At 37.3% G+C, this 72,089-nt stretch overlaps 1 protein-coding gene across 1 annotated transcript; it reads right to left on the bottom strand.

Moving 5' to 3' along the window:
• Positions 1–31,619: 31,619 nt before the first annotated feature.
• Positions 31,620–70,900, bottom strand: CEP120 (centrosomal protein 120). The gene is made up of 20 exons (XM_032206280.1): positions 70,762–70,900; positions 68,796–68,952; positions 67,750–67,864; positions 66,662–66,803; positions 63,461–63,609; positions 61,516–61,713; positions 59,603–59,830; positions 59,171–59,387; positions 56,373–56,550; positions 54,091–54,240; positions 53,094–53,276; positions 50,168–50,264; positions 49,932–50,084; positions 49,359–49,448; positions 48,702–48,794; positions 46,886–47,047; positions 43,834–43,956; positions 42,277–42,375; positions 33,495–33,640; positions 31,620–32,849 (listed from the first exon to the last, which is right to left on the bottom strand). Exons 1-20 carry the CDS (start codon positions 70,811–70,813, stop codon positions 32,609–32,611), a joined length of 2,973 nt encoding a protein of 990 aa, XP_032062171.1. The 5' UTR covers positions 70,814–70,900; the 3' UTR covers positions 31,620–32,608.
• Positions 70,901–72,089: the final 1,189 nt, after the last annotated feature.

Raw genomic sequence — 72,089 nt, 5'->3', positions numbered from 1 at the left:
GGTCTTCGTGCAACCAAGCACTTTCCCATTTAGGTGCTATTTCACTGTTAACCACCGCAATGGTGACAACATGGAGACACCGAAAGCAGCAAGGCACAGCAGCGCTTCAGTTCTGAAGGCAATACTTGTAGGTGTGTTTTTGCTTAGGAGAAGTTTATTGTTGTTGTTGTTGTTGTTTTCTTTCTTTCTTTTTTTTTTTTTTTTTTTTTCCTGCTTAATCTTCAGATTCTTTTGTCTTTGGAGTTATTTTCACTCATTGTCTGCTTGGTACACACATCTAAGAGCCTTTTGACTGACCTTGCAAGACAAAGGGACACTGCCACTGACAGGAGGCAATGGAACCTCACTTCTGGTAGGATGTTTGGTGCTCGGAGGATCACGCAATTCACATCATGCTCTTGCTGGCCAGCACTGGCTGCAGCAGTTGGTCTCGCGCCTGTGTTGGTGCGGAGCTCAGCGCCCAAACACTGTGCAGTCACCACACTGCAAATCAATGCAATCTGTATTGCTGCACATCATACAACTAATGATGTTGTTCTGTGGTGTCTGTGGTAACAGGCAGCCTCTGTGGACGGCCAACTAACAACAGCAGGTTAATTCTATCAAAGAACTCTTTATTGCAGAAAGTCCTTGCAAGCTCCTTTATCCCCAGTTGGATTATGTTTTCCTCCTTAAAAAACACACACTGTGGTTGAAGTTAGTGAAGCGTTTTTCCTGGGTTGCGTATTATGCAACATAGAAAATATTTCTCAAAGGATCCACTATTGTTTGCTGCAAGTAGCTTAGCCCCCTAAAGAAAGATAATGCCAGGCATGTGGGCAGTACGAGGAGTGGTTCAGCAGTGCTATCAGCAAGCGAAACATCAGCAATGATTCTTTTTTACCCCCACAGAAGACAAAAGGAAAACTTGTACTAAATGTAGGTCAAGCTTATTATTGATATTACTAGAATTTTATAACCCCTTTTGATATTGTTATTTCAGTTTCTACTGGTGCACTCCTTGTGAGGAGCACAGTCCTGTAATTATTGGGGTGGTAATATATTTTTACCTATGGAACACAGAGGTTTAAAAGAATAACTAAAATCCCCAGTATTGCTCTTTTCCTCATCCCCCCCCCCCCCCCCCACGCTTTTAGTGAGGTGCAAGAGAAATACAAGCCATAGGGACATTTTTGTGATTATGTCCCCAGACTTCCTGAGGTCCAGATTCAATGAAAAGGTTCAAGCTACAGACACAGAAAAGCAAAAAATTGTCTAACAGCGTCCATTAATTTCTTTTGCCCCAGTGGCATTGACTTCAGTCTGAGCTTCATGAGTCATCATTTATGATCTCAGTAATTTACTGCAATGGGCATGAGATGTACCACAAAATCAATGAAAATGAAGGCAAATTCAGAACTAAGATCAGGGCCTGTAAGTCACTAATGTATGAAAATGATAGAGTGAGAACTGTTACATGGATTCTTTTTGGCCTCAACTGTCCACGGTATAACTTGCCTGAGTACAGTATGCATAGGTGTTACTGTACACAAATCAAGCTTCAGTCTCTGCTGAACCACCTGGCCTCCTTGGCACTTAAGGATGAACTGCAAATCAATTATGAAAATAGAGTTTAGTCCATATTTATGGGCTGAATGTCCCGATTAGCCAGGCTCTAGGGGACTTTCAGAACAGAAATACATTTCAGCTGCTTCTTTATGCATTTCTTCTTTCCTCTGTGAAATCCTCTTGATAATATCTGGTTCCCTGCAGATTCTTCAGAACACAGTATCCTGTGATACCATAAACACAACGAACTGAAGAGTAACACTGAAAGCCCCTGAATGTGTTATATCAATGAAAAGTGCATCCAGGAAATGCAGTATTTTACTGTGAAAATGAAGGCATATGCCCTCTGAACAGGATACCTCTACTCGCCATTCTGTAGAGTTGGTCTGGCATGATGTTTGGGCCTCATGTTCAGATAAACATAACAAGAAGTTAAATCATGAAAACCCCATGAAAATCATACATTAGAGGTGTTTCCTGATTTTCTCATTACAACAAACTGGTGATCAAAATAGAAACATCTTGGATTCATCATTAGTAACAGAAAATCAGCACCCATGAGGACAAGGACTTGTACATCTGCATCCCAATGGTGTTATTCATCTTGCCCAGGAAAGCTGTTCTCAAATAACCTCACTCCCTAATAAGGTTATTCTACTTGTTAAGGCTCATATACAGTAGGGAAGACAGAAGCAAAGGAATTAATTAGGAAGATAGAAACTTTTTTTTTTTTTTTTTTTTTTTTGGTAGCATTTTACTGTTTCTCTTGCTTTTATTTGCTGTCCAAACTGCACATAGCCCATTCAAACGTCATCCAGTGTGAAATCCACACATCCAGTGTGCCAGTGGTTTTTATCACTTTTCCAATCCTACTGTTCAGATTGGGTTCTGCTTACAGAATAAAACATGATACCAAGGAGGTGAAGGGAGCTAATGAACATACAAAGCTAACTCAAGAAAAGTGCTTGTTTCAGAAAAGGATAAGAATAGAAGACAATAAGAAATGGAAAGGATTTGGAGAATACCAATTAAAAGTGTGGGCAATGGGCTGGGAGAAAGTCCTTCTGCATGTGTGGAAAGAGTGAGAAATGTGCATAGGTAGAAAGCGAAAAGTTTGTAAAATTAACGTTAGAAGAAAAACATATAAAACCCAGTTCAAAGCTTTCATTAACTTGTTAGAGATTAAATTAGTTCTTTGGACCATGTAAGGGAAGTTGCTCTGCATGGCACATGCCATGGCTTAGAGCCCCATTCTCCATCTGGACCAAGGTTGTGGCTGGGGTGTGCAGAGATGGACAACCTAAAGGAAAGAGATGAAGAAGGCTAAAAGGGACCATGTGTGCCTGGACTGTAGCCTGTAGTCAGATGGGTCACTTCAGCACCCAGCCTGGGAGGTAGGGCATGTTCCCAGGTTCCCAAGGTTAGGCCGATTCTTAGCATCAGAAGGGGAAAGTGGAAAGTAAATAAGAACACTTGGAATTAGTAAAAGAAGAACATTAGAATAAGCAACGTTTTAATAAGTGAGCTCTTTTTCTTTTTAATCATCTGGGTGCCAGTTCTGTTATTATTATTAGGAATTAATTGCATCCTAAAGTCTATTGTAGTTTAAACGAAAGTGGATAAAACAGGGGAAAACTGAAAAACAAGTCCAGAGCAGAACAGTAAAGTTCTTAGGACAGAAAGAACTCACCACCCATTAGATTTTCCTGAAAGGTCCTCTTTTAGAAAAAAAAAAAAAAAAAAAAAAAAAAAAAAAGATTCCCACTGACTACACTGAGAGTTTAATGCACTCTCAGATTTAAGCAGCTGCACTTGGTTGTTGGTAACACAACAACATTTCCTGACTCAGTGCCTTTGGTCCACCTTGAAAACTATGTTGTGCTTCACAAAATCATCTGATAACCCCAACAGCAACATTTGATTTTTTCATAGTGCTGCAGCACTCTGAGGGATGCTTGGATTTATATTCTGTGCGCTAACTGTAAGATCTCTATCCAATATTTTAAGATTATTAGAGTATTTTCATAAGGGAAAACATGCTTTTGGCAAAAACACAACAAAACTTATCCTTTTGCCTTCACTCAAGGTTACTTTTCAAATAAATATGTTTGTTAAAGAAACTAAGAAAAAGAAAGAAAGAAAAATACTTTTTGAATATTTTCTTCCAAGTTTTGAGTAAAAAAAAAAAAAAAAAAAAAAAAGATAAAAGGGAGTGGAAACAAATTATAATCAATATACTTCATTTTGTACTGCAGAAAAGAAAATGACTCTGCTAAGAGACTATGCATAACTTTAAGCAATACCAGATGTGGTACAGAGAGAAGTATTAGCTACTACTCACAGTTTAGACTTTCTTTTAAGGCATTTAAGAACAGGTAAATTTGACAGGGGAAAGTGCTATGCCAGATAAATTCTGTTACTGAAGCAGAGTCTGACCTGTTAGAAAACAAGAATAACACAGGGCTCATGCAATTTGTAAAGCATCATGCTATCTTTTTGAATTATGATTCTGATCAAGAGCAATGTAGACATTACTTTTCTCACAGTTCTTTGGCCTAGCAAACAAGAAGCTTAATGCAGTTCCCTGAGGCTGTGACGGTGTTTGTTCACAATCACTCCTTCCTCAGCCCCAGCCAGACCTAGGGCGTGCTGTTTTGTCACCCATCCTTCTGACAGGCAGGACCCATAGAGCTGAGCCTGCAAGATGGAAATGTGGAGAAGGCACCTACCACAGCCAGGCTCCCAGAGGGCTCCTGCTGCCAACAGATCCCTTTTCTGGGTGCTGCAGTCCTATGCGACATGAGCAGTCCAGGAGCAACTGACTAGATGAATCTGCAGGCTCTTCGGAGACTCTTATGTGGTATTTGTTGTTTGTTTATTTGTTTTTTGTTTGTTTGTTTGCTGTTTTTCTTTTCACATCATGCTATATGAGCTGCCAGTTGCCATGTCATTGATGTAATCTTGGTCTGGAGACTATTCGTCTCTATCCATGTATTCTGCTTAACTTGGAAGTGCCAATTCAGAGCAAATGCTAAATTACAGCCTGTATTGTGTTGCATTATTCAGATAATATGCAATGGTCCTTAGTTCTCACCTCAGGTGAAAATCAGCTCAGATGGTGGTTAGCAGCTGCTTCAGATCTTTCTGAAATGCACACTACAGCAAGAATAAATAGCCATGGAAAGCTTTTTGTGTGCCTAGGTATACAGAGAGGTGCTGGAGTGTTGTCTCAAATCTAGTGTGATTCATCCAGACAAAACAAAACAACGGCAACCAGAAACACCCCCAAAGCAACCCTTTCCCCTTCCCCTAAATGGCAGACCTCTCTGGACACACTTTCCCCTTTTCACCAGTTTTAGAGTGTGTTATGAATACTACAAAAACAGACACCAGGGAACGATCCTTCACAGACAGGCAGACAGGCTAAATGAGGTAAGGCTGTTGCCAGCTGTAATTTTTCTGATGTGTGATCTGCGCAGTATATTCTAAAAAGCCAAAAATATCCACATGCTCTCAGAGGCTAGGTCAGACCTAGATGGAAGGCCAAGAAAACTCCGCAAGCTTCAACTTCAGAGCTGGCCAAGATAAGGGAGTTCAAGTTTATTCAGTCTCTAGTTCTCGCGTTTGGTTTCTTCAAAGCCCCTGTTTGCAGCTTCGTCATCTCTTCTGCAGACCCACAGCACCTGAAGCACTGGTGGGAGCCACAGCAGACTCCCTCTCTTTTAGGTAAATTGTGCCTGAGCTCAGCAAAGTCCCTCTCAGCTCTGGGCATGGAGAGTGGTATGAAGCTGCATGGCAATGCAGAATTAGAATAACTCAGCCATGGCAAGAGAACGTCTTTTGAAACCTGCTGTACGACTTCCCTCCATGCACCCGTCTGCTCTGGGGCTGGGGCTTCGCTCATCCTTAGTGGGACTGCGGACTCAGAGAGCTTCGCCAAGGCTGGACTTGCCTTGAAGTGCAAAGCCTTCTAAAGGTTCCTCTCATATTTCCTCTGCAATTTAAAAAATTCACCCCCATGCATTTTAATGCTGTTGCAGTGGGTCAGCAGCCCAACAAAACACATGAAATTCCACCAAATGTAACGAATTGGAGTCATCATTCCATACATACATATTTGTGACAGGCCTGCATTTGTGTGGTCCTGCTCATAGTCTGGGGAAAGTACTAAATAATTCCTGTGTATTCGCACCAGCTCCACTGCCGCCAGAATGTGTTTACCCATTGACCACTCCCAGTATGTTATGTAGACTGTATTTCTTTCAGGAGGTTAATTTCCTACCCTCTGTCTCACAAATATGTTTGAGTGGTGATTACTGAGTCACGTCACTAAAGGTGTTATCATCCTCCTCCTTCTCTATGGTTTTATTTAAAGAAACATGGAGATTTTTAGATGGGAAATCATATCTACGTGATATTCAAGAAATTCAGGCTGAAGCCTGCAATCCTCATTCAATCTTTATACTGGCACAGCTCTCACTGAGGTCAATGGGCATATAGCCTGAATAAAGACTAAAAGCTGTGAGACGTGGCCCACTGGGCAAATTACTAGCGATGAACAAATTAGTTTGGATAGACTAGCAATGAAACAAAATCCGTGCTCAGAACCTAGACTGAATCGGAGCCAGTCCTTAGCATTTAGCTGTGGGTATATACCTTTTGTGAATATTCATATTCACAGCTTGGGTCCCTCCTTCCTGGCCTCGGGCCTGGTGGGTTCCCGCAGCAGGCCTGTCTTCCACCGCAGCGGCCCCGTCGCAGGAGGAGGCTTCCTCCCTGCAGGAGCTCATACAGGCTGTGCTGGGACATGAACAAGGCGGCTCAAAATGGTGATTTATTATTATTATCATCATCATCTTTGTTATTGTTATTATTACTACTACTACTACTACTACTACTATTATTATTATTATTATTATTATTATTATTATTATTATTATTATTATTATTATTATTATTATTATACACACACACATATATATATATACTTTTAGTGAGTCCCAGAACAAACAAATGTTTGGATTTCTGGTAAGTGGTGACTGAAGAGCACATCTCTTCCCATTGCTGCTTCACTTTTCTGTTGATCCTCAGATCTGTTCGCACAGCTCTGCCTTGTGCCCAAGAGATGCCATCTCCCAGGCCCTACCCCTCTGCAACTTGCTGCCTTGGGCAGAAAGTTTGCTTTCTTCTCAGCCTGGGCAAGGGAGGGAGCTCTTCCCTCTGAATCTGGGGGAGAGGAAAGCTGTGGTGAAACATTGCCAGAGTGAGGTCTGGGGAGCTTTTTCTGGTTAATGCAGCACACGAACTCTGCTTTGCTTTTTGCCCTCATCTCATGTGTTTTCAGGAGGATGTGTCTCTGTCCCCAGGGGCTTACCATAACTCTAAAGTGGAGGATCAAACCCTGAAACCTTTATCCATGAGTGTTTGCCTCTGTGACTGAAACCTGACCTGGGACTGAAGTGTGATTATGCTGGGAGCAGGACAGCAGGATTTTTCTGCAAAGACTAAAGTTTGGATGAAATCTTGTTGCTGTGAGATGTTCAGTTTTATTTTGTGACCAAAAATATTTACGTAAACTACAGAAAATGTATCTGACCTGTGGGTATTTAGAAAATATGAATCCTTGAGAGTTTGTTTTTTTCATTCTTGCTAAGTGGTAGAGTATGCTTAGTGTGTGTGCTACCTAATAATAAGACCTCCTCAGCTCATTTCTACTCTCTGCTGGTGGAGCAAAAGCACAGCAGATCATTTATACAATTTCTAGTTGGAAAACTTCGTTTAAAAGTCTGATTTTGTGGTTGAGTGACTGGAAAACAGTCATTAATATTTTTGAAGGTATTGAAGACATGTATCATAAATTTGATCTTCAGATATTATGGATGTTTGGTGATAAAATTTAAAAATAAATAATATAGCATCTCCTCCAGATTATTTAAACTGCACAGGCAAATGTACCTGCTATATATTAACACTGTCAGCCACCTAGGCATTACAGTGGATTTTTAATGTGTTTCATCAAAACACTTAAAGGCACTTTTTAAAATATATGACCCACTAAATAAAAAAACATAAGACGTAATCTTCAAGGCACACTGATTAATGCAAAATTGACTTGAACAAATGCAGCTTATGGCCATAGTCCAGGAAGCTCTCTTGGTGCTAAAGAGTTTCATACAATAGTTTTCCATTTTCAAAATCACATCAATTTTTACTTACAACATTTTGAAAACAGGTACAGCAACTTTCAATCAACTGCCCAGCAATAATTTAAAATCCCTTACCGTTAAATTGTAAAAGTTTGAGTCATGTGTAGAGGACAATGCTTTAGAGAGCTGATTTCCTGACTGTCATCACCCCCAGAGCTGTCAGCTGCTGTGCAGTATTGCTTGTATGGACATAGAGATGGAGTGGAACAAATTATTCATTGCAAATAAGTTATATGATGAATTTCTCTCTTTTTCTCTCTCTTTCTCTTTTTTTCCCCCTGTCCATGGACCAATACCGATTTCTCCAGATATCTTCTTGACAGATAGCCACAAAGTATTTATGCAAGCAGGATCCATAGTAGGATTTGTGCATGAGCCATGCATGATGTCTATGGATACTAAATGAGTATATAATAGTAATCAAGCCATAGCAGATAGTCTATGCCTTAACTGCAACGTAAAACTTTGAGGACAATGTCTGTAATCCCTTTCTGTTACTATTTCCTGCATTTAGTCTTTGAATTTCTGTAATTAGAAGTAGACAACTATCCAACAGATAGAGCACAAGAAGATATAATCACTGTCATTATATCTACAGCAAGGATTTAAACTGCAATGAGCTTAGCTATCATACATATGATGGGAAATTAAAACCAAATCTTTCCCCCAAAATACCTTAATGTGATCAGACAGTGTGATTAGATATGTGCCCTAGGTAATAAGTCTGTCTACACCAACTACATATTGCAGTTGTGGGACACACTGAGAAAGTAAAAAAGGAAGTGAGAAGAGAGACTGCATTGTTTTTAAAGAATATTGTTTTTATTTTATTTTATTTTATTTTATTTTATTTTATTTTATTTTATTTTATTTTATTTTATTTTATTTTATTTTATTTTATGTACTTTATTTATTTTTTATTATTTTTTTATTATTTTTTTATCCTTCTATTTTATTTTAATGTCCTTGGAATGCTGACCTGAGCCTGTATGGATAAAACAGAGCACTTTTTCCTGGCTTATGCGGCCTCCCCTCCGTGCCCAGCCATGCCAGTGGGGTGAGTTGTGATCAGTCAGCGCAGATATCACCAGCACGCCTGCAGGCTGCAGCTCAGTGTCAGGTGGGACTCAGCCAGGAGTGGCAATCCACTTCTGGTCTCTACTCAGAAAGAAAAAAGATAGCTAAGATGGGAAATTAAGACACCTGCTCTGTCTGTTGGCTGCAGCCTGACAGCTGCACAATGCGATGACAGCCGTGCAAGTGCTTCACAGGATGCTGTTCTTCTTGCCAAGCCAGCAAGCAGACCGTTCTGTGTACGTACTGCTCATGATGCTCTTTCCAGAGGCTCTGGGAATGCCAGAGGAGCTTGAAGTGCAGTTATCCTCGCCACCCAACCTCTTGCCCTTCTGCTCCTTGGGAGGAGATGGAGCCAGATGAAGACCTCCCTCTCACAGCTCCTTGGAGTTCTTGGCTGCCTGGTGACCTGCCGGTGGAAATCGGAGATGGGCAACATGGAGGTGTTATTTGAGGCACCTCACCCATAAGTGGATCAAAAAGCATTAAAGCTCTCATGAAAGAGTTCACCGCATACAAAGAAAAGAAAAACAGGAAATGAAAAGAGAAGCAAAGAGAATAAAAGTTCAGACAAAGTTTTCAGGGTTCCAACATCAATATTCTTTTTATAAGACAAAAAATTTGAGCCATTTTTTATGAAAAGAAAAGCCTGTTTTATTGACTGATGAAAGCTTTATGATAGCTCTATGATCTGGTCTATAATTTCTAAATTGTTCCTGAACTTCTCCCTCCAGAGTATCTGATGGCAGCCCTGGGAAATGGCAGCCTCACAGTCTAACAATGTCACAGCCATCCCCACCCCTCTAGAAGAGGAGTCAGGTCATGGCCATGTTTGTGTCTTGCTCATTTGCCTTCTACCAAATACCTGGCATAGGAAAAAGTACAGTCAGCAGGATGTTTAGCAGAGCCTTTGCCAAACAGGAATGACCTTGCTGAAATTAATACCTCTCAGTAATCACTGCAGCACTGCTGTAGAGGCAGGTCTTCTATCCACATGAGGACTTCAGATGAGGAAAGATGGACACTGTAGGGACAGAGCAGGTGAACATCTCTAAGACAAGGTTTGAGATCATGCTTAGAAATGGCTAACACTTTCCATGATCAAAGCGAAGTACACACAGTTGGAGCTAATCAGAGGCATTACCTTGTGAAACAGAGTCTCCAGATGTGGGTATTTAAGCAATTTCAAAAATGAAACTGACTATGTTAAGACCCATGGAAAGACATCATGTGTAAATAGCATATATGGTGGGAGTACAGCAGCCCACAGGGTTCCCATGTCTGAGGAGTAGGGAAGCTTAAAACCTAATCTTTAAGTCTATAACGAAAGTCTTCCCACTGGGTCAGGTCTTTCAAAAAACACAGAGTAAGGACATTTTCTACTTCACAGTGATTCAAAGCTGCCTCTTGGGGCCACTGCAATAAACTGGAAGAACAGTTGCACACATCATGAACTTGGTAGTGGGTGGGAACCAAGGGCCATCCCATCAAAATCCCCTCTTCAGCTGTACTGGATCACAAGAGCTGAGTGCTGAAGCTGATGCAAGAGCTACAAAGCTGCTCCTTGTACAAGCTACGTGGTTTAGATCCCCCCTCTGCCATGATATACATACGTTTCCAGATAAATGACACGGAGGTTCCCACATGGCTTCAACAAAATGTGTAGGGGGAAGAGAAGACAGAGATGATATATTTTCCTGCATTTTCTGCTAATAAGTCTCCCATCTATGGGAAAACATTAAGATGTTTTTCTGCATGCATGATGTGAGAATGAACATGTCTCTCCTCATACTGAATACTTGGTGTTGGCACAGTAGAAATTAGGTGTGTCTCCTCTTTATTGCAGTGCTGTATACCTTTTTTTTTTTTTTTTTTTCTTTCTTTTTTGGTAATTTCTGAGTTCTGGGCTTTTCACTTGTGGAAACTGGTAATGCTATGCATATCCTGCCCGTTATTTTATTCAGGCCTCCTTACATGGAGGTGTCTTAATGAGTGCATGCAACACGAGAACTACGGCAGAGGACCTCCGCGGGCACTTGCCAGCTCAAACACCAGTCGATCCAGACCAAATAAAGCTGCTCTGCAGCATCTTGAACTGTATGATGCACTTAGAAAACAAGACACGTTTCCTTTGAGAAAGGAGTTGACAAAGGGTGTGCGATTCCTGAGAGCCCAGGGTGTCTGTGGGGCAAGGCTCGTGCCAGGGTGCTGAAGCGCGCTCCAGGTGGGATGAGGGTGGAAAGCATCCTGTCTCCTTCCACCACCCGAGGGGAGCACTGCTCTGAGGGATGCAGGGCAGTGGCAGGGCCATACTGCTGAAAAAGATCAGTTCCCTGTTCCCTGCTATGCATGCACTGTGCCCACTGCTCCACACTGCCCTTGTCTCCCTGTGCTCAGCAACGGGAGCAGCCGTCAGCTAGGCAGGGGTTTCGCTGTTTTCCAGAGTCTGTGTTACCTTTCAGTTTATAAACCAGTTTTCATTCTGATGTAGGACTAAAGGCATGGGTTACAAACTGTTTCAGTGTGGCTTGATAAGTGTGCAGGATGCTTCATGCACTAAAGATAGCAGTTTTGGAGCTGCCTCCCAGCTTGGCTTGGGTTGCAGCTGAGACATGCTTATGTTCGCTATTTCAGTGGGGAAAAATGAGCTGGAAGTAGCTGAACTTATATAATGTTTTTCTTTCCTTTCCCTGCCCCCCCTTCCCTCCAAACCTTACATTCTTTTGTGTTGTTCAAGTTCCCCAGTGCTTTATATGAGAATTCAGAAGTCTGGTTCTCTGGAAACAATTGTTATGTCAGCTGACATTAACACAGCAAGCACTTTAACTATTTTTCCAACATATCCATCAAGTGCAATGGCCAAAGCATTAATTCTCATTACACTTCAACAAAGTTTCTCATTTTCCTCTAATTCTGTCACCAGACTGCCTCCATGCAAGATTGCTTTAAAAATATATCAAATCATTTAACTAAAAGGACTTTGGGAAGATTTTTTTTTTTAGTGGGCTTGTGCCTATGCATTTCTGAATGTGCTAGGCCATTTATGGCACAAATTTAAGGCCCTTGTCTCCTAACTTAACAAAACCCATGTATGTTTTAAATCAACTGAAAAATGCAAAGCTATATAGTGCCATTACCATCTTGGAAACTAGGGATAACACTCCAGGATCATCAGAAAATACATAGGAAAAAATAGAGATGAATTCAGCTGTGGTAGGATTAAGATTTTGTTACTGACTACAAGCACTGGGTTGCGTGTTTTGTCCCTAAATATTCATCAGCCAGCTCTAGAAGTCTCAATTCTGAATATTTGCTGTGGATGTTGTACAGGAAAGTGCAAAAATAAAAATAGACAGGATATTACTTTGCTTTAGTCATAACCAAACACAGATATGTGTCATTTCATACTGAAGATGTGCTTGTCTGGTGTTTGAGAGCTCCAGTGTTCAGAGCACAGACGGTGGTGTAACTGGAAAGAGCTAAGGCCACAGTGCATATAAAATCCACTAATAAATAATGAATATCCACTATAGGATATCATGGCTTCTATGGGCAGAGACTTAAATATATATATATATATATATATATATATATATATATATATAGTACTGATAGTACTGACACTAGTCTCAGACACTATTAAAACACTGATAAATGTTGCCATTTTAGAACCATGATTGTGGTGAGCATGGTCTATGCTTACTTTTTAAATGAAGCATGCGGCCCCATCAGACTGCACAAATGGCATTTTTACCTTTAAATATCACCCTAAAAACACATGTAAGAACTGAGTTAAAGGAAGTAAGACACTGGTGCATGCCACTAGATTTGTCTGGAGAGAAGAATCACACCAGATTAACTCCCATGTCTTTTCTGAGTGCGCTGAAGATTTATAAAATAAATTCCCACCCACATTAACAGAGGTTAGTATAGGTAATTGGCCTTGTAAATCAAGAACAGAATAGACCCTATAATGTATAGTATTTTGAGGTATTTATCACTTTGCTGAGGCAGACAGGATTTGAGCATGTAAATCCTAGTAATGGTAATAGTAATTCTCCGTCGCAGTGCCTGCAGTGGGGTGAGAGCACCCCTCAGCTCCTGGGAGAGCTGTCCATCTCCCCCACAGCCCAGCACCTCTCAGGTCATGGGCTCTGAAGCACTTTCTAGTGGTCCGCAGAGACTTGCACAAATAGGGCAATGCACTACTCCGGGTTGCATCGTCTCTTGCGTTACTGCTGTGAGAGCACACCTAATTCTCTGTGTTTTTTGACCCACTCACTATTTTCTCTAGACTTCCTAGCTCTGCAGGACTTTCTTTCCTAAGAAGAATGCATGTTTAAGTTATTCTGAATTCAATCCCATATCATGACAGAAAAATGACATAAACCATGGCTGAATATATTTTCAGAAAATTTCAAAACATTTGGAGTGGGAGAAGAAAAAAAATAATCCTGAGGTAAATGGCATGTTAAAGTCACCATTCTGCTAATATATTCCAGAAATGTGCAATGACTTTAAGAATACATTGCAACCTTCAGATAACCATTAATGCGTGTAAGTGTTCTGCAGGAAAAAAGACATTCTGTGTTATCTGCAAAAAGTCCTCCAGAGTAAGACTCCATATCTCCAGGTATTTCTTTTAAAGGGGAACGGTTTAATAAAAACAACAAAGCTAGAAACCAAGAACATTAACTTTCACTTTGCCTAGCTACATGCTAGTACTCTTGCTGTAATTATAACACAGAGGTCATTCCAAAGGAATTACCAGCCTTCAAATGATATGAGACAATTATTCTCCAGGGAGTCAGACAAATTTGTAAGACAAATACAGTTGAAATTTCAGACATCAATCTCTTTTTTACCATAGCATGGGAACAAGGGAGCTGTGAATGTAATTTTACCCTAAGGCCCAACAAATGATCGCATTAAAATGATTTAAAAAAAAAAAAAAAAAAAAGAAAGAAAAAGAAAGAAAAAGACTTTACATCTATTATAACTCAGAAGTGAATGTAGCATTTGATTTTCTAAGGCTTCCTGCAAATAAAGGCACTCAGTAGCATCTGCAAAATGAATCGTTGTGGGTGGGGGTGTGCTTGCTATGCAGGTGCTTTTGCTCCACTGCTATCTGCTGCCTGCTCCTTCTTGCACTGGTGCCAGGTTGCCAGCCAGTGCCCGCAGAGGTGCAGCCAGGGCTTCGCCTGCCCCAGTGCTCCCCGAAAAGAAAGGAGCTCAGCTTCACATTGCCTCTTTTCAGCAGAACCGCCTGCCTCGGGTCCGTCCCTCTCTTGTGCTCACACAGTCATGCCCGTTTTGATTTAAGCCGACTACTTATGTGAGCTGAGCGGGATTTAGCCCAGTGTGTGTGTTACAGTCAAAGTGGTGAAGTGGAAAATGGATATTAAGGAACTGCTCCTTGGCTAAGATTTGATTTACAGAAACCTATAACAGTCTCATTCTTCAGATAAGTGCATTTCTCCAACTGCTATTACTCAAGAAAACAGGCTCCTTAGAAATCTTTACAGCCGACACATTGCAATGTGACCTTGCACCACTTGGCAATGCAACTCTGCGTGTTTTTATTGTATTTAAATAATTATTTTTTTTTTCATTTGTATGAGGAAGTCAAGCTGTAGCTCTGGCATCATTCTTGCATTGCATGTGTATGATGGCCACATATGCCCATGTAGGTCCTGGGTTTCTGCAGAGGGAACAAGGAGTGTGTGTGTGCTTGTGTGGGGAGGGCACATCTGTTTGTGCACATTCTTGCATCCCTTTTTTTCCCAAGGATGGATTCCTGTCCCTGTGACACCTCCCATCAACTGCTGACTAAATGATCTTGTTAGGTATAGCCTGTGCAAATATTTTGGCCTACCTGCTGACTTCCATTGATTGTATGAGAATGCTTCCCAAATGGAAGTTGACAAATTAATGAGAAATGCAAACACATCCTGGTTTAAATGAGTGCAAAGCAGTGCGGTGCCTCTCTGATTGATGGGGATGATTGACTGGAGAGCTGTGCAATTGACCTTCTTTGGTACTTTGGGTGGGGAAAGTGCTTGAAACGTCATGTTTCCGTTTACTAGACCAAAGCATCTCAATCTACCCCCACGAAGCTCTGCTAAGGTACAGTAACTTTCCCAAGAGGCCTAATGAATTGTTAGGAAAAAATAGAAAACCCTCATGATGAATGATAGGCATCTCAAAGTTGCCATGTGATGTCTCACCAACAAACACTTTGTCCACCTTACTGTGGGAACACTTCAAATGCCCCAGAAGTTTCCCAGAAGCATAAGAAGTTATGAGTCCCTGATGCTACATAGTTTCCTAAGTTAGCTTTAAATTAATATGCTGTTGTATTATTAGACAAGCAAAAATGGAGTTACACAAGCCAGAAAGAAAAAAAAAAAAAAAAAAAAGAAAAAAAAAAAGAAAAAAAAATAGCAGAAATGCATATATACATGTTTTGTATGCACATATATAACTTATCTGACTCAAGCTATTCTTACCCTTAGACAAAAGTGGCAAATCTTTCATCATTTGCCTCTTGCCTGCATTGTGTTTAGAGGGCACAGGAAGCCCCATTTGCTGACTTTGGTGCCGATATACTAAACCACCTTGAGGGCTGGGAGCAAACCAGCAGACTCCTCGTGTCTGAAAGAAAGGCAAAATGGAAACTGAGTGTCACAGTATGGTCATGACTGAACACATGGAGGCAGCTCAGGGACATATCCCATATAGTCCACAGATGATAACATAAAGTTGTATGGAGACTCCTATGTATGCAAAACAAAACACCCCACCTCATCAAAATTCTCTTGCTCATGACAAGTAAATTGCAAGTTTAATATCAAAATCTGTGTTATGCCTCTTTGTTGCCCTGATTAGGAGGGATAGTTTCTTGTAAACGTGGGGGAAATCTTTGTCCCTCCTTCTTTCCGTCATTTGATTTTGGAGAATCCTAACTTGTATATCTATGACTTTTGTGAATGTTTTCTGACACCTTTTACTTCATTCATATGAAATCCTCATTTGATGTCTGTATGCAAATTACCTAACAGCTCTGAGTTACTGGAAACTTCAGTTTTACAATAATCAGAATGACTTATATCCATAAGGACTCCAGAATATGGTAGAAAGCAAAGCTGTTTAAAGTGACTGATTTATTTTTCTGATGGAAATAGAGGAAAAACTACACAGAGCCATTGAAAGGCTGTTTTCACTGTACAAACAGATGCAAGGATTGCTGCACTTGGATCAAGGGCATACCTAACCCATAGTCAACCCAACAGTTTAATTTTCAGAACTTGGCTCCCAGTTTTGGAAGCATGAGATCAAGCCAAGATACATCACCAGTAAAAGGCTGGAGCACAAAACCAGTGTTGAATTACAGAACCCAGAAGGTTTACAGAAGTGTTTAGTGAAAATTGTTTGCAAATGGGGTTATGAAAGTTTTCTGCCTCTAGCTGCTTCAGGATCTGGCCCTGTCAGAAGAGCTGAAGAGCTCCCTTCCCATCATCCTAGTGGAGATACGGAGGATCTGCATGACTGCAGGCAAAATGCTCACTGCCCAAATTAAGCATGAGAGAAGATCCAGAAGATGTGCTCTAGCCAAGGTGAGTGTTCTGCCACCAAAGAGGTTACTGGGCTCCATCCAGGCATAGCTGGATGAAATGTAGAGCCCTTTGATACACAGAAGTGAGGCTATGTAATCTAATGGCCCCTTCTGTACTCAGATATTTGACCCAAATAGGCATATTTAATGCTTTTTTTTTATTCTTTTTTTTTTTTTTTTTCTCCCCCCCCCCCCTTTTTTTTTTCGTCTGTTTATCAGATGGACTGTTAACTGGAACAGTTCTATGTGGAATAGATATAAACTATGAACACAGAATTTTGCCCTGAGCAAAGCAGATTTGTATTTGATTTCTCAGCTTTGTTCTCGTATCTGATATCCATTTAAAAGAATTTCATGGGACCTGCAGGAATTGTGCTAATCAATGGGCAGTAAATTTATGGTTTTAAACAGCTTTGTTGTCCCTGAACCCAGTGCAGTCATCACTTACGTCAGGACTTGCACAGGAGTGGTTTTGGCTCTGCCTCTGTTTCAGGAGAGCCCTGGAAGTAGGTTGCTATTGTTAAAGTATGTTTGTTGCAGAGTAGAACAGAAATGCATATACCCAGCAGGATAAGCAGCTCCTAGAGGTCATGGGGAAACATATTTGCATCTCATTTAGATGTGCTTATTTCTATTCACAGAAGTAGGGGCAAGTGATTTTTAAGGAAACTGGCTTGTAACAGCAGCTGCTGATTTTTGATTGCCATTTCCTTCCTTCCTTCCTTCCTTCCTTCCTTCCTTCCTTCCTTCCTTCCTTCCTTCCTTCCTTCCTTCCTTCCTTCCTTCCTTCCTTCCTTCCTTCCTTCCTTCCTTCCTTCCTTCCTTCCTTCCTTCCTTCCTTCCTTCCTTCCTTCCCTCCCTCCCTCCCTTCTCTTTCTTTTTTCCTTCTTCTCTTTTTGCCTTCTTCCCTTCTTTCTTTCCTTATTTCCTTCTTTCTTCTTCTCTCTTTTTTTTTTTTTTCCCCCACCTGGTGGAATTTTTTGGAGATTTTCCTCTTCTTGCTATAGTCACCGAACTCATGCATTTAGTTTAGACAGGGAGAAATGCACTCTTAAAAACCTACTCCTTCCTTCTAATGAAAGCCTGAGTTTGGTGCTGTATCTAACATTCACAACAGCACATTCACCATGCTGTGAAAACAGAGACCTTATTAACCGTGGAGGAGGTACCTTCTGCCAGAAGTCTCCAGGGAGACTCTCAGAAGTGCTGACATGGCTCAGATCAAGGGTTTTCTATGAGAATTTCTTAAAATAACTCGAGAATCTCTGAAATCTTTCAGCTGGGTCCCTTTGGCTGTGACAGCTATTGTGCCAGCAGGAATTATTGCATATGTCTTATTTTTCTCCTCTGCATTTGCTCTGCTAGGCCTGTTTAACACCTGTTTGCTTCCCATCGTGATGATCCTTGGACCCAAGTTAGCAGAGGGAGACCTTGCTGTACCAACAGCAATGCAATAGGATTTCTAATTTTTTCCTGCTGCAAGTCTGAACACTGTGCTGACAAAAGGCAATGTGTGGCTCCAGATATGTAAAATGAAATCTTTTTTGTATCCATGGAGCACTATGGAGAGAGGTGCTGCAGGCACCCTGCCAGTTTGACTTATTGGGATTTTATCCTATTCTTCCCATCTTATTTTCCTGAAATTCTCTGCAAGGCACCAAACCAATAATAGAGTCTCAGGTGCAGATATCTGTACTTCTCCCACGTGACGAAGCACTACCTAGGCTGGCAGTGTAAGGCAGCCTGTCATCTATCAGCAGCAAGGCTGGCATTGCTTGGAGGGATGTAAAACACTGAGTGCCGTGTTTCATGCTAAGCTAGGTCTGCAAATGATAATATTTTCACCAAGAGTGACACCAAAGTATCTCAGGCTTTTTCCACTGACCACAATCTAAATGGGCTTTCCAAGAACTGAAACAGGAGCCTGTAAGGAGTCAGCTCCCAAGCTGTAGACCTGACCCTGACTTCTGCTGTAGTCCGAGAAGTCATTTAGCCACTCAGCCTCCACTCCTCTGCTGTAAAAACACCTCCTCTGACACCAGGCAGGCTGGAAATAGGCAGCAGGGTGAACAGTGCTCTGCCAGCATGAAGGAGCTGCAGGGGGGCTTTGGAAACCCAGCCCCAGCTGGGGCTGCTCTGCGGCAGCCTCAGCATCACTCCAGCGTGGGGTTTTTAGGGAGAAGGTGCAAGGAAGCCACTACTAATCACTTCCCGCCCTGGGCACACAGTGTCTGGCTGAGGAGTTAAAACTCAAGGCAGGAGCACCTTTCCACATGAGTAATCCATGCAGAGATGCGTCCGACAACCTCTTAAAGCTGAAACCTTTCAGCCTAGCAAAGAATAAATGAGACTGCTCCAGTAACGCTCCCTGTGTTTAGAGCCAGCTGTGCACTTAAGTGCTTTCCTAAGTAATGGGTCTTAAGGAGACTGATAGTGGTTAAAAGAGCCTCTTGCCGCTCACGAGCATATTCTGCTAGCACGGTATCTCTTCCCTTCTTGAAAAAAAGGGAAATGTTTAATATTAAATGGAAGCTAGGTTTAAACTTCAGTGACAGGCTGACCAGCTGCCTGCTGTTTCGTGCTTTAAAACAATTTGCATGCTTACCTGCAGTCCTATTTTTTAAAATTGATTCTTTCCTAAAGGTATTCCCCACTCCCCCACCTCCTTTCTCTGCTCTGATTAACAATCATAGCATGATCTCATCAGGCCCCGACAAGTATTGATGGTCTGTAGTATCATGAGGCTAATAAAGTGTGTTACCCAGTATTTTCTGGTGACACATAAAAAATTCCCTCTTGGAAGGTGCAGGAGGCAGAATATAACATATAACATAACATAACATAACATAACATAACATAACATAACATAACATAACATAACATAACATAACATAACATGTATATATTATATAATATTATACGTAAGGTTATATTAATGTTATATATAATATTATATATAATATAACACAAATGCCACCAGCACAGCAGCACGGGGCAGTGGAGAGACAGGGTCAGGGCGAGGCAGGGAGTGGGGAGGAGGACCCTGCTGCCTCTGCAGCTGTGGTGGGGCTGGTGGTGGGATCAGGGGCGTGCTTGGTTGGAGAATGAAAGCCCCAGGTGTTGCTGTGCACCCATGCTGGAGCACTCCAAAAGCAGCACACTGTGTGCACCACAGTCCTAGCACAGGAGCATGACGTCCAGTCTTTGCCCTGTGAGTCCATGGTTTTGGCAAGGATGGATGCAAATGATCATTGAGCACTTAGTCAGTTAGCACACCTCCACTTTACAACTGTGCCCTGAGTGTGTGCCAGACATCCAGCAACAAGGCTGAAATGACCACCTTACTCCTGCTGCACAGAGCCCACTCCTGGCCATGGCAGGGCACAAGTGTAAAGCCTGGCAAGGCCTGGCATGCTTGGTAGAGCAGCATCAGCTGGCTGCTGGAAGCGAAGCCCCAGTCCTGGTTCTGCTGCTTCCCCTGATCCCCGGGAGCACTCTGCTGCCTCTGTGGGGCAGGGTGGAGGGGTAGCCCCCAGGGCTGGGGTGAGCATCCCTGGGCAATGCACTTGAGGGTGGCATGTGGGGTCCTGTGGCTACCCTTTGCAGCCTCTCCTCCCTTCCCTCATTTGTGAGTGTTGACAAAGTGTGCCAATCCCAAAACTCCTGCTCATGAGTGGAAGGCAGAGAGCCACAATGCAGGGTCTTTCTGGGGCTACTCTTTTAATAGAAGAAGGGAGAAAAAAAATCCAACTAGAGGTGTAACAACAAAGAAAATCCCTTTTCTAGCTATCAAGTCCTCTTTCCCCAACCTCTGTGAATGTCTCACCTCCTTCACAGGCTCCAAATATAAACTTTGCTCAGCACACTCAGGGTAATCTTTTCACATCATAAAACTTATAATCCTCCTAAAGTGGTTTCCTAGGGTTTGAGGTATGATGCACTTATCAAATAACTGAAACAAATAAATCAGCTTATTTAGGCTGTGGTCGGTGCGTGTGTATCTCTGTGTACGCAGGGAGGAAGCCAGCGCCATACCAGCATTTGTATACATTACCAACAAAGCTGTCTGTGACAAGCTGTCCTCTGCACAACTAAATATTTAGCTGTGTATCATAAGTAACTTCTTAAGTGATTAAGGCAAGAGGGTGCTCTGCATCCACGCCAGCGCAGGGCGACGGGGCGGCACGGCCAGGCAGGCAGGAGGGTGCTCCTGGGGACTGCAGGGCATGTGGCCTCGGTGGCTGCCCAACACCGCCCGCCTCTGCCTCCAAGCTGGCTCCGACCAGGGTCCACGCGGCTGTCTTGAATATTTGTACAGAGTTCAAGTTTTCAAACATTTGTTGCTAGCTTTTATTGGTGTTAGAGCAAGGTTTATTTTTAACCGGGACTGTATTTATGGATTCCCGCAGCTGCATATTTTTTGCATGCGCAAAATTAAACCAATAAAGCAATTTCGTATTTAAGAACTATAGAATCTGTGCTTCCCATTTGCTATAAAATCATTGTTAATAATCTCAAAGCCCATCAGCTTATAAAGATCAACTTTAAACAACAACAAGCTAAAAATGTTATCCTAAGTTTGCTCCCTGTATGTTTTCCTGCCTGTACAGTAAATGTTTCTTTAGCATCCTTACACCACCAGAACTGAACTCACCTAAAATGCTGGGGTTGCCAGGGTATAGGTATGTCCATAACTGAGTATATTGGGTATTTTACTTAGGTAAACAGAGAAGGAAACCAGCCTGCCCTAGGGACAGGGTCAGTGTTGGCGTGTGGGGCTCCCCCCTCCTCCTGCTGCATTCTGCCTGCTCCCCGCAGCTCTCTGTGCCTGGCTTTTGCTCTCAGGGAGAAGTTTCACTTCTTCTTTACTGCGAGGTGGAAACTTCAGAGGCAGTCAGAGCCATTTTCATGTCAGTGTCAATTCTGTTTCAGCATGGGGACAGGCAGAGGGGCCCGACAGCCTCTGTCCCACCGTGACGGCACCTGGTGCGTGAGGATGGTGGCTGCCCAGCGCACCCTCCCAGCTCCCAGAGGCCCCCTCCCACTCCTGCACCTCGCCAGCCCTCCCTTGGCTGCCTCAACCACCACCAAAGGGCAGGGACCCCTCAGCCACTGCCGAAAATGCCCTCAGCCTGCAGCAGTGCCCAGGCTGCCCCAGGGTTTGGCAGCGGCTCCTGTGGGGAGTGCAGCCAGGGTGAGCTGGGCCTGGTCAGAAACCCAGCCCTGCCTCTTCCTGTCAGAGGGATAAGTTAGGTACACCCAGGTGCTACAGAAATAAACACATAAGTAAAAACAATTAAATTAAAACAACAACAACTACAAATGCCAGGAGTTATTTGTATTGCTCTGGTTTCAGTGGCATGGACAAACTTTTAAAAACCTTGTTTCCGTGAACCATTTCTTGGAGATTTTGTTACTTGCATCTGGGAGAGCAGAGTTGAGGAAGACAGTAGCACTGTCATCTTCTTTTCTAGAATATATTGGGTTAATAAGAAAATTAAAGCTCAAATAAATATTCACCAGAAAGTAATTTCAGTCTGTCATGGAAATAATCTACATTTATAAGTTATCTAAAGTAAAGTGAGCCATACTAGCCTCCAGCAGCTCTGAAACCATTATGAATTATTGAATAAGTCATCTTTTTTTTATCGTTATTGACATAATAAATATATTTGCTTCAAAACATCCACAGCTGCGTAGGCACGGAAGAATTTATGAGCCTGTGCTCTTTACAGCACTGTTTTACAGGGCACTGTCAGCTGTGGAGGGGAAATGGAGAGAGAGAAGGAGGTTTCACCTCCGATGTTCTTGCCAGCAGATGTGGTACTTCAGCCACTTCATCTCTGCAGGCTCTTTTCTTCATGGGCCACAAAATCAAATCAAATCAAATAAAATAATAAATAACAAGGTGCCAAAAATGCCTGTATTTATTTTTTTGGTAATGGTTAATTGTTGGGCCACTATGAAATTTGGTCTTTCAAACTGAAATAATTCTTTTTGATAATGCAGAGCAGCTTAGGCTTTAAGATGCCACCAGACCAGCTCTGGAAGCCATAAAAAAATCAGAAGCCTTGGGACTGATGTCTACTGTCAGAGATATGTCAGGCAGCCTAGAAAATCTTCGCATGCAGCAGCTGGGGAGGTGGATGGTGCCTGCAGCCTCAGCAGAAACTGCCACTGCCAGAGGCATCGGATGGGATCTCCAGTGTCATGGCATGTGTTTCCCCAGAGGAAGATCTGCCTGAATTGCATCAAAATGTTAGGGGAACAGAAATATGGCAATGGGAATTGTTGTGTGCAAGAGTGTGCCCACAAAATAGAAAGTCAATTCAGTCCTGACTGGGCACATTTGCAACCAGGACGTCGTGATGGTGAAGCCCTCTCCCAGTGCCCAATGGGTGCCAGGGGCTGCAGTTCTGGGAGCCAAGCACTGGCATCTTCTGGGAGACTTCAAACTCCCCTCTAGAAGACTGTGGGTACAAAACACTTGGGTAAAATCCTCCTTTTGCAGTAAATGCTGAGTTACATTTTTTGCCTGTCTCATTACTCAGTAAATACGTAATCAGTAGTTTTTAATTTCCCATAAATTAAATAAATAGCCACTACTAGCTATGAATATTCAGGAACATATGCTATAAGCAAGAAGCAGCAACATATTTTAAAGAGTGCTTCCCCCTGGAATGCAAGTCCAGACAAAGATTTAATCTTTTTTTTTTTTTTTTTTTTTTTTTTTTTAAATTAAAGTCTGGTGGAGCAGCATTGAAAACAAATCAGCCTTTATTCAAGTGTGAAAATTAAGGCATAAATTGCTGGCTGCTTAGCTCTCAAAACAATGTCACATTACAAGAAATGTGATATTTTGAAGAGAAACAGGAAAAAATTTATCAAAGTTTTTGTTATTGTTGCATTATCCTCCTGCTTGATCTACTAGCTATAGATACTTGGTGTCTGCTTAAGTGCTTTCCATTCTTCCCATAAGCAAATTCTGGTTGAAGACTATATATCATTTTGCTCTTGATCACTGCTAGTCTCAGTACCTCATTACAGCAGAGCACTTTTTGAAACTGAGCTATAGCCCAGATAAATGATTGTATAAAGTTTTAAATAAACATACAACATTTATGTTATGTTGTTTCACAGGGATGATTTATAGTCATTTTCTTCTTCCAGTCCTGAGCTCTGGACATAAAAGACACTGAGCTCTCTGCTGTTTATCCAAGCTAAATCCTCTGTTTGTTCTGCATAAGCGTTCTTGATTCTTTAATATATTGCAGGCTTTAGCTTCAGGTTTATTCCCTCTGGGATGGTGGAATTAGATACATTAACTGACAAAGATAAGGTACGGACATTGTAGCTTAATAGCCATTAAAATAGATACTGTGATAACAAAAATGGAGCTAGAAAAGGGAGTTGAGGTTGCAATATTTTAAAAACATATATTTATGAGTCTTAGATGAATAAATGCAAGATTTCAAAAATGTCTGTAAGGAAAGCTCCAAATGACAGTGGGATTTTGTTTGCTTGTTTTTAATTTCATAAGAGAATCAGAAATGAAAGATACTGTGAACCAGGTTGTGTTGCCTCTCATGTTCCCAAAGACAATTTTGCTGCTTCTTCTTCTTAAAATGACATTATGTAATCTGGATGCTAAGCCACTGAAATACAGCTCTGTACAACAGAAGAAAATCAAGAAAGTGCTGTAAGATAAAGCAAACCTCTCTGCCTTAAGAAAAACTGGGTGGATTCTCCCAACTGTGTTCCCTCTTTCATCTGTGTATTTAAATACACATATATATGTTCAAATCGCATGGGGTAGTCTATTTACTTCATACTGTTATTATTCACAATAGACCTTGTTCCTCTGTAAGAAAACAACTCCAAATGCCTGTTTTCTCTTCTCTTGTGAGTTCAAATAAAACAAATTTTTAAACCAAGCCCACTGAAAGTTGCTTTGTAGTTCATTTGATTCAGTATTCATTTGCAAACTGGTATAAAAACACAGTGATAAAAGACCTGATGCTTAACACACAATAAAGATTTTACGAATTATAGCAATTAATGTGACATACCCTAAGTCATCTCTTACCACAGTGTAAAAGTTAAGCTAAGATTTTAAAGGCCCTAAATGGACTTGATTTTTTTTTTTTTTTTTTTTTTTTAAGTCAGGATTAACTGGTGTATGAGTAACAGGCTGGGTGCTTTCACTGCCAAAAATTATCTAACTAGAAGTTTGAGTCTGGCAGTATAAACAGCAGCCCTGCCTGTACTTATACAAGCTTGTTATTTTGTGGTACACAAGTTGGTATGTTGTTCATGCTCTGTAACAGATTGCATTCCATAAAGCATGAAATGTGTTTTTATCTGAAACTGGAGTGGTAAAATAAGCAGCAAGCAAAATAAAGACATGGGCAGTCATTTATTTATTTATTCTACAAGCATTTATTAAAGCTAAGATACTTTCCTTCTATAGTGGTGAGACATTTCCAGGAGTGATGGTGCAGATGTTGTGAATAATCTATTCAATAAATAAGAAAGTAAGTGCAAAAAAATAAATCCCTTCCCAAAACACCTCAGATGTTTGTGAAAGACTACTGTTAATGCGTGAAAACTCCTTTTAAAACACTCATACAACTTATTTTTTTGCAGATGGTGATTTTTTTTTTAAATGATCTGATTGAGATTGCTTTCAGTATAACGTATATAAAATGACACATGTAAATCTCTGCGTAATACCTAATATACATATCTTGCCATTCATCATAAGCAAACCATCCCAATTAATATGTTTGCTGGTGAAATCTGCCTTTCTCTTCATTGTGCATACAGGTAATAGAATGGAAGAAAAAGGGGAAGAGTCAAAAATGACAAAAAAAAAATCAGGATCTTGTTGCTATGCAGGAAGATGTAGAGGTTTTACAAACAAACAGCAATAGCAGTGGCTTTTCCCCGTGATGGCAAGTGCAGTGGAGTGAGGGTGCTGCTTCCTCCCCCTGCTCTCTGTGCCCCAGTGCCCCCCGAGTTCTCATGCTGAGCTCCAGACCTGGATGGGGACCTTGTGACTACTTCATGGGCACAGCTACGTTTGGCACCGGGGTGGGGGCATCCTGCTCAGCTGCAGCCAACTGCTTTCACAGCACTTGAGAGCTGTCTTGTGAAGAGTTGGCTTCCCCCTACCTTCAAGACTCATCTCCAACAATATCTGTCATGTTGGTTAGGATAATAGGGATTTGCTTTTATTAGTATTTCAATACTAATAAGTCAGGAAATGATTTTCCTATAAAAGTATTCACTAAAACACTTGCAATTACTTATTTGCTCAATATACGGGACATGGCAAACAATGCCTGACCTTTTATTTTTCATGCATCTGTAACAACCAAGCATTAACTACTGGTTCATCAAAACATCAGAGTAACATCAGAATAACAAATAGCAATCTTCATCCTACCAATACAGTACTGCCCCACACCAGATGCAGCCTTGTCCAAGGGGTGCCCAAAACTCCACATTTTTTGCACTTTTTTCTGCCCCCTCACTCCCCAGCTGATTTTATTCATCTCTTAAAATGGTTAATGTAGCCTTCTGTGAGAGGCATCAGCCCTGGACTAACTTAGCTTCTTTAACACAGAAATCAGTCATACATAAGGATTAAAATATTTTTGCCTTTTTTCTTTTTTGAATATTTTTGAATTTGTTCATAATATGCTAGAAAATTGTAATATACTGATTTACCTACTAAGAGCAGAGTTAAAGAGTATAAGTAATTTCTACTTGTTTGCTGAAGAAATATCCTGCTAGAAGCTAGTAACTACCCCTTTCAGCGCATTAAATGCATATCCAGCACAACATGCAGTCTGAGTTTAAAGCAGTTCGTGAACCACTTATATAGAAAGACTCTCCCCTTTTCTCACAGAATCACAGAATTTCTCATATTGTTGTTTGAGAAATTGAGGCACAGAGCCCTCTTACAACCAAAACGGGCAGAGAAACCATGCATTCAGTACCCAATCTTCAGTCTGCCCCTTCACACAAATGGTTCAGGAAGGATTTTGCCATATTGCATGAATTACTGCTACACATGCACTGCTTTGTCCTTATGCTGTGGTGCAAAGACAATGAATTCTACAATGTCCTCTTGCTAAGGCTCCCTATTTCTGCTTAAGGTTATTACATGCTATCTGCATTGATGATAATATACATAAATGAAATAGGACTTCATAAAAGTATTCATTCTGATCAAACTTTTGGCTCATTTTAATCATTTGTTTTACATATACAATAAGAAAGTACAGTCATGGAGTCAAAAAAAAAAAGCAGCTGTTCTGCAGCACATGGTAGGATGGGACAAGTAAAAGTCACTGCAGATGTGTACAAGCACATTGTTGATGAGTCCAAGTTTTTCCATGAAGAGCAGTGCCCTCTCATGGAGGTAGACACACCTATGGAGACATGCCTACTAATTCCTTGGGGGCAGTGGCGTGGTCTTGCTTTTTTAGATCCTGCCTTTTTTTTTTTCCTCCTCATTCATTTTGGGTTATTAGCTCCATTATTTCAGTGGAATAATTGTATTATAATCAGAATAATTAGGATAAATAAATAAATAAATCAGTAAGGAAGAATGCATAAAGCAACATATGCATCTGCATTCAGGAAAAGTGCAGTCAAAAATGTTATTTGCTGTAGAAGTGTTAAAAATGTTAAACAGTCTAAACAACAGATCCTCAGTGTTGCTTGAATGACTCCTAGAGAAGAAGCAACTTTGCACCAAATATGCACTAATAATCATGAAAACATATCAGCAGTATTGGCTTAGTATGCTAGCTATAAAAACAAACCATTAAATTGTCTGACTTGGAAGAGAAGGTGCATGTCAACTTCGTGCCTGAGTAGGACTCAACCTTCAGGCATATCTCTGATTATAAAGCAAATAAGGGCTTACAGTACCTTTCAGCCCTTGTCTGTGTCATCTATTATAATCTCATTGCCAAAAATAGCCTTCTCAGGTGAAAACACTGATGGTATGTGTTCTTGTATAACTAATGTCTCCTAGTGAGACCAATAAATTCTTTTCTGTATCTCCAGAAACAACAACAAAAAAATCCCCTCACTTACACTAAGCTGTTAAAGGAGCACAAAAACGCTGAAGACTTACCATTACCTCTTACACCTAAATTCTATAAAACATTTATTAGCTTGATTGCCTGCCCATCTTAAAACCGGATGATTTAATATTGCTGTCCTAATCATAGAATGCTTTGGGTTGGAAGGGACCTTAAAGATCACCTGGTTCCACCCCCCCGCCATAGGCAGGGATACCTCCCACCAGAGCAGGTTGCCCAAAGGCCCATCCAGCCTGGCCTCGAACAGTTCCAGGGATGGGGCATCCACAGCTTCTCTGGGCAGCCTGTGCCAGGGCCTCACCACCTTCAGAGTAGGGTATTTCTTCCTTACATGTAAGTCTTTCCTCTTTCAGTTTAGCCTCTTTCAATTTAAAGCCATTACCCCTTGTCTTATCACAACACCTCCTGGTAAAGAGTTCCTCCCCAGCTTTCCTGAAGACCCTCTGGTAGTGACAGTAAGTCACAGGCGTCTCTGAAAACAATTTTACTTTTCTCACAGTACAGCTAAAGCTATGAGCAATGTACAATAGCTGTTTAAACAGTATTAGGCTACAGGCCATGTTCTACTCTCTCTGCCATGAGTAAGCCCGTTTCTAAATATGGATGCCACATTATTTTGTCAATAGTTATGTCCCAGTAACTGCATCAAAACCCAGTCAAATATTTGTAATACTACACTTCCATAATGATCCACTTGCTATGTATATTGTTAGAACAAACCTTTTTGTAGCAATACATAAATTGTTTAAAATTCTGTCAAACTACTACAAGTATTTCACTTGAGGGAAAAAGAAGTACTGGACTACAAAGCAGTGGGTACCATTTTTCCAGAAGCATTATTAATGAGGACTATTTTAGTCTTTGGTGATGGGGAATGGCAGGCTGTAGCATTTCTTAAGAATAGAAAATAACTGTACTTGCAAGAATTCAATTACTCTACATTAAAGCCGCCATGGGGTTACTGTACATCAGAAAGTCAGTAAATTATTTTTCTATAAATTAGTCTCTCAAAGTTGACTTTTTTCTTTCTATTCTGAATGCCAAACTCCTGACTGCTTCTCCACCACAGAGACTTCATATCTGGATAGCCGACATCTGTAAAAACATTTCTAATGAAAACACTACTAATACAACCCCCTGGAGAAACAAATGAAATGAGATCTAAGTATGCAGCCGCCTTTCTACAGTTCTGTCTTTAACAATAGTGGGACTAGTGCTTCCTATCCAAGCCTTGACACAGGTCACGATCATTTAGGCACAGTAGTAGCAAAATAAATAATTCTGTAAATATGTAATAACTGGTACAAATACTTCAGTAGCATTTAGAAGATGTGATAAAGGACTTCCGTCTTTAGCTGTGCATTAAGGTTTATCTCAGTGGATGGAAGGGAGAAATATTTAAATAGCACTGAAGGAGAGCTATGGACTGAATACTTGAAAGCTCAGTGCCAGACATAACATTGCTTCTTTTCCACAACAGCAGTTTATAAAGTGTGTTAGTGTTGAAAGTGTTGGATAACTGTTAAAAAGTTATAAAAAATAGTTGAAGCTTCCCCCTAAAATACAATATACTGGAAAGATAGTCTTGTAACTACATGTTTTAATAAACCAGCTTCAAAGCAAAACATTTTTCTTATTTCTGTAATTTTTTAGATTTTTCCTCAATGCATTTCAAGTAACAAAAAAGAGACAAATTTTCAAATAGACTAATAATTAAAAGGTAAAAAAAAGGTTGGTTTTAAATAAATGATTCTCAAAGCCTTAGTTAATGTTCCACATGAAGGTTCATAAGTAGAAATGTGTAGATTTGCTGCTTTGCGTTCAATTCTGCACTAAGTAATTTGAGTTAATTCTGGTAGTACAGATCAGTAATACCTGGAAGTCCACACCACTGTAACTAGTCATATAACTACTTATAGCACCTGAGGAGGCAGGTGGGGGATCCTCTGACTTTGGATTAACATAAACACTGTTTCTAAATGTCCTCATTTTCAGATGGCCTAATGATTTGTCTTTAAGAGACTGAATTTGGACAAACATGGGAAGTAATTCAGTCTTGAAGTCTCCTTATTCAGACAAAACTGAAAATTGTGTGCCTGAATAAATCAATTTGTCAACAGAACAAACCTCCTTTCCCTTGCTACCCCATTTACTAAATTTTATGGGCATTTGAGTTTAAACAAAGATATTAGTAAAATTACTTATTATGAAATAATTTCATCCACTTCCCCAGTGAAATCTGGCTGCATCAAAATCAATGGTACGAATCTGCCAGAATGCCAGCATGGCCTAACTGTTGCTCCTCTTCCCATCCCCCTTCTTTAATGAATATGGAAGCAAGGCTGAAATTGAAGTAAATTGAAGACAGTTTCCAGTAGGATGCTGGATAAATTAAAATACGCTTGTTATCTCATGCATCTGTTTCAAATGGTATTTATTCTTGCCATGAAGAAGATTAAAGTAAAAATTAAGTCTTTTTTTTTTTTTTTTGGATAAAAGCAGTACATAGTCGTTCCACTGAATTGTTATAATGTTTAAAATGGCTCTGTAGCAATAAAAAGCCAAATGGAACTCAATGTAAAAATAAAAAAGCCATACTGAGCTCCCCTCTGCTATATATATCTACTACAAATATAGATTTCTAGACTACTTTAGACTGAAGCACTTCCACTTTTTTTCCTGCAAAAGTTACATCAAAACATCAAGCCTAAAGTTAGTACTTTAGGATGAGAAAGTGTACAATACAAACAGTGAACAGAATGACTAATAGCTGTATAACCAAAAAAAATCTAAATTTAAAACTTAGAAAACTCATTCTTCTAATCCTGATCTTACTGATCTTTCAAGGGACAAAGTGGACCCAAACAGCTTTAAATAGCATGCTTATAAATATATTTTAAAAGATAAAGTGATGTAATAAGTATTTTACTAAATACTCTGATTTTTATTAAGTACTCTGATTTACTAGAAAAGCTACAATTATTTATTAAAAAAAACAAAAACAAACAAAAAAAACCTTACAGCAGCATGACTGCTGTTTTCTTTACAAGCCATGAAAAAGATTATTAGAAATTCATAAATGAAATTAACTTTGAAAATCAACTTCGCAACTTTATGGCTTCAAACACTAAAGACTGACTTATTATCTATATTAATAAACATAGTTTTTGTTCAAATACATAGTTGAAAAAAACACAAAATCATTAATAATAAAAATCTGAGTTTTATTTAATAACGTAACACCTGAAAAGTCATAGAATATCGGTTCAAAATATATCCAATTATGAAAATTGTTAGTAAACAATCTTTAAGATCTTTAAGTCTAACACACCCCCCAGTGTTTCAAAAAGAAACTGCACTTCTACCACAAGCAAGCATTTGAAGAATGTCTTGAGCAAGTCTTTCTGTCAATATATAAACCCTCCTGATTCATTTACAATAATTGCATATGATCATGCATCATTGATAAAACAACAAAAAAACATAAAACTACATGTTATGAATTGTACTGGATTTATGAAGACATTACTTGTTTTACTGGTAGGATCTTTTTAAACACGCTAATTTGAAAAAAATAGTAGTGTGCAAGGCAATACAAAAGCATTTCTTAAGAAGTCTGACACTGATAACGAGTAATTCCTTATAGAATCTGATATCCGAGTTAATATGGCTAGTTTAAAACTTTATAGGCCCTTAATAACAATTTATTTAGCAGGAGAGAAGCCCATGGTAGGGAGGAAAAGAAAAAACACAAAGTCAGATGCAATGTTAAGTCTATTTTCTATATAATTCATACCATGCAAAACAGGAAGGCAATACATATACAGACATGTCTATAGATGTTCACAGATTTTATGTAATTTTGTTTTTTGCATGGGATTTGTTATGCTTTAGATGAACAAAGATATCTAAGACTTGTTCAATACTCAGAAACATTGTACCAACAAGACAGACAAAAATCCCCATTGAAAAGACAGTGTTGTATGTTTATATAATTAACTATATCCACATGAATGATTTTAAAATAACTGACATGGAATGAAGTTTGGGAAAAAAAAAAAAACACAGCTATTTCAACTGATTATACACATACTAACATTTCTCGTTGAATTCTGTTGTGGCATTCAGCACCTTGAGGTTATCTTTTTCATACTTCAGTCAAGTACTACATAAAATTTAAGTGGCAATAAGACAACATGCATTGAAATATATGTTAAGGAATCATAAAATTACCAGGTCTTGATTAAGGAAAAAATCTTTACTTAGACAAGCTTTCTTATGCAAGTGTTCGACCTTTGAGGTACTAATTCAGTGAATTTATATATCTTTTGTTTTAAGGGATGAATATAATGCATTTTTATTCCTGAACCAGGGCTTTACCGTCCTGTCTTCACCCTTACAGGCGTATGTGCAAAACTGCTAGGACAAAGGGACTTTTATTCTGTACAATTCATACTAGTTACTTAATATTTCAATCAGTTTCATAAGGTTTGAGTTTTCTTCTCCATTTAAAACCTTGACTCTTGAAAGAGTATTAACTACAGAACTTGCTATCTTAACTACAGTTACCAAAGCAAAGGTTGATTGCCTTGTGATTTAATAGAAAGTGACATTTTGGGTCAGAATTAAGAATTCTATCAGGGAAAATAGCTAATGTAATTTTTTCCTACAATAGTTGAAGAATCCTTTTTACAAAAATTTAAATAAGTTATGACAGTATTGACCAAAAAGCTTAGAATAATTATTAAAAATATTAAAAACAAACCTAGGCACGGTGGTACAAAGAGGTAGAAAACATTTCAGAGGAAAATACACAAGATAAATATATTCACATATATATGTGTATAAAAACATTACAAACCAGCTATTCCCTGTAAAACTCACAATTGTGCTTAACATCATAAATTGCAAATATTTACCTTGACTTCAAAAATAGCTAAAATTGTGCAAAATTTAAGCATGACTATACATTTTTGCAGAAGGTGGTTTAAAAATCTGTTAGTCTGTTCAAGTTTAGTCTCTTTTTAACAGTTTTTTGTACACTTTTATCTAGTGGTATTCCTTTTTGCCATAGCTTCTCTGATTTGACGATCAAGTTCACTTACAATATGGTCTTCATGATTATAGACGCCTGTTCTCAACAAGGTATCCCTCTCTTCTATCAGACGAGAGAGATAATCATCCATGTTCTCATTTAATTTTCTAGAATGAGGACTATCCACTCTACCAGCAGAATTATCTCTAACATCTTGCAATTGCTTTCTCTCTTCTTCTTGTTGCTTTAGCCTGGCATTAATAAAATGGAAGGTAAGAGGATGACTGTTAAAAACTGCTTCGATTTTCAGATGAAATAATACATTAATTGAAGTAGTTAGTAAAATAAAGGAATCGGTAACAAATTCTCTGTTGTAAAATTAAGGGAAAACTATAAATGAAAGACAACATAATAGCTACAATTTGACAACTTTTTTTTTTTTTTTTTAAACTGCATACATAATATGTAGTAATTGCTACCAAAGCTCATATTTTGATAGTGCAAATACCACTCAAGCTACGAGGCTTCAGTGTACAGAATCACTGCAGACAGCCATTGGACACTACACAGACTTAGAATTTTAATGTATTCAAAATATTGATAGGTTTTTTTTTGTTTTGTTTTAAACTCCCTTAAAATGCCTAGAACTGAAGATTCAAAAGAGAAAGAAGAAAAGATGCCTAGTGTCATACACCTATGTTAGCTTAAAAAACAATGCGGCCTTACACATAGATTTTCTATAATACAGTACTGCTGAATTTTATAGATGTGCCATCTTTACCGAAGGGACACTAAAATGTGTTCTTTTACTAGACTGATAGCCAATTATAGTCTTGATTTAACTGAACCTTCTCTTATTCTGAGGCAGGAAGGGAGTCTTACAAGTGTTTTAATACCTGTTAAGTTCATTTCTGATATCCTCCAGCTCTTGTCGGTCTGTTTTCCCCAGCTCTTTTTCTTCTGCTGCCAAATAGCGCAACCTCATGTGCTCCAGCTCTTTTTGCTGCTTTTTAAGGTGAGCCATTGCACTTTCTTGTTCACGCTTATGGGTGAAAGGACAAAAACGTAACTTGGTTGACACGTCAAAGTGCTAATTATAGTGACACAAGCAAAACCTCAGGAATGAAATCACAACAGTTAGGTCTCTAGTAGAAGTAGAAAGATGTTAAACAGGATGTCTTTAGCTGTGATAGTCACTGGGCTTGCAGCATTATAGATACTAAAAACTGCAGTAAACCTATCCATGCTGGAGCAGCTGTGGCTCAGTCACAGATATGTTTGCATTAGTGAAAGAACAGAGGAACAAACCTTCACAAATATTCGGTTAAGCTTGTTTACATAAAAGTTATTTGTGAAATTGCTGAAGATATTATATAGCAAAACAGTCTCAGTATTACAAGTTACATTTTTTTTTTTTTTATAACTTAGTAATGTGATATATATAGATTATACCATGTATGACAAAATGGTAAGTAGCTGTATAAAATCCCAATATTGGCCCCCATAAGGCATAGTATCAAAGCTTAAAGACTTGCTGAAGTTGCAATTCATGTTTAAGATTAAGCCTTGAACTCCTAAAATTCTGGTGACTGGTGAGATTTCCTTTTAGAGTTTTCCAGCTCTATGCAATGCCTTAGGTAACTTATTCAGGGGATTTAATCCAACTAATCTTTCTAAAGGTTCTTAGTTACTTGGTTCTAAGTTTACTTTTTGTTTTAGTGCCTTGTATAGAGCCACAAAACTAGAATTGTAGCCCACTTCCACTCTGACATTGAAGTGTCTGAATGACAAGCATGTTCCTTTCTCTGCATGTCATTTTCCTTATGACCTCCTGTGCTAACTCAACAAAATCAGTCTTACACTCAATGAAACAGAAAGCCTGAGGGAAAGTGGCATTTTTTCTTGTAGTTAAAAAAACAAAGTAGGAGGTTACACAAACATCCTGGATGTAGACATACTGTGAAGTGTGAGCTTACCTTTGTAATTTTGACATCACTTTCATCTGAAATATTTGATCGTTAATACAATGTTTTATATTTATTACAGCAGTAAAAAAACACAACTGCTTTATACGCATGAATATATTCATTATACAGCCAACCTAATAATTTCTGGAGGAATCCAATCCTTGATTTCATCCAAGCAGTTTTCTGAATCTCAGTCCCAAGCATATTAAGCACTCCCTTGTTATCATTAAGTAATAAAATTCAAATTTCACAAGGAATTGATATAAACAAAAGCTCTAATTGGTCATTTTTATGTGAGCAGCCAATGTGATACAGAAGCACTTGTACAAGATTACATGCAATCATAGCACCCGACTACAAAATATTTTAATAGTAAATCCAGTATACCATTCAGCAAATTAAATGCTACTACTTCAGTGAGACAGACCAAAATGACTGCAGAACAATTTGCTAAGGGGATACATAATAAAAAAAACAGAAGCAGGAATCCTGCCAAGAGTCTACAGCTGATAGATGGCTAAATTTTATTAAAAAAAAAAAAAAAAAAAAAAAAAAAAAAGCACTTCCTCCCTCATTAAGAGTTCACTACAATTACAAAAGAACATTATTTACAAAAGAACATTACCATGTGAGAAGCATTTTTTTTCTGTGGTACACGTTTGAAGAGCAGGCTCAAATTGAAGTAAAATAGGTTTAAGTAAAATAGGTTTTAGAATATGAACCAACAAATATGTAAAGCAAATTGTAAGAAATCACTATAGCCAACTGATATTTATTCAAGAGTTCTAAGGAAATCCAAACACAGTTGAAGGGAAACTGGAGGTGTAATCCATTACTAAAACTGGTGTTGACACCCCAAGAACAACTACCCTCCACCACCCCCAACACCCTTCCTCCCCCCCATTTTTTTTTTTTTTTTTTTTAAATAGAATGGAATAAAACTACTCCTTCCTCCTGCTCTGAGGCACTTGGACTAATGGCGATCTACCACTAAGACTTATTTCCACAGTGAATAAATTGGTTTATGAAGAAATTGGTTGAAACTGCAACTAAAACAAAACTAGCAGGATGCGTGGATATAGTAGGAAAAATGAATCCAGTTTTCGTAGAAAAGTCACACTTCCACTTCTCTTAAGACACAAAAACAAAATAACAACAAGCAACCCACAAAACTAATCTGTCACCAAGGAAGTCCTCTCACTCTCTCAGATTACTCACGTTAAGTAAGACCAGAGTGAGGACAGGACTTGATCATTTCCACAGCAGGTAGAAGGTGGCAGTGGTATGCACAAGAACCTGATCTTCAATATACTTGGTGATATGGCTGCCTTGTTTACAGATTATTCTCTGGTTTCCAAATATCTGGATAGGCAACAGATTCCAGGCAATAAAGCTAAATTTCAAGTATACAGTGGGCTAAGAGTGATATAAATGCTAAATGCCAGCAGTAAAATTAAATGCTGATTGTTATGTATGCTCAAATAGGTTGTACTGCAACTTCAGTTTTTATAACAACTAATTTACAGAATATAGACAGCATATCTGATTACCCTGATTGTGTGATGTATAGAAATACGAGAACAGATCAATATTTACTTGAAGACCATCGTTGTTCTTGGTGCTTTCACTAGTTCCAAGTTCAAGTGTAACCCTTTTCAAAATGGAACAAATTAACATATAGCCAGCCCCATTTCAGAAAAAAAGTGTTCAGATTATATGGTCAGTTTTGTGCTTTCCTTTAGGGATTAGAATAAATAAAACAATGTAGAGTTTTAATGTAAAATTCTACTCAAAATTATATTTAATCTCAGGAGAAGAATTGTTGCATTGTACATGTAGATAAAGCCTAGAAATTTCTATTTGTCTGTCTCTTTAGGTAAAGAATCTAGTAACTTGGTCTGCTGACCAGCTACTTTTCTTGATTGGACAGTAAGTCTGAAGAAACTTGTTCTATATGATCCTGTTGTAAATGCGGTATAGACTGCATAAACAAAATTCAAACGCAGAAGACAACTGTGTTGGCCTGAGAATAGAAATTTCCTTACAAATTGATACTTTACTATCTTGAGGCAGAAAATGTCAATGACCCAGGCCTTTATATTGTTCAGCACCATGTTCTTGGTGGCAGACCGACAGCAAAGTGTTTTAAAGTCTGAAAGAAGTACATTCTCTGAAGATTAACAGAAAGTCCTAAACTCATTCAGGCATATGACAGAAAATTCACAATCCTTTGACTGAGCAGAAGGAATCCCATTTGGTGTTTTCATCCTTTCTGCCCTCACTGAACTACCTAGTTTCAGAACAGTAAGCTTTTTGATGAAAAAACATACTTAGTGATATTTAGTAACACCAAAAAAAGGGGAAAATTAAAGAATGTGAAAGCCCAAAAGATGCAAGAACAAAAACCCTTCCTGAAGAAACTTTTGTTCAGTTTGTGTTCCTTTTCATGCTTGGAAAAGTGTTCAAGAAAATAAAAATCAATGTTCCTAGTGAGCATGTTCATTGCTCAAGATATCCCTAGATTTGGTGGGACGTAAGGGTGAATAAAGAGTGCTACATTTCCTACTTTATGGAGAAAAGGAGAAAACTCTTATCAGTGTATTTTGCCTCCAAAGACAACACTGCATAAGACTTCCTTTCAGAAAAGTGCAGTTTGATGTTCAATGTGGTTACTAATACAATTATGATATAGATATGACAAATATTCCATGTAATTTCCTTGTTTGGGAGTGATGAGAGAAACTATGAGATTAATTTTAGCCCTGTATCAGTGAAAAACAATTTCTGTAGCATTTTAAGAGGTACAGATTACCCTGAACAATATGACCTTTAACTAGAAAATACTACTTTATTAAAAAAAGTGTTTTCTGAGGCAAGATTTCCCTAGCACTTAGCATAAGACTAGAAACTCAGAAAAATACATGAAAGCAAGTGACAAGAGATTTTGCAGTTTCATTTATGATGGATCCTGTGTGTAATGTGAATGTTACACACTTCATATTGTAAGGCTTTGAAATGTATCTTCCAAAATTCATCTTTGACTCCTTTAAGTCTGACAGAAGTTTTAGAGTGAGTAACAGCAAACTTTTTTTGTATGATGCTTAGAACAGCAATAGAAACTTATTTCTTAATAATCCATCAATACAGGAAGATTGCAAAAAACTTAGAACACTTGTTTGATAAAAAGTGAAGTATGCTTATTTTGGATTAATTTGCTTTATTCTGATATGTTCAGAGACAGATAAGACTTGTTACAGTGGGAGAAAAAGAAGTATTTCTTATTCATCACAGAGGTGACTGGTACTACTTTATAAGAGATACTCAGGCTCTAAAATCCCCTTTTTTCCCCAATCACAGTTTAATGATGCATAAGCACTGCTTATTTTTAAACCAGAGAAGGAACTCTACTTCACAATAGTACTTAAAATTTACCAGAATTTACTGTGCAATCTTCAAAAAGAAATATTAATAAAACAATAGTAACGTGAAGTCCAGCATTTCTAGCCTCATGTGTAACATTTTCATTCTATTCTGTGTATGCTGAAGTTTAATGACAAGGATATAATTGAATACAAAGTATCCTTAATTGTTCCTCAGGGCACATAAGCGTATACATACACACACAATTCACGCTGTGAAGGCTTTTTGTGATAGGTCTTATTATTTCACAGAGAATATGCTCCTACAATATATCCTCCAATAAGGTACATTTTAGATTTATTCCCAACTTCTTACTGTACCCCTGTCGAGCTGTTTGAAGCCTGAATAAGAACCCCTAGATTTTTAAACAACTTCTAGAAACTTGAAGATTGCTTTTTAAGATTTCAGGTAAGGGTCCACTCCAGAATTATTAGCTGCTGGACTAAAAGCAGCTATGTGGATAGAATGTAAGACCCACTAGAAACTCTAAACACTCTGGTCTTGCATTACCTCCTTACTATCAACACCCACCATCCCACAGCAAGGCAATAACAGATGATCAAGAAGACTATCTGCAAATTACTTTTAATTTTTACCATCTGGATATTATTATTGTAATACACCTAGTTGGCACAGGTACCTTTTCCTCCATTACCTTCTCAGCACTGTCAGTCATGCTATCCCCTTTTGCTTTTTTTTTTTTTTTTAAAAAAAAAAAAAAAAAAAGAGGGGGAAAAAGGAAACTTTTCAATATTCCTTTTCCTTATTAATATGATGTTTTGCCATCTTTCTCTTACATACCCCAAACAAAGCCAAGCCAAACAATACCTTTAAGACCCATGCTAGTTATCAGATTATTTAATTCTATATCTTACTGCCTTCTTTCATCGGTTTGCATCTCTAATGTAGTACTTGAGAGCAAGAATATTGTTTTAGGAGTTTGCATGGTGGGACCTTCAATCATGTTTTGAAGCCTATGGTACTAGAGAAATAATCAGCATTAAATAAAAATTAGCCACTATTAAGAAAACAAAAATTTCAATTACAATCAGATTGTAAAAGAACCCCTCTGTGCCGCCAGGTGCTCTAGTTAAGAGGCTCTTCAATCAAGGAAGCACAATCTTTATTTTGCCATAGCTGCCTATAAATCCAAAAGGGAGATGTAAACATACATACACTAGACTAAACAATGGCTAAATAGCGGCCACTATTCACTCTCCCACTCACACATACCATGCAAGTCTGTGGGAAAACTTACGATTGAAGCTAAGGAACTCAAGTAAAGTTTTCTGAAAATAACCCAGAGCTGACAAGTCAGTAGGAGGGCCTGGATGGTTTCAAGACACAGTTTTTAACCAAGACTTGGACCTCCAACTGCTTTTTTTTTTTTTCCTTTTTTTTTTTTTTTTTTAAAAAAAAAAAAGTCAAAGATTTATAACCCATCCTTGGCTAAATTACTTATAAATTAATCAAATTAATTACTGAGTGGATAAGCAGGAGGCCGGACAAGATAGAGTAAATGTCAACCAGCCAGCAAGATCTATGTTGTTTTAAATAAATGCATCAGTGTTAGTTTGAGCAGATCTGTAGGACACAAAACCAATAAAGACTTCATTAAAAAATATTTTTCCCAGAACACTGAATGATGTATGTATGTACACTTTGAGATTAGTTTGGTTTTCTAGATTATCAGACTATCATCTGCTGAAAATGAAATTCCTGCTAGCTTTGGTATTTGTTTTAAAATATGTTTCTTGCACTCCATTTAGTACCTGAGATATCCACAACATCGTGTGAGTGGTTTGATTATTTTCAGTAATAATGCTCACATATATAGAACTACACACGTCTTGTTTGTGTAGGTTCAGACTTTCCTTGGCAGTAAGCTTTAGAAGTCAGCTTTTGAAACCCCTGGAAATAACAAAACCTACCAGGATAGGCACAACTATGTAGATAACAAAGTTTTTGTCTTTCTAAAGGTGAATAGGGATATAAGTGAAGTACTTATATATAGTTGCAAAAAGTACGAGGGACTAAACAAGACTTCACCAGAATGTGACCCAGCTTACTATTTTCACTCAGCTTTACGAACTGTGTTTAAATTCAATTAACTTCTGTGCTTTGTTAGGCACAGGTGATATACACGTGCCCTCATTTGCTCAGATCTTCTTTTGTTTTCACCAGCACTGTGTTTTTAAACATTCAAATTACTAGACATGGAGAATTCAGAGCATGTTCTATTAACAGTCCCGTAATTTTCTAAGTTATGTAGTGCATATCTCATTCTGTAAAATATAAAGCCATCACAGATGTGTGCTAACAACTAGTCCCAAAGTAAAAGGAAACTTTTTAATTAAGGAAACATTGACTTTTATGGTTGCAAATCAGAAGAGCATTTTACTAAATGCTTAGCCTGTAGATTATGCTTCTTTAATTCACAAATTGACTGTACTAGGTCACCTTTGAGTAATGGAAATCTCTGTTTAAACATTTTTTTGGCAATGGGCACAAAGCATTAGATCTCATTTCCAAGACTTACCAGCTGGGTTTTGTCATTAACATTTATTAACAATCTAAGATATGGCTTTCAGCGTCTAATCCTCACTACACAAATGTTTTGTATAGTTCTCTAGAGAGCTTTGGTGTGACAAATTACTGGCACAGATTACAGCCCTGTGGCTATTCACCAGAGGCAATGCAAAATTAACATGGTACTAATCCAATTTAAACAAGAAATTGGTCAAACTATGTGCAATTGCACAAATCATCTGAACTAAAGCAGATCTAGAATTCCTGAAGCAACACTTTCCAAATTTATATTTAAAACACAGTAAATGTTTTTTGATCAGCTCTGCTTTAACTTTTACTTGGCTTTTTAAAGTCACTTAAATCCTTTATCAATAGACCAAGTATAAGATGAAACACGGGAGTATAAAAACACAAGAAACCACTTTTAAAGGGTTTGTTCTGTCCTACAAAAGCCTTAAGTAGCATAATTTACTGTATATGCCAACTTATTTTATAGGTCAGACTTTCATCAAGGGGGGTCAGCTGAAACCATCTACATATGTTATTAAATTCAGATCATCAGGTCTGTGATGAAATTCATAATAAGAATTTGATGATGATATACTCTGTGTTAATCTGGCAACTAACAGTATTTTCCTTTATTCTACAGGGAAGTTTTAAATTTGGCATTAAGAAAAAATAACTAGGATATTTCATGGCTGCTGAAGAAATCTTCATCAGAAAGATGAAATTTATGAGATTTATGTTCTTCCTTCTATCATATTTGCCAAGCACAGCGTGTCAGAAATTAGAGGAAAATTTCTCTTTTTATCAGTAGGCAAAAAGGAAATTTGAAGACAGATAACGTTTAGTTTTTAATAGTGATTGAAAACAGCTAACATACTGAATAAAGAGGATTAAAAAAGCAACAATCAATTAGAAAATGGAGGGTTTAGTTTTTACTTTCCAGAAATAAAAAAACAACAGGAATGAAGCCTGCTTAATTATAATCCTTAAGAAGTACCTTCCTACTTCACAAGAAGTGTGAAGATAAGTAATAAATACCTTTTACTAAAATTATGAAGGCTTAGGTCTGTGTCAGTGTTTGTTCACCAACCTGGATTAGTGATTTATTAATTTGTCACTGACAATTGAAATGCTTGCCACTCTTACATATACTGCTTAGTTAAAGTTTACTGCAATAAGTGAAAGATGCAATGACAAAAGTCAAAAGTCATTCAATGCGTTCAGTACATTCACTGCATTGGTTTCAGGGATTAGGATTTCCGATACCACGAGCAAAGTTTCATTTTAAATTTCACTTTTCTTCTGCAAATTTACTTCATGCTACAGCATTCAGCAAGTCTTAAGCCATTGTTTCAATTTTTGGTTTTAATCTCTACTCTTTATTCATTTTACAATTAAAAAACAGTTAGGAATGTTACTGACCAAAATAGTCAGGATGGTCAAAGCACGTTCTCTGAAAGTGCTGACTGAGCTTTACCAGGAATGAGATTAATTAACGTTTTTTTTTTTTGAGCCACACCTGCTTTCAGCTAAACCAGCTTTCTTTGTTGACCTGAGCTGTATTCTTCCCTGAATTTAAAGGAAAACTCTATTCTACTATTCAGCTATTCTACTAACTTCTGCAAAAATCTCCGAGCTTGAATTTTACAGACAAACAAAACACTAAAACAGCCAGTAATTAACAGTAACTGTAGATAGCTTCCAACACTGCATGAACTGGGTTGTCTCATATGATGAAAGAAGAAAACATGTATACCTGTTTTAACCTTGCAAGTTCTTTCAAAGCTTTTGCCCACTGCTGTTTGTAGTGGAGCTTTGACTTGGTAGCTGACTCCAACTTTCTTTCAAGTTCAACCTAAAAGCAATTAAAACCATATCAGCTGAAGCAATAACAGCAGTAACAATCACTGAAAGATGTATATATACAAAGGGTCTGGTTTAAGAAAAGTGTTTATGTAGCGTAACATACAACATCATCTAAAGCTGTTATATAATGTAACATAAATATTATGGCACATGAACATTTTCTTGTTTAAAATATAGCTTTATTTTTATTGGATAGCTGTCTATACAAAAGGAAAAGATTAGTTATTAGCACTAAATCTACTGATGTAACCTTTTAAATTTAAGATTCTCAAATTAGTAACCTCCCCTCTCCACCCCCACCCTCCCATGCTCTCTTTTTTAAATAAGATTATAAACTCTAATTTAGCAGGAATGCTGATGGACAAATCTTGCCTTTAAAAAGGTGTATACTTTTTTTTCCCCTTTTCTGGAGCTGATGGAAGATATTACATTCTTTCTTCTGAAATGCACCTCTGTTCTAACCATTCTTTAAAATATATGTATACGTTTTTGGTATCTCTGGTTTTACAGTCTAAACAATAAATCTTAAAAACGTGTTATGCAATTTGCCCCAAAACGTGTTATGCAATTTACCAAAAAATATTCATTGCATTGTGCAAAAAATATTCCAGTACTAAAAGGCATATGAAAATAGGTGTGAAGTACACAACATGGTTACCTGAAAAAATGAAGCATTTCAATCAAAAAAATCTGAGACAGTATTTTTTAAATCGGACAAGAACTATTTAGCACTAGATTTGTGAAGATTTTTTTTTTTTTTTTTTTTAAGTTAAAAATAAGCCTAACAATATTTTAGTTAGGAATTTAAAAAGTCTGTACAGGCAAATATTTTGAATTACCTGCTTGCATTATTAAAAGCTATTTAACCATACAGTAATATCCAGACTAGCTATACACTATATAACTGAGTGCACTTTGTGCAAAAAAAGCATGGTATAATTTTTTCAGAATAATCTATTTTATTCAGACCTCTCAGTAATTCTGGGCATAATTAAAACCACAGATAATGGGCATCTGAAGTAGAGTATCCTCTACTGAAGGCATGTGCAGCATATGAAGAAATCAACTTGTGATAGTAATTCCATTCCACTGATAAGTAATCAACCTCTTTTCAGGAATACTTAAAGAGAAACACACAGTCTCAATCAACCCTCACAAGAAACTCTTCTTAAACTTTATGAACAGAAAGCTTAGAGTCCCAAGTACAAATCATGGCACTAATAATGCATTTGACCTATATATGGTCAGTTTTTCCTGCCTTAGCCTCGCCACAGCTTCCTCTACAGAAATAAGGCCACTGTTGGCCTTCATTGTGTGTGAATATTTAGTTTGGAGACATTGTTGGAAAAAGTAAAACAAAATGGACAAGACAGCCAGGTTCATGCAAGATTATTCTACATCTCCCTCACCAAGGAATTGTGACAGTTTTTAATGACTAATAAGATACCTTTTCTACAGTGAGGAGATTTATTTCCGACTGTAGCTGGATTTCTGGTTTACTACTTTGCTGTTCTTTGTATTGCTGGAACTCCTTCTCCAAGATTTTATGCTTATTTTCTGCTTCATAAAGCTACATTAAAACAGATACATTAAAATAGATATAAAACAGATATTGAGAGTTACATATTCATAATTAATAATTTCTTGATGATGTCATACAGCAATGTTTTAATAAGGAAAAGTTTAAAGATGATCTTTGCTTGTACTGGAAAAGAAGAAAAGCAGTCTCTCCTCATACAAAGCAGAAAGATTTATAAACACTTCTGTTCACATTTCTAAAATGGACTTGCAAAAGAAATACAGAAAACAAAACTATTTAGACTTACACACAACTTTTAAAGAATGCCAGTGTTATCTGCTGTATTAAGTTTTATTACTGACACACTTCCACAGGCATAACTTGTTTAGGAATGTCTGGGAGAGGAAATACCTAATACTTTATACAGCCAAATAGTAATTTAAGAGGCTGAAACAAAGACTTCAGTAACTAATGACTCAACACATGTACCTCTGTCCTCACTATTTCCAGAGTTTCACAAAGATACCATAGCTGAGCTTTGATTTTCATCTTAAAACTGGTAATTTGAAAGATGTACATGTATGATTGTACTACTATATATGATTGTATTACTTTGCTACAAAAAACACTGTAAGTTAAACACTTAATAGCTACTTTTTTCATTATACGGTATTAATAACATTGAGAAAACATCTAATATGAGAGTTTTAATGATAGAATAATATAACAGTAGAAGAATAAAGGTTACTCAATTAGAAAGCCCTTAATACACCTGACATAAGTGATACTTTCCTCCACAGAATTGATGATAACAACTTGTTTCATCTTTAACTAGTTAATGCAAATGTTTCCTTAATTGTATCTAAGTGTAGAATAGTGGGTGAAAATGCTTCAGAAAATTTCTTTGTTTAAAAGCTTTCTTTTATTAGTAGATCAATGTTTTAGTTCTGATCTCCTAATTGAGTCACCTCAATAATTCTTCCACAAGAAATTTCTGCATTTTCTATAGAATTTATTTTTATAGAACTGATGTAAGAATGCAAAGATGCCTTATAAGAAAACCATACAAAAACATAGTTCACTGCAGTTATTTTTCCACAGAAAGAGATGATAGACTAGTTTGACAGATATAGTATTGCTTCTTGACAATATTTTTACCAATTTCTTTTTAAAACATAGGCATATGACATCAATGATAAGAACAGCAGCCAGTTTTGTTAGCTGTGAAAAATACAAGCTATCCCTAGAACTTCCACATCAATGTTTAATTAGTTTGTTTCTGAAAATGCTTTAAAAATAATGGAATTTCTCATGAGACCTCAGACTACAAACTGTTAAGCTAGTGCACAAACCATACAAAAGCACAACTTGTCTGTTCAGAGAATAAAAGTGATATTCTTCAAAATGCATGGTTCAGAAACTAATCTCTTGTAGGGCTCATCTTCAAACGAGTTAAACATTCAGAAACCTCTACAGATCTTCATATGTGAAAATCGTGTAAATACACATAGCTTTCAAACTAAAGGGTAAGGGATGAATTTTGTATATGCCTTAGAATTCTTCCACTTTACTCCAGAATATTCTTTGTTAAAAGACAAAACAAAACCCCATAATCTGAAAAGGTAGGATGATAACACCAGAGCTGGTAGAAATACGAAAATTCTGCCTGTGTACATTAAAAACTGAGTTATCCCACAGTGAAGGACAAACCATCCTAACTCCTCAACAAAACAAGGGGGTTTGATGTCTCATGTAGACTAAGTGAACAACTACATCTCATACTGAAGCACAAAGGGAGATGCAAAATAGTAGGAATGGCACAAAAAGGGAACTAGGACGATCAGTTAGAGAGCATAACTTTACGACAAGGGAAGACAAGACACAAAGATGCTCATATTTGGAAAACGAACATGACAGACTTATGAAATCATGAATAGCATGTAACACAGGCACTTAAGGATTATTCATTCATATTAAGCAAGAAGCTTTAAATGAACATGGGATTGTTTGTTTTTTTTTTTTTTTTAAATAGCACAGAACTGCAGAACTCACTGACACAGGATGTTGCAATTCTAAAAGTAAGACTTTTTTAAACAGGGATCAGATGAGTTAATGAATACTTTCACTGATGGCTAGTAAAAATGAAATGCAGCCTCTCAGTCAGATTATATGTAACTCAATGGTAACCCTAGTTGTAGCAAAAGACTGTATTTTCTACTTGTCCTTCTTATTTTTTACACCTCAAAATCCAGCCATTGCTTCAACAAACTGTTGGTCTGATACAGTATATCTGTTTTTAAAAACACCAAAGCAGGTACCTCCCATACATAAACTAAGTACTTAAGTAAGAAAAATACTTAATTTAAGTATATTAGATCTTAGTAATAGTTAAGTTTCTAAATATTGTAACTGCTTCAGAAAAGGCTGGTAGTAACTTGAAGTTTCATAGAATTCTTTAACAGCCAACAAAAAAAATAATTAGGCAAGTCTTGCCATTAATGCAAAAGATAGCATACAGGACAACAGAACATAGCATAAGTTTTCCCAGTTTAATTAAAGTTCCATTATCAAAACAGAAGAACATAACATCAAGGTAATTTCCTCACCCCTCAAAGATGGCAAAGTAATTTTTTTTGCAATGGAATCATAAAACAAACTTCAAAGTCAAGCTTCCTAGATATTCTCATATATGTTAATTGTTAACAATTTATTAAAGTTACAGAATTGTACACTGCAGTTCTACAAACATATGCTTGTAATCACAGTTTGATTTTCAGCATTTACAAAATGAAATTATAACCACTGCATTGCCAACTGGCCCTATTATGAAGCAAGATTGACAGAGGTGGATCCAGCATGTAGCTCACTGAACAACTGGAGATGAAATATTTTCCAAGTTGCCTCAATATCATTGCTCAACTTAACATCCTTACTTAAAATAATATAAAACTTAAATGATAGAGACTAAACATTTAAATACCTGCTGCTGTAGGCGAAGCTTGTCTTCTTCCATCTGTTTGATTTTTGACCTTTCTAGCTCAATTTGGTGAGCACATTCTTCTCTTGCACGTCGCACAGAATCCTGTAACTCCTGCTTATTTCGTTCATGCTCTGCTTGCAACTCCTTCTTTACTCTTTGAAGCTTAAGAATGAGACAGCTACATCAATTCATACATTCAGAATCTTTATTTTAAGAGTCTCTTAAAGCTGTTACTATTCGTTCATGACAAAAGTTATATATTTTAGAAATTAAGCACTAGAAATTGCATTGTTACCTACATATTTGATATACCCCCTTTTGTTGGCTTTCAGATTAACTAATCATCTTCAAATTCATATATTTGGCCTACAAGTATATTGTTACTTGACTACTAAAAACAGGGATATTTTTGTCTCTAATTACTTTCTAAACCACATTACAAACAGAATTTAGTTTCCTACTAAAATTAAAAATTAAAATCTCTTCACTACAGAAAACATTAAATTACTCCTACAGCCAAGAAAATGTATTTTGTTCAGTAGGATCTCACTCTTCAAAATGAGTACAGTGAAAGGATTTCATATTGAGCTTAACAGGAAAACCATCCTTGACATGTTTGAACTTTTCAGGAAGATGTTACTAGCCTACTTACATAGCCTAGCCATAGATGTTACTAGCCTACTTAGCATACTAGCCTACTTACTCCTCCACATCGACCATTTTGTCCCCTCAAAATGTAATCATGAACTCTCTATCATTTTGTCTAGATGCCTGTGGAATCAACAGATTTTTGTTATCTCTAAACCATTGAGTTAGAATCTCACTACATTTAGAACAAGTTTTGAGACAAACGTGTATGAGAATCAAATACTTTTATTCAAACTGAAATGCATCCAAATTTAATCACCAGATTTTATGTGTTTAAATTATAGGTAAAGTCAGACAATTTATAGCAGAAGCTACATCCTGAGGACAATAAAGAGGTTCTGAGTAAAGAACTGGAAACATGTTCAGCCTGCCGGTGCCTCTGCTGGGAATTGTAGCTTTGTTCTCAAGCAAAGGAGGGTTTCCTATGATAAAGAGGCTGAGCTGAACCACAGGAAAAAAAAAAAAAAAAAAAGTTCACTGGACTGCTAAGTCACCACAACAGTCTACCTATGTAGTTGTGAGACTGTTCTGAAGTTTCTGAAGTAGGTAAACAGGAAGTTTCTTTTCTCTCTCTTTCCATATGCTTTCCATATATAGCTTTCCTGAGGACTCATCTTGCTCCCTAGATGTGGGGTGTTCAATGACATCCAGAAACAGTGGTAGCTACTGCTTTCTCCCTCATCTTCTTTGGTCCTGTCACTACCAAAAAATACAAAATAACGATTCTATCATATTGCTGGATGACAAAATTTGCACAATTGCAGTTCTTCCCAGCATTCCTTGGCACCTCCTATTTGTTACAGTGGTAGGTCTAGCAATTACTGTTTGAAGTAAGGCACTCTTGTACATATGGAAAATGTTTACTATGATAGAATACTAAACATAATTGAGATATAATGTTACATAAATCTCTCCACTGACACTAATTCTGTTAAGAAACCTAAGCTTACAGTTCTGTACTTGTAACAAATCACGCACAAGTTTGCTTAACTTCTATTTCACTGAATATGTATAGAGATAACAAACATTTAGCTTGCAATTGTTAGTGCTCATCTGTGCATTAGTATGAATGTTGCTCTTTTAGTTCTTATACACAGGTCATAACTGCCTCCATATGAAAGAATAGATAGAAGCAACTTAATCGAAAAAGTGACCAAGCAACTTTTACCTCTGATTCAGCACTAAAAAGATGTCGCTCTCGCTTATCTAGATCCCTCAAGGTTTTCTGAAGTTGTTCTTCCAAAACAGTATATTCTGCTACCTTTACAAAAACAAACAAAAAAACATTTTCTTGCAATAAAACATAGGCTTTAGACAGCTGAAGAACTTAAAATTGTTTGTTTGATATAAAACATGGACAACATTTGGTTCACAAGTTTACATACAAAACAAATCTCCAGCTTTCAATCATGAAATCATGGTGGAGAGCTTTTCTTTTATTAGTGAAAATAGTATGCTCCAATTGGACTGCTGAAGATTTTGACCATGCAAGCAAGAAGCCGGCAAAGCTGAAAATCCCCTGGAGTCAGCAAGCTAACCTACAGGATTTTACAGTAACAAATATTCTGTCTACATATCATCATAAAAAAGGTAAACAACCTAGCAACTTCTAGTTCAAAATTAAACAAATGTACCACTAGCCTTGGTGTTAAAATGAAGTAAAAGACCTCTGATTTTAATTTTTGTACTGTTGTCTAAATGCATACGCACCTCTAGGTCACAAGGAGGTATCACAGACCCTTGTTATAGTCAAAGAATCTTGTCAAAATTTGCAGTAATGAGACTTATGAGACTCTTCAGCAAGCATATAAACTAGTTTCCTTACCTTCTTCTTCACTAATGCTTCTCTCTCTCTGTCTCTTTTCTTCCATTCTTCTGCAAGTGCTTGCATATGGGCCATCTCCTTCTTTTTAAGCTTTTAATAAAAGGAAAAGAGTTCCTAAACAGAAACTCAAATCAAAATTGTTGATAGCACAACTTCTACAGAGTACTAAAAAAATGAAGCCTGGAGCAGTGAAGTTAAAAAAAAAAAAAAAAAAAGTTTTTACAAGTTTTACACTGACTTACTGTAACTCAAATGATTTTGATACATTTGTTACTCTTAAAAACTAATTGCAAAGCCAGCATAAGTTTGAGGAAAAATATATCAACTAATAGAAACCATATTCTCACTCTCTTAACCCAGATGAGACTGTAACAATCTTCACTTTTGAAGGAAGCATTTATAGGATAAGTGGAATGACTTAATAAGTGGAAGAACAGCAGTAGAGTGACTGAGAATAAATAAATGCATAGTTAATATTTAACAGCAATAACTTTCACATTGAATACCTACTGCATTTCATAAGTCATGAAAGAATTGTGACAGTTGGGCAGTTTAGGAAGTAGGAGTAAAGACCTGATTTTCAAAGATGTCTTCTTGCATTTCCTTCCACATTTCTAACTCCAGTGCTGCTTTGTATTCAAGAGTTTCTCGAGGTTCTGGCTGGTTTTCTGGGACACAAGGAGGCTGAGTATGGGGGGCATGCCGCTGCTGACCAGCACCTACACACTGATATAACAGTGGATCTTTAGTTAGAAAACCAACATTTCAAAGTGTTCAAGGAAAAATGCTAAAATTAATGCAAAATTTACTTGAGAAGAATCTGACACCAGAACTTCGTGCATTTTCACAAGCCCGTAGTCTTCCAAAGTGATGGCATATGAAAGCTCTGCTATTCTGTTGCCTGACCTGAAAATTGTATCAGAACGAAAAACAGTCAAAAATACTCAAAGTGTTCTTTAAGACAAGTAAAGCAACAAAACTGAATTGCTAGAAGGTTCTGTGTAATGTCAGGCAACTGTTGCTAAAGTCTGTGACAACACAGTCAGGCTCTCCCATATATAGAGTTAACAAGTACAAATTTGTGCAACTATAATAAGCTTTTCTGACCTTAACAACTTGTAATTGAGAACCTATTTAACTAACATTTTGTCACAATTGACTCATCCCTGTAAGAACAGAATGATAGAGATATTGTTCTTGTGGTCATAAATCTGTTTAATAAAGTCTACCTCTTGAAAGTATTGTGCTACTGAATTCATTTTTAAGGTACTCAATTTCATTAGTACTGTATTGGTGGTGTTAGTTAACCATAACTTTCTAATGTCAGGTGACAATATATTGTGGATAACATCATTTGTTGTAATCCATCCTTAGATTCCTAAAAAAAAATACCATTTCCAGATGTTTCAGCACAGGCAATTTACAACCTTAAATCCACCTAGAGGGGGCCTTACAGTAAGTATGGTAAGTATCTGTCCTAGTACAGTGAGAAAGCGTCCAGAACAATATCCCTCAAAACCTGGAAACTGCAGTTTTTGACAAAAAAGCTTCGAGAATTCACCAGTGAAGTTTCTTTCACTGGAATTTCTTCTTCCAGTAAATATAAGTAGACAACATATTTTTACAAAGGTGCAATCATCTACGCTATCATTCTTTTTCAAGGGAAATGAGGGGCTACATTAATTTATGCAAAGTGAAAACAAATTACTGCATTGAGTTATTATAACTTCCTATCAGTCACTAATAAAAAGCAAGATAAATAATAAAGGTAGCAATAATTATTCAGAATTCTGAGGTCTGTATTTTAAGTCAGTTAACATACCCATCTAGCTTTGCTCTTGTTGGAATAACATTTTTTATAGTGGTATCAGAACAGCAAAACACAGAGCCAATTACATGAATTTGAGAATGCCATCTAGTGGTTTTGTGCAAAAGCAGGTTTTATTTTAGCAAACTTATTTGTTAAAAGTGTCAACCTTAGTGTCTGCTGAGATCATAAACCAACTCTCCACTGAATCAGGCCACACAAAAATTTAAAGAGAGACAGAGATCAATTTAATACAAGTTTAGGAGGATGAAAGACAGGCTGTGTTAGTTCCCTGAAGTTTCTTGTGTCAAATGTTAGCATGCTTTACTTATTCATAGGATTAGAGGTTTAACGCTGACCTCAGTCTTAGTGGAATTTTTGTTTATTTTTAAAGGCATAATTAAGTCCTCACCATACAGAAGATGAGGGTCTACACACCGATTTCTAGCACAGTTCACATTTTCAACAAGGACATAGGACAGAAGTACATAAATATAAAAAAAGATAAGTGTTCATTTACATGAAGGATTAACATTCACACACTAATACTACCGCTTATTCTTATGTACATGAGCTGAAAACCCTGCAATTATCAGTGTATAATATTGAAAATATAAATTTCTCTACTGTCCTCCTAACTTTAATTGAAGTCACGTATGTCTAAAAACATACTAGGGATAAACACAGACTTAACTCTTTCTGGAACATCAGCAGCTATTCACAATTCTTAAGTAACTTTCTCAGTAAAGTCCCTCATTTTATTTAATTGGGTACTTATTTCTTTGATCTGTGTGTGAAGATTACCCAAGATCATTATTATAGGATATAAACCAGCATACTCTAGTATCAATGCAGGATTGCACAATATATCTGTGGTAATTAAATTTTTAATGTTTTGGATGCCTACTCCCAACTCCACTGCACCACACACACCCCTATTCACCAATACAGTTAGCACTCTTTACTAAGAATATTTCCTATACAGGTTTCAGCCATCCAATTTAAAGCACTGTCTCACAAATGTGAGCTACTAGAAGACAAACTTCAGTGCAAGGATGGGGGTAAATTTGCAGGGTAAGGGAACCAATGTGAAAGTGATGGATTTGTGTTCTGTGAAACTATAGAGTGAAATGTCAAATGAGGAAAGGAAATCACCATTCTGCTGGCCTCAGAGTGGAAAGCTCAGGTTAAAAAGTGCTAAGTTTAAATGACATATTTAACTTTCAGTTATTTTCTCTGGTCCTTTAATTTGTTTCCCAAACTGTTCACTTGCCAGGCAAAAAATATAGATTTGGCTTCATCTAAAACCATGTGAGCTTACAACTGATTTCCAAAATACTTACAGACCACCAAAAACATTTTACACTTAAAAATAAATAGGATTTTCTTCAAATAACACCAGCCCACTTTGTGAGACCTCTCAATTCTGTTGATAGCCACTATTCTGTTTTAATTTCAGGCTTCTCTATTTCATTTTTGGTATCTTATTCTCCAGAGCTCCTAATATGAAAACAAGCAAGTTGATATATTAACAGTAGGTTTAAGTATGTATGCATTGACAGAAATATTTACATGTATGTATAAGTTTCCATCAATAGTAATCCTAAGTGTATGATTTTTAAGATTCAATCACCAAAACCTCTTACTTATTTTCTGCTTTTATCAAGAAAACCTAAGTGTTGCAAGTAATTGTTAAAAGGTGAAAAATTAAGTGTTATTTCTTTGTCGTGTTTTCTGCTGCAGGGCTACCAATGCAGATACATAAACAAAACACAGCCTTTATAAGTACTCTCAATTTCTTCAAATTTATGTTTACCTTTTACCTTTCAAATTTATAATCGAGAAAGTTTGACCTTGTTCACAGAAATACTAAACAAATAGTTCTTCAAGGCTTGCTACAGAGTAAAAAACTTTTAATTAGTTATTACCCTTGTGCTGCTGTGACACTGACTGTTTCATTGAAAGTCTGACGCCAACATTGTTCACCATTACCACCCAAGAAACGGGTTTTTTCTGAAGCCAAAACATTTGAAAGCTGAAGTCTGGCAATCCCTAGAAGCATGTCTTTAGTTGTTTTATCCTTGTGCCACAACTCAACCAGCAGAGGTAATCTGAAACAATGAAATGATTTTCACGTCAGTCACCAACAGAAGACAAATGGGACCTCATGTTCAAAAAGGCAATTCCAATCTCAGTGCTGGTCAAAGCAACAAAATGATACAGCCTTACTGCTTTTCAGAGGAGTGAGATTCACAAACTTTGTCTTTTTCATCACTTACTTCGCTGAAGTTATCATTCTTTCCTCCATTTATTAGCGAGAACTACATTGCAATGAAAATGATTGACTGAATAATCTTAACAGACCTAGATCTTCATTTATAAATACCTACATGTGAACTTCAGTCACTGTCACTCATGGAATACATCTTCTGTGTTTTTCCTTTCAAAACATCACAATTACCATGATTCTTTTAACCACATCTAAATCCCCTATCAAAAGCATGTGGGACTACTGGAAAACTGTGTCAGAATTCACAACTCAACTGTACTCAGCCTTCCAGGTTTTCATATTTCCAAAGATGAAATATGGATATGACTGCCATCAAGTTAAAAAAGGAAAACAGAGCCAACAGACTTCAACTGGCATAAATATGCTGTGTTAGAAGAATTATCAAACCTTTAATTTAAAAGCTTACAACAGCAGCAAGCAATGATCCCTGCATAAATACTCAGAGATAAAACCAGGAATTTGAGTCCTCGTCTTTCAAAATAAAGAAGGAGTGAAAAGAGAAGTGCATTAAATATTCATGTTGATTCCTAAGTTCTCAAACTCAAGATCTTAAGTAAAATACTTGAACCTGACTGTATTTACAGTGAAAGATAAAACATTCAAGCTAATTAAGATAAAAGAATGTAAATTATCACCTGAAGAATGTATCTTGAAGTTGATGAGGTGTAGTTGCAAAGTCAAATGCACAGTAGGACTGTGGAAGAAAAACTTCCATGTTCTTCCTGATTTCTGTGGGTGGGCTTGTCATAATAGGCGCTGCACTGCCAAAAAACGGATACGAGTACCTAATAAAGGCAATAACAAAAGCAGTAAAGTAACACTTTAAGACATTTTCTGCATAGACTTCTGCAAAAATAAGACTAATTTAGAATCCTTTTACTGAAACACAGGTAACATAAAAGTAAAAACTGCACAAATGTACCTAATAGTAGAACTCATCTCTCAAATAATGTGTTTTCGTTTACACCAATACCCATCAAACTTCACTTATATTTACTGTTACTTTGATAAAAAAAAAGCTTTTGTAATCTGTATGGATGTTTATAAACTTGAACTATTCTTTTCAAATTAAAATTGTATCTCTCATTTTATAAAATAATTTAAGGAAGAAGTATTGTGCTCATATATGGATTGTTATTTGAAAACATTTTTAACCATTTACAACTAAGACTTATCAATTACTGGTGTTGAACCAAAGTATAAATATATACCAGAATCGCTTGAAAATCTGAGTCACATTTGAAGCATTTAGTTTTTAAATGTCCACGGTTCAACTGACTGAAAGGAAAGACACATCCTTTTACAGACCTACAATGTCACCCAAAACTACTGTACTGGCAAATTGAGTTTGTGATAAATTAAAAAGGGGAAGTCAAGAACTTGTTGAACGTTGATTTGCTTGAACTGATAATGCTAGCTGTAAGCTGAGTTGCTAAAAAAAATAAAAAAATAAAAATAAATGCTGTATCAACAGCTGCCACTTATAAAGTTTAACTGCTTAGGCAGATTTGTTAAAAGCTTGTTTAAACCTGAATTAAACAACATTCCCAACATGCTGTTAAATGCAATTGTTTACCCTGCAGCTGATTGTAGTTTTTAAGTGTGATGTTTTTCCTTTCAATTTATTGCCACATACATCAGACTAAAAATTGAAGTGCAAAAACAAACAAAACCTATTTCTTATCCCTATTTTGAAAAAAATAATTTTGAAGTGTTATCTGAATCTGCTTTTATGTGAAATTCATAGCCATTTTATGTTGTTTTACACGCACACCACTTTATAATGTAGCCTAAACAGAAAAATCATTAACGATAAAAATCTATATTAGTTGTGTTTCAAAGTATTCCCCCAACCATCTTTTTGCCCCATTCAAAAAAGCTTAAACTCCGTCAAGAATTTATCATCAAGAACAGATTTCCCAGTGACCAGCTAAAACTATATTCAACCAGACTGTTAAAACAAGTGGCAAGCAAATGCAGACCTTTACAGCTACAATTATTTAACTTCTTCAAACAGAATCATACATTAGAGATGTACACTGAAGTGGCCCTAATGAAAACCAGAATACAAACTAACTGCTATGAACAACATGTATGCTGTCAAGAGCTAAATATTATTCAACCAGGAATTATTCCCCACCTCTCCATTAAAAAAAAATAAAATAATAATAATAATAATAATTCCAGTATCTATGAACTTTTGACCCTAAATTCTATGGAAAACCTGGAAGAAAAGTAAGAAGCTGATAAAGTCTCTCTCTTCACTAGCAGAGTGGAAAAAAAAAAAAGACTAAACTAAAAATACACAACATGAATACAGAAATAGGGGCTTCAATGCCCTTAATTTTAACATCTTTTAGTCTTTACTCCTTCAATTTATTTTCCTCCCTGCTAATTTATATTCTCTGGAGCTTATGCTCCAGAAATACTCCCAAATTTTTCTTTTGTATTAACAGCAGTAACAAGCTTATTTCTATAAAGCTGTTACAAACCAGCACTGAAATTCTGTACTGTTGTCTAAGGCACAAAATTCATGTATCCAAAAAAATTTTTTTTTTTTTCAACTCCAAGAACCAGTGTAACCAAAAGATGCTACTTCTCTCTACTAAGATTTGAATTCTTCCTTTAATCCTAAAGAGGATTACTCATCTCCTACAGACTGAATATTGATCTGTTCCTCCTGGGCTCTGATATTCAAGTGAGAGATATAATAAAACAACACTGCAGGCAAACTGTTATATGCTGTCTTTAATACTGCAGTGCTCAGAAGTTTAGTGATGAACTAGTTGAAAATCCTAAAGCATTCAGCTACTCATGATAAAAATAAGGCATTAGCCTGCAAACTGACTATAAAGATACTGTTTTGAGAAGAAAAACACTTATTACCAAGAATAGGATAAACAAAAATAAATCATACCGTAAAATGCAATTTATTGGAAAACCAACTTCCAGACCACGTATACTTCGTAAGTCTATTGAAAAACAAAAATGGTGAGAGGCTGCTGGAATGACAATTTTCTGTGCTGACACAGGCTCAGAAGAACTGGATGCACCCACTGGGTTGGACTGAGATGCAGCTACTGGTGCAGCATCAGCTGAAAACACAGAAGAGAACGTGCATATTACTTGGGGCATAACAAATTATTAAAGATTATATATTAAACACATCTCATTTTGTATGCAAGTACAAATAGGTTACTTCCTGAAACATTTCAATTCCTTGTAATATAAACCAATACTAAAATAACATTGAAAAGTAGCCACTCTAAATTATTGCTTCTAAATAAATATACTTTAAATCTTCTTGAAGAAATAAAAATAGTTTAAAACTTAGAAGTTCTGTAATATGTAAGTATATTTTACTCCAAGAAATTAAAAAACTATTATCTAACATACTGCATCATTCTGCAGAACTGAATAAGGCTTCGGTTTCAATAGTATGCTTAACTGTTCCTTGCCAAATTAAGGGCACACAGAAGAGGCAGGCTTATAAAAAAAAAATAGTAATTTAGCTTTCTTCAAATTAACTAAACAATTTAGTTTGGAACTGAAAGGGACAGAGCACCTGGTCAACCATAGAACTTGTGTAAGAAAGCATCAACTACTGCTCCCAGGCTAAGGATTAATTTGAAATAAAAACTGAACTGCTCTAAGTCTGCAAAGCACATCTGCTCATGCATGCACTTTGACAGGATTGCTCCTGTTATACCCATTTTATAATTCAGGCAACAGAAGCCATGCTATAAGTAGCCTGTTCAATTGTATCAAGTCAGTCACAGAAGTAATGCAGATTTTTCATGTACTTAAACTGGGGTCTTAGCCTCCCCACTACCTGTTTCAAAAAGCAAGATGTCAAACTACAAGTTTTAAAGACATGTCTCCAGAATGCAACTCCCAGAAACATGTAAGACTAAAGAAGAGAAAAAGGCAAGAATGGACAGAGGAGAGCTTCTGCCTTCTACTGCTAGTTGTTCTGATCTAAGATGTTTCCACTGTTGTGGAAAAAATATATCACTACTAGCATTGACGGTTTTCCTGATGTTTTATGAAGTCTTTTGTTTACATTATCAACACAAAAAAAGAAAGTTTCAGTACTTCAGTATCAGATAATCAGCATAGTGTAGTAATGAAATTAAATCTTTTCAGTCATTTAGGTAAGAGTTTGTCACAATTTTGCTTTGTGCAATTAAATGGATGAGTAGAGCTTTAAGGCTCTCACAGAGAACATAAAATTGCATATAGTCTTCAGTTAAAATTCATTTAAGTTGCTGCTATACTTAAGATTCCATTCAACATACTAACTGATTTTGATAAGTTATTTTGCATTACTGGAAATTTGCAGATCTGACATTAGTGGTGATTTTGTTCTGCTCTGCAATGTGATAACTGGCATCTCTTCGGTGTACTCTGTGTTAACCTCTTTGCAAGACTCAGTCACCAACCCTGAAAGATAATTGTAAAATGACAATTCATTTTGCCAGAAGCATGAGCAGTAGCAAAGTTACTATAAGTAAAAAGCATAATTGGGATTTTCTCCCCCAAACTGGTTGCTGGGCTTATAGAAAGTATCAAAACTTTATATATAAGATAATCCATGTTTAGATAGGAACTGTTAGAATTAAAAGAAGCTTGTCTGAAATAGTGGATAAATCCTGAGAACAAGTTCTAGGGCACAGATTTTCCTCTGCAGACCTGGACCTCTTTAGGACCAACATCAAAACAACAGTGATACAAATGCTATTAGAAAATAACTATTAGGCTTTATTTGTATACAATCTCTTAAGACTATGCATACCCAGTAAAATTTAGCAAACAAGGATTGTTTTGAGTATTATGCTTTCATTATGGTATTTCTTCCCCTCCTGTCTCTGCTTCTCAATTTCTCCCCCAGTCAGTCTACAAGCTAAGTAAAACAGGGCAAAGCATGTATGTAACAATAAAGTTTTTTCACCGTTTATTTCACGTAACCGGTGTATGGGAGGACAGACATTTTCTGAACGAGAGCCCACCCCCCCCCTTCCTTTTTCTGTCTTTTATTGCTGAGTGTGACATCATGTGGTATGGTATATATAAACCAACCCTTTGGTTGGTTTAGGTCAGCTGCCCTGATGATGTTTCTTTTCTCATTTTTTTGCCCACCCCCTACGAGGGTTAGAGACAGTCCTGATGCTGTGCCAGCACTGCTCAGCAGCACACACAACACTGGTGTGAAACCCACTGCTGTTCTAGCTAGAAGTGCAGAGCACAGCATTGTATGGGCTGCTGCAGGGAAAGTTAACATCCCAGTCAGACCCAGTACAATTCATTTCTTTAGAATTTGAGCTTCTCTTAAAAATCCTACATTTCCCCTACTGTTTTATGTAATAATATACTTGAACCTTACACCACTGCTACTCTTCCCTGAAGAAATCAGTTTCTTCATGGGTTTGCACTGAAACTTGCATTTTCAAATTCGGGTAATTTCAAGTGTATCTGGAATTATTTTTCAAGCTGAAGATCATCCGTATCACTTGTAATCCACACATCAAATCTCCAGTTCAGATCTTCCATGTGCTTTCAACAACTACCATGTTCAAATTACATTTACTTTCATCCTATCACTTATTCTACATACATAATTCTTACTTGCTTAGGAATTATGACAACAAATGAGCAGTACATAATCCAAGAATGACTGCACTTAGCAAGTAGGGAGAAAAAAATCGTATCACATACTTGTTTTTTTCAGGTTTGTGCCTTTTTCAAACTTAAGACTTTCCACTTCACTTTCTGTTGCTTCATCTTCTGTTGGGGAAGAGTGGTCATTCTGAGATGGGACATCCTTGGATGTCTGCTGCAGGCCCTCTGTTTTTCCACTAACAGGTGAAAGAACTTTCTTCTGTGGCTGTTTAGGTTCAGTTGGAGCATTTAGGGGAATCAAAGGCTGTAGAGGCTGAAGAGATATTGTCCTCATTTATCATGGCTCCATGGAAATAGTCTGTTTTTAACATTTAACTTGGAGATTTTTTTTATGACAGAGAAGTTAAACAATGAAAAGATTACTCATAAAAGCAAGTTTTTTTCAAATGGGTACTTAACTGACTTAGAAATAACTTCAGACATGAAACTGCAACAATAACTAAATCAAAAATAATGAATAGCCTATACCTGTACATTTAAGCTCTCCTTTTGCAGAACTACAGATACACCCACGGTAGGAGCCATATCCAAGGGCAACTGTGGCATCTTTTGTTTAGCTCTATTTGGTGGAACAAGGACAAATGCTCCTTCTATTGCCACAGGGTGCTGATCAATTTCCACGCTTCCTTTCTTCAGTAGTCCAGACAGGGGTATTTCAGTGCTTCCAAGAGACTGGTCACCACAGCAAAGATGGATCTGTATGACATACCAGAATGTAACCGCCATATGCATTTCCACCAGAACTGTCTGTCAAAGCTCTGCTAGAGGCAGCAAATACAACAAAAATATCTTCATCCCTCGTCTAGTCCCTATATGCTGACAACAAATATTTTGAGGAGTATATTTCAATGCTGAGCAGGTAGGATTTGTCAAGTACTAGCACAGCAACAGATCATTGCTGGCTGCCCTCTGATGACCTGTCATGTCATCCATTCTGGATGACAAATTTAGTAGCTTGTGCTTTTTAAATACACTACAAACTCTTGCTCTTAATGTGAGATGCACAACCATGATGTACAGAACAATTAAAGCAAGTTCTCTGAAAGCTCTGTCTTTATTATATTTAGACTCCACTTAAATGGCAAGGATATTTGGAATTAAGTCACCACATTCTTAATTCTTTATCAGGATCATTATTCCTTTCTCAAACCTTGTCTCAACTCTTTCGTCCTTCCGCGGTATAGTATTTGCCCATATAAGTAAAGGAAGGATCTTAAAATTTTAGAAGTCACTCAGTGAAAGTTAATTATTGAAACTTACACACCAATTTGTTCGTTTGTCCAAACTTTTTTAAAAAGCAAACCACAGCATTGTATTCTGATCCTTAACATTTAACATACCTTTTTTTCCAGAAAATGAATACATTAATGCCAAGAGGTGTAAAACTATGTGTATATACATATATTACTATATTAAGGATCAGAATACAGTGTATACATATATTAAATACTTTGTTTCAAGGCAATAGGCTAGGGTAAATTCCCAAACACATCAGTACCCATGTTTCTCCAAGCATTAGAAGAATATTTCAAGATAACAAAAAAAATAAAAGTTCCTGTAACATTTTTAAACTAACCTAGATAACAAAACTAAAGTTGTCTATACAACTTCAAATCCTATAATCCAGTACAGAGGAGGAAGAAGAAAAAGACAACTTTAGAGGGCCCATACTCAGAATTACATTCTGTCACTGTCTTATTTACCAGCTGTGTTTAGAAACCCTGTACTATCCTCAGCAAAGTTGTCTAATTTTGTGATCACGTAAGTGTAAGCCAAAGCAGATCATCATAAACACTGTCTGTCATATTACATAACATTCAAAGTTAAAGCAACAAGTTGTTGCTAAAGATAAGCCACATCCCTTAACAGCCCAAATATTGCTGTAGTGTATGTAAAAAAGCATTCGGCTGAGAACTGGGAGAAAGCCAGACCTCTTATTATTCACAAGCCCTGTTGATGGCATGGATTATAGAACTTATTCAAGAGTTCACTCCATGGCTGGCATGGATGAGGTTCTAACAGGCAGCACTAATCAGGGCTGTGGGTTTGAGATGATCTGATTTCCAAGGAGGCTTCAGAGCACTCAAGAATGTCCTGTTTCATTCATTCTACCTTACATCATGACGTGGAACCCAGTTCACTATATACCCATCATTTAAGAAAAAAAAAAAAAAAAAAAAAAAAAAAAAAAAAAAAAAAGCACTTCATCTACACAGAAAACTTGCTGCTATAGCATTTCCCTCATTAGTATGAAAACCAAGTTATAATACAATCTTGTTCCAGAAAAAAATATTTTCCCTTTCAACCAGAGATAGATTCTGTTTCTTTTATTTTCATCATTTAATTTGTTTTCCATTCACATTTGAAAAGTAAACACTTACCTGCAATTTTGACTGTGCACAAAGATAAACTTGAAGAACATCAGCTGTACTACGTATTCGAACTGAAGCTCTTTCTGGCTCAAAATTTGGATTAATTAAATCAGTGAAAGTTTCATTTGTTACGTCATTTCCCAGTAACGAGTAGTAGAAAAAAAACTCAGGCTGTCGTTCAGGAAGCTTCATAGTACTAGGAACTAACTAAGAGAGAAACAGAAAAGAAGGAATCTTTCATTATTGTACAGCTACAGCAAACTTCAGGCACTACCTTGGAAACTAAAGGGCTTATCGTGATCTCACACTTCTGAGCAGCTATCCTGAACCACAGTTTACAGCTCCAACAAAATTAAAAAGAAAATTTTCATGTTAACATTCAAATAGAATTCAAAAACAGTTAACAAGGACACCAGAAACTTTCAAAATGATCCCTTTCAAGCTACTAGCAACATATACCAGAACCAAGGGCTGTAAATGATACAATATAATCAATAATGGCAAGCCCTGTACAAATATTCAAGAATAACAGCACCTCCACAAAGTATTTATAGCATAAATAAATTCCGTATCTATGTAACAATCTGCATTGTTATAGCATAACTTATATGACTGAATAAAACATTGGAACATTCAAAAACAGAGCTTCTCCCTTCTTTAGACATTGCATCCGTTGAGTTCAAATGGCACAAATGCTCTGGAGTGATCAGTGAATTTATTTCACACACCCCTGTAATTCTGGCATTTAAAGTCCCATTATTTTCTCTGAAGTGGATATGACCAAGCAAAGTTTGTCATGTACTTTGAGCTACCAATAATTCCAGACCATTATGAAAGTCACAACTTCCAGCCATCATAACTTGGGCAAGCCTGTACTTTGAAATCAGACAATGCAGAGAAACCTGAAGAGCATATCAGTGTTGTGGTACAGAACAGCTTGGACACAGCAGCTGTCTAAAGCTGAATTAATCACATTAGCCTGACACTTTATCCAAGCTATTAAGTCCTTCCCTTAAGCAACATATAAACTCTACCACTTCATACAGACTGAATTTAAAAGGTATTTAATCTTTCCAGAACTTTTGCATATGGCCACTACATTCTATCAAATACTAAGATTTATCAGCTTTCAGATAGGCTTTTACTTTGAGTTCAGTTTTTAACAGCTGTACAAGTAGAAAATTAAGCCTACCATACAGCTAGCCTGGAAGAAACAGTCACTATATTTAGCTGCTGTCCTCTGGACTTTCTCTGAAAAACAGCAAAGTATACAATATGCCTGAGAGCTTCCCCAAAGCACACTATTTTTGTCTGAGTCAACCAAATCCTTTTGACAAAATAGCAGGGGCTTGAATCATTTAACATGCAGGGTGACCAGGGACCTGAAACCCTGTATTGTTGCACTCTTAAAAGAATATATGTCAAACAGAAAACTGAAGCCAATTCCTAAGTTCAAGATCACCTTTGGTTCTAATTTTAGGCAAACTTTTCAAGAGCCAGTCTGGGAAGGTTTGAAGTTGGCCCCTTTCCTTTAGGGAAAGCAGCTCTGATGGTGAAGTTTAATATTCCACCATACTTGCTATATTGACATTTTTACATTTTTGTAGAATAGTTCATAAGGTAAATCTGCTGTGGTCCATACACATTTTTTTTAATGTTACAATATAAATTATGCACTTTAATGTAATGCATAGTTTAAAATTACAGTTGTAATGCCTCCCCCCCAATTCTGATCTTTCATCTCTAATTTGACATATAAATACTACATAAATGTTTCAAAATTCAATTTTTTATTAATTCAATATTGGGACAAGGCTATTTATTACAAGCAACAAGATGAAGTTGTATCTTCAAATATCCTAGAAATTAGAAATAGAAATAAGGCATAGGAAGGCAAAAATACAGGCATATTTCTATAGTACTTCTTCAAAACTAAACTGGTCATGAAACAAACCTGTTCCAACTGTGTGGCAAATGCAATGGTTACAGACAAAACAAAGTAGTCTCTGCAACACTCTGCTGGTCCAATCTGATGATAGCCCTCTTCTTCAATCAGGACCGGTACAATACTTTTAGGGTCTAGTCCAGAAAGAAAGGCAGACACTAATAGGGAAGAGAAAAATTACTAACTTAGGATGTTATACAAGATTCCTGCAGCAATTGATAATCATAATTTTACCTTTACTTACCTGTAATTTCTCTTACCACACATGCAATGAAGATCTTTTGATTGTTTTCAAAGCATTTCATCAAAGCAAAAGTTTAAGTATACTTCACAATAGCTACATTTTTTTTAGATAATTTCTATTTAGTGGACACATTGTTTTGCACACTACTATAAAGAATGTTAGTTTAATTGTTACAATGATGAGAACTTAATTTCATAGGCTGAGTCCATCACACTCTTTCTTCTTTGACTTGTCAAAAAAAATGCAAGACAGTAATTGCATATGACAGACTAACTGTTGACAGAAGCATGATGTTTCACTCCACTGAGCTTTCGAATGTCTCATTTGAAGACTTAGATGAAGTCTTCAGTGTATAAAATAGTGGAGACTTGCGTTAGAGGTTTTTATAATACTCTAGAAAATAGAGGAAAATGGTCACAACAGGACTCAGACACAGGTGAATGGGATTACAGGGTGCAAGCTCCATGGTCACTGTTTCTAATGAGCTAGCCTCCAGCAACATAGAGGTATTTAAAGTAAAGCCAGTTAAAAAGAGCTGTAGTTAACTTATTTTAGTGTGAGTTAAAATCATGCCACTTTATATACACCATGGACTACAAGCTGACTGGTCAAGTCACTGAACAACAAAAAGAAGCATTGATTTTCTCACCTGTATTTCTTTATCAGAAGGAAAAATAAAAACTGAACAAATATGCAATATGAAAAACACTATCTACTGCCTATGGATCACTGCTTTCCACCTGCAATTGTAAGATCCTGACAGCCCATATGCTTTCAACCTCTAAAAACGAACTCTAAAGTGAAACAAGTGAAATCTGAACTCTTGGTCAGACTTCAGAACCACAGACTATTAAACAGCTGAGACTGAAAAAGACAGTTTACTTAGTGTAACAGCCAGTTCAATTCCTGGGACAGGCAGAATTTCTAACATCTGCTGCATGCCCCAGCCAGGTAGCCCAGTAGCCTCGATACATCTAAAATCATTGAATTCACTTATGATCCAATGTAATTTTGAAACTCATCTTCAGAGCTAAACATAAACAGAAGAGCTCTTGAAAGCAAGGAAACAGGGAAACCACAGTTATTTGTAGAGCTACAGCGAGACAGTATTTAACAAAATAGTTTACACATACTTTGAAACAGTAAAATGATGCAATCAGAACTGAATTAAATAAAATAATACTTACAAAAACATGTTATACAATGTATTTTATGCACGTTTAGAAGACAGGGCATGCAGGGCTTGTAGTTGTACATAATGCACACTTTAAATACTACTTAAAATACATATCTCTAGTTTCCACATCCTACATTTTTTAAAAAAAGATACGATATAAAAATCGGGGATTTAAAAAAAGAATGACTACTCAAGAATAAACCCTTTCCACTCTAGTTTACCAGTTACCACTCCATAGTACCAGTAATTCAATACATTTCAAAGCACCTCAGATTACAGCAGACTAATAATCGCACAGCTCTTTTGATGAGCCAAAAGGCACAGTTTCAGACACTGTAAACATCAGACCACTCAGGTCAGTGAAGTGAAAATCAAAGTGCATGAATCCAAAAAACAAGAACATCCCATTAGCTATCCAACACAACTAGAACTGGGTGGTCTAGTGTTGTCATATGCAATGCTTAGAACATGAACCTTAAACCTGTGAAATTCTACATGCTTGTTTTCCTCCATTGTGTAAGTATGGCATTGACTAATTTTTAGATGGTAAAAACACAGGAGGCTTGCAAACTTGTTTGACTTCTATCTCCACAAAAAACAAGAAGTAGAAGACAGTGCGGGGCGAAAGGAGAAGGAAATTCCTATATCATCTACCAGTGTCATGACAGGTTAGACAGCTTGTAGATCAAAAGGTCACAAAATAGGTAGTAGAGGAAAAGAACATGATTTGTTAATTTATTATAAACTTAAGAGTACGTAAAATTCCTGGTGCTTTGTTGTGAACATGAAAGGAGAAAGCTAAGTAACTGAACTCCTTAGCTACTCCTGCAATGTGGCTGAGAAGACAAAGTCAGAGCCAGAAATCTTGGAAAAACACTGCAACTGAGTATTTTGTTTTTACAAAACCACTGATGTAGATGATGATGATAAACAAGTTACTAATGCAGAATTGCAAAAAAGTTACCTTCAGGGCAGGAACACAACGTATCAGAACAAATGCAGGAGAAAATACACCAGTCTAACGAAGGCTCAGTTTTTAAGTGGAATAGATTTTTGGGTGGGGGAAGGTAAATACATGCTTTTTTGTTTTAAACACAAACTTTTAAGGGGATTTAAAGAAAATAAACAACTCACAAAAAATTCCCAGACACAAGACTTACTGATCAGCACAGCACAAATTAAGACACTGGCTACTATATTACTGTCAAGTAATACTCAAGTTCTAACAGACTTGACACATTTCACTAATTACTTTTTGAAAGTACAAAGGAATCAGAACTAGTCCCAACAGTTAACTTAGTGTAGATGCTACAAATATTTCTTGTAAATGAACACAATGTGAGTGGTTCAACTTGACAAAAAAAATCAGAAAAGAAAAGCAGTCTACCCAACAAACAGTACAGTACCCTACTGTAGGACTTGCAATTTCAAGTCCAAACTAGTGAAACTGCTTTCTGTGAAGCTTTCTTATTTCTATGTTTACAGAACTTTCTAAAGCCCTGAAATCTAACCAGAGTGAAATGCCATTAGTACTGAGTCCCTGATCCTGATTTGAAAGACCAGTTAATTTGCATCTCAGTCCACCTGAAATCACACTATTACCAAAGTAAGAAATCCTATGAGTTATTATCACAAGACATGTTTTCTGTATGTATCATGTAGTGTTAGTTAATGCTACAATACAAAAAAAATATCTTCAGGCTCAAACAACATGTCTGCAACAAGTGATATGTTGATCTGTGTCACAGGAACACCTTTAATTCAAAGCCAATAACAGCATGTTACTTACCCCTCCCTTCTCTAGGGGGTGCCTCCTTTGCTTTAAAACCATCCACCAATGCTTTTGTATCAGTTTCCAACACCACACCTACTTGTATTTCGGATTTAAATTTAGTGTACTTGTTACTAAGCAGAGGGTACCATTTTGGTGTCTGCATAAACAAAAACAAAGGCATTTTAAAAGCAGAAGGATAATTAAAATATGGTCACAGAGAACAGACGTGCTCTAGTATTTCTACCTTGTCACTTACAGAAATGTACCTTGGCATTCATTTCTAAAATGAGTCTGTTTTGAGTACACTACTACACTAAATATGCCATAGAATGGAAAAAGAGTTGAACATTCTTTTCAACTGATCAGCACAGTAGACAAGTTAGCAAGCAAAATACACCATAAATCTTCACTTAGAAGAGAAAACTTTCAAGTTTTCAGCTGCAAGGGTGCAGAATGCATTATATGAATCACAAATCCTTATGAATTGTGATTTAAAATAAGAAACCAGGGTCAGGTCATGATCTACATCAGAATTTTTTTGATCAAGCACAACACAGAATTTTCATGAATGCTTTTTATATAGACAATATAAATGTCCCATGTCTGTCCCTCCCCATCCAACCCCCCTGCCATGTAAGGGGCTAGAACCCCTACAACATCTTGCACAGAAACACATTAAAAAAAACAAACACACACACCAAAAACAACTTCAGGCTCTAAAGTCTTGATTTGATGGAGACTCAATTCACTTGCTCAATAATAACTTGTAAAAACTTATTGAAGTAGTTGGTAAGTGATAGCAATGCTTTAATACGTTGCTTAGAAGTGTTTAAATTCTCAAATTCAGAAGTGCACAATTTTTTTTTAAATATACATACTTAGCTTTCTCATATTGTAGATCATTCTATTAAGATTAGTACAAAATTGCTTTTGTTTGCCCATGTTCTTACACAGTCAATAGCACTTTATTTTTAAAGAGATCTTAAGTAGGACTCATACTCCTTCAAAACAAGACTCAGAAGTTATGTCTTTGCCTCGATTCAGATTCTACTTTATCTGTAGCAGCACTGTTGTGAAAACATCAATTTGTAAAGTCTTTATACCTGTTTCTTTTCCTGCACAGCCCTTAAATCAAGTACAATATAGCCTATATTCTCTTTAGCTGAAGATACAGGATCCAATGCAAAACACTGGAGTTTGATAGGTGTACGCTGCAGCCTGTAAGAACATTTCAGTTGAAATCCAAGATGCTGAAGTTATTTCTGCAGTTAGCTCACAAAAAGTATTTCACAAGTTTCAAGCATACCAAAAACAATTTATTGAAATTCATAACATAGCTAGTTCTAACAGGTCAGCAACTGAGTTTACACTGAACTTCCAAAAATTCAGCATGAAGCAACAGAGAATGAGCAAATGAATAATTTTATAAGAAGAGTTTCTTGGGAATCTCACAAAGCCTCAAATGCTATTAATAAGAACAGTCATGTTAAATAAACCCAATCTTATCGATGTGCAAGAAATAAGTAATGCAACTTGCATTAAACTGCAATTACACTTGTGAGAAAAAGATTTTTGCAAAGCACCTAGAAGTTCTTAAAAATACAGCTGAAGTGTCTAGCATAAAATACATTCAGCCATTTTTCTTTCCTCAAAGTTTATATAGCCTTTTGAACTTATTTGACACATAAAAGTACTACCTCAATATTTTCAGTCAAAACCAATGACATGTATGGAAATCAAATCCAATTTCTCAGCTTTATTTGAAATCTTCAAAGAGATTTTACATAGGCTTTTCAAGCTTAAAGTTAACTTAATTCTGTGTCATAGAATACAATACATAAGGGAAGCTTGAATCCAATGCTTAAACTATAGCTTTTCTCATTTGACTTTTTTTTTTTTTTTAAAAGTACTATAAATGGAAGCTTTAGAAGCTTTTAAACTCACTTATCTTTCACACGTGACTTTAGTTTGCTGTGGAAACAAAACGGTAGATCAACATATAGCTAAAAGAAGGCTTCTAAGGAAAAATCCAAAAAAGCTCAAGTGAAAATAATACAAACATTGTATTTCAGTAGCTGTAAGCACAAGAAAAATAAGTTGAACTCCAGAGCAAATTTAATTTATTTCAGATTTAACTTTCCACTGTTACCTGTGCTGATGAAGTGCTTTCCTATCAAGTTCCCAAGCCAATTCAGTGGCAAATTCTGGCTGATCAGTATGCTCTACAGGATCAGTAGCCAGCTGTTCACCATCAAACTTGGCTTCCACTATAAGCATGTACTTTGGTCGTTTTGGAAAATAGCGCCCTGCAACAGAGTGTAATAGCAAGACATCATAACTAAAAAAAAAAAATTGAGAGCTCATATTTTCATCTTAAATGATTACATAAAAATATTTCCCATGTTTCTCGTATCTTCCCTGATATACTCTAAGATTGGATTTTAAGAATGTGTTCTTACTATTTAAAAGTTTAAAACAAACCATTTGTGAAGCACGCAGAAACAGTGAGATATTAAGTAACACATAATAATTAACATAATTCAGAATTGCAATTAATTATAATTAATAAACCCAGCAACCAGTATGATTTAATTTTGATAAATCTATGACGAGGAAGAGATCAAGCCAAAAGGTAACAAACAGGAAAGTTTAAACATCCTTCCTTCATTACAGATTTGATCACTGTCTTACATCAAAGCAGGGAACATGACCTCATGAGCATAGTGAAAGGTGTTTTTCCAGTTACTTGTGATTTCAAAAAAAAAAAAAAAAAAAATCATTATTGGATTAACAGAATGTTTAAGGTCATACCATGTGACAAGATGAAGGGAAACGGCCTCAAGTTGCACCAGGGGAGGTTTAGGTTAGATATTAGGAGAAATTTATTTACTGAAAGGGTTCTGCTGAACTGAAACAGGCTGCCCTGGGAAGTAGTCCAGTCACCATCCCTGAAAGTCTTCAAAAGACATGTAGATGTAGAGCTTAGAGACATCTTTCAGTGGTTCAGTAGACTTGTCAGTATCAGGTTAATGATTGGACTGCACAATCTTAGAGTTCTTTTACAACATGAATGATTTTATGATTTGTCCTGGATTCATCACCATCCTATATTCTGCTTAATAATTTCAGTGGCAAAATGAATTGTTAAGATTTGCATATTTCACCAAATGGGAAGGGGCTACATGCCTTTCAGAAGACAGAATCTTAAGCTTTAAGTTAAATTACCTTGGCAAACAACATAAGTAGCCAGAGAAATAGAATCATAGAATGGTTTGGGTTGGAATAGACCTTAAAGACCTTCTGATTCCAGCCCTCTTGCAGGGACGCAAGAGGAGCCTCCTAGAGAAAAGGAGGCTCAGGGGCGACCTTATTGCTCTCTACAGATACCTTAAAGGAGGCTGTAGCGAGGTGGGGGCTGGCCTGTTCTCCCACGTGCCTGGTGACAGGACGAGGGGGAATGGGCTAAAGTTGTGCTAGGGGAGTTTTAGGTTGGATCTTAGGAAGAACTTCTTTACTGAAAGGGTTGTTAGGCATTGGAACAGGCTGCTCAGGGAAGTGGTGGAGTCACCATCCCAGGAGGTCTTTAAAAGATGTTTAGATGTAGAGCTTAGGGATGTGGTTTAGTGGGGACTGTTAGTGTTAGGTCAGAGGTTGGACTCGATGATCTTGAGGTCTCTTCCAACCTAGAAATTCTGTGATTCTGTGACGCCTCCCACCAGCCCAGGTTGTCCAAAGCCCCATCCAGCCTGGCCTTGAACACCTCCAGGGATAGGGCATCCACAGCTCCTCTGGGCAGCCTGTGCCAACGCCTCATTGCCCTCTGAGGGAAGAATTTCCTCCCACTGTCTAATCTAAGTCTACCCTCTTTTAGTTTATATCTGTCACTCCTTATCTTATTGCTACACTGCCTGATAAAAAAATAATTGTGTGAAGTAGGTCATAAAATTAGGTAGAATTAGAGCACGTTACAAACAGAAAGCACAGACACGCCCCCAACAGCAACAACAAGCCCTCACTGGCACAGTCAGGCACAGACGCCAGCACTCACAAACTCATTCGCAGACCGCTGGCAGCGGATGGAGAACCCTACGGAGAGCCCCCGCCGCCCCGCTCACCTTCCAGGATGGAGACGACGATCAGCAGCCGGTCGGCGGCCCTGGGCACCATCGCCCCGCTCCGATCGGATCCGGATCCGCTCCGCCCTCGGGGTGCCGCGGGGCTCGACCGCAGCCGGCGGGACAACGGCCGCCGCCTCACGGCCTTTTAAACGCCAACCGCCGCCTCCCGGCGCACTTCCGCCTGGCAACGGCGCGCCCCGCCCGCCGCTCCGCCCGCACTTCCGGCAGCTTCTTCCCGCCCGGTGATGGCGGGGAGGGGACGGGGGGCGGCCATGGCGGGGCTGGCTCCCTCGCAGCCCTCACGTTATAATCTTCCTGTGGTAACGCTGAGGCGTTACGGCCCTTTTCCTTGCATTCTGTGGCAGGGCAGTCTGAATAAATTCTAGCAAAACGCAACGTTGTCGCTCCTGCGTCGTTTCTAAGGTGTTGAATCTTTAATGTGAAGTAGTAATTCAGCAGTAATAACAGGAGTGCATGCCACCAGTATCTTAACTTACACATATACCTTTTTCTTTTGACTTTATAATGCAAAAGAAAACCTTCATGTTGATTTTTTATTATTATTTTCACATGACAGACTGTAGTAATAACTCTGTCCTGACACAAAAACCTTCAATTTAAAACATACTTAACATAAATAACACTTAAGTACAACTTCAATTTAAATACTACAAATATTCCACGAGTTGCAATTATAAGGAGATGGAGAACCACCTTCTTTTAGCTGTGGTTGATTCTAGTACTGAAGCACTGTTCAATGAATTTTCATAATTCTGAATGGAATGTATGAGTGGTGCTTTCTGTCATGGCACCTTCTGTTGTACAGCACTGCATTTGATACTACAGCCCTCTACCTCACGTTTGCAGTCATGGTTCTTATATTCTTAACATTATATAAGCTTCTGAAAATTAGGTCCTAAATATTTTGGGAAAACAAAACAAAACAAAACAAAAAAAAACGCCTGGAGGCAGACTGCTGAAAAGCGAGTAGCTTTGGCTATAGAGGGGACATGTTTACAGAAGCTGACAAAATGTACAATTTACCTGGCAGCCTCTTTCATTTGAAAATTGATTTCTCTTGGAGTGATTCCTGGAAATAACGTCATCTTCTGGTGATTTACATGAGCTTATTCCATATCAAAGTGCTTCAGCTTGTAGTCAAAATAAACTAGTGTCAGTAAACAAAGATTTATTTATTTTTTTAAATAACGTTTGCTCTTGAAATTAAAGGCACTAGTGCTTTTTCTAGGTGAAACAGCTACTTAAGGTTTCTTTCTAATCAGGAAAAGGTGTCTCCATTTCCTCATAATGTTCAACTATATTTC

The sequence above is a fragment of the Aythya fuligula genome, chromosome Z (genome assembly GCF_009819795.1).
Source record: "Aythya fuligula isolate bAytFul2 chromosome Z, bAytFul2.pri, whole genome shotgun sequence".
Classification (NCBI taxonomy): domain Eukaryota; kingdom Metazoa; phylum Chordata; class Aves; order Anseriformes; family Anatidae; genus Aythya; species Aythya fuligula.
The sequence above is the reverse complement of the archived record's forward strand: the minus strand, read 5'-3'. Positions and strand labels throughout refer to the sequence as shown.

Excerpts from the sequence above, each read along its gene's own strand:
- CEP120 (XM_032206280.1), bottom strand. The coding sequence starts at position 70,813 with ATGGTGCCCAGGGCCGCCGACCGGCTGCTGATCGTCGTCTCCATCCTG. Across the intron at positions 59,831-61,515 it reads GTGCACAGTCAAAATTGCAG|ATCCATCTTTGCTGTGGTGA; the intron begins GTAAGTGTTTAC and ends TATGTCATACAG. Across the intron at positions 43,957-46,885 it reads AGCTTCGCCTACAGCAGCAG|CTTTATGAAGCAGAAAATAA; the intron begins GTATTTAAATGT and ends GTTTTAATGTAG.